The sequence below is a fragment of the Oncorhynchus mykiss genome, chromosome 12, assembly GCF_057628025.1.
Source record: "Oncorhynchus mykiss isolate SJ-2025 chromosome 12, ASM5762802v1, whole genome shotgun sequence".
Taxonomy (NCBI): Eukaryota; Metazoa; Chordata; class Actinopteri; order Salmoniformes; family Salmonidae; genus Oncorhynchus; species Oncorhynchus mykiss.
The window spans coordinates 57841221-57913309 of NC_143033.1; the positions used below are offsets into that span (position 1 = coordinate 57841221).

The 72089-nt window shown below is 42.6% G+C and overlaps 1 protein-coding gene across 4 annotated transcripts; it reads right to left on the reverse strand.

Annotated features, from left to right (window-relative positions):
* Positions 1–784: 784 nt before the first annotated feature.
* LOC110537827 (P2X purinoceptor 1) lies at positions 785–56255 on the reverse strand. Of its 4 annotated transcripts, XM_021624244.3 has the most exons (14): positions 55626–56190; positions 33769–33913; positions 27454–27525; positions 27031–27103; positions 21513–21603; positions 21188–21268; positions 14962–15103; positions 14466–14605; positions 13890–13980; positions 13704–13769; positions 11550–11645; positions 9703–9801; positions 7626–7667; positions 785–1490 (listed from the first exon to the last, which is right to left on the reverse strand). In XM_021624244.3, the coding sequence occupies exons 1-13, from the start codon at positions 55811–55813 to the stop codon at positions 7635–7637; spliced, it is 1317 nt and encodes a 438-aa protein (XP_021479919.2). In that variant the 5' UTR covers positions 55814–56190; the 3' UTR covers positions 785–1490; positions 7626–7634. The 4 variants fall into 4 exon arrangements, 3 of the variants coding, with proteins under 3 accessions (XP_021479919.2, XP_021479920.2, XP_021479921.2); XR_002475681.3 differs by lacking the exon at positions 9703–9801 and having other exon boundaries at positions 7626–7737; XM_021624245.3 differs by lacking the exon at positions 9703–9801 and having other exon boundaries at positions 55626–56255.
* Between the last annotated feature and the right edge of the window lie 15834 nt (positions 56256–72089).

Genomic DNA, 72089 nt, shown 5'->3' on the forward strand with positions numbered 1-72089 from the left:
GTAATGTATGTGTTTATATGTACAGGTATGTGTGTGTGTCAGAAGTGCAATGTTGTTGTCATTAGATTACTTCAGTGTTGTGTTCTGATTCTAAATGCACTCAGGTGCTCTTTCTGTCTATTAGTCCAGGTACATTACATTGTCTTGGGAGTTGAGCTGGATGATATTGACACTTTTATAATTCCTTCAACCAGGGGTAAAGAGGGAATCGTCTTCAACAGATGAAACAGGCCTGTGAGAGTGTACATAATGTTAAGATTAGGACAGTGTCATGGTTTTAGCATCGCTGCTATGTATCATATGGGATTGTCCAGTCTCTGTGTTAAAGGTCTTGTTTCCTGTGTTGATAGATGTCTGCACTGTTTCGCCTTTCTCTGAAGCCCTGTTTATACCTGGTGTTAATCTGCGTCGTGTCCTGATCTCTTCCACATTATTATTGTGTCCACATTTTTAGTCAAGTGTAGGCATTTTAAAGATGTATTGTGAAATGATTTTCATCAGAATTTATAACGGACAAGATCAGGATGAAGGATGCATGTTAGAAGCAGGTATGAATGGGGCTTGAATGTCAAGGTTCGTAAAGTCCCACAAACAAAAAAGCATGGCCCACCTGTACTGAATGCAGCTGTTACAATGTAAATATGTACCAAATATATACAGAAGCTATTTTTGCATGCTTTTTGTACACCTAGGCACACAATAAAAGAAAACAATTATTATAATAATTTTTGAATAATTTTGTATTTTGTAAGTAACCTGTAAAAGGACATACAAGAGTAAAACCTAAACTCAAATCATGGTTTATTGAATTCACATGGCAATCGCAAACTGTAAATACATAATTATTTGTCTTTCAAAGTGGAGTACCCCACCAGTAGTCCTTCTAGTGTTGTCTCTTGAAGACAACATTGAGGGCTCTGTGCCGATGGAAGAGGTTTGAAATGGGTGGTGCTACCATAAAGTATAAATAACCGTGTTATAAACATGTTATGGAACTGTGTTATAATGGTCATATCAAGTTGTAAATCGGTGGTTCTCCCATAAAGTAGAAGGGCTGCTAAAAATGTGTTATAAACCATGGAGCTTTGAGGTAATGAACCAACACTCAACTAATACTCAGTGCTAATTCTGCAATGTTGAGAGAACAGTGCTTTTAGGGTTAGGGTATTCTTATTCGTATTATGAGGTGAACAAAGGAGGGCGGCTGCTTCTGTCTCTGAAAGAATGATATGCTGTATTTATCTCGGTTTATCTCCTAAACAGAGCATCATTTGAGGTCTGTTGCCAAGATTTGAAGGTATAAATAATTAGCAGTTGAATAATTGAGCTGAAGAGAGAAGAATGTTGTTTGAGACTGTATTTTCCTGTCCAAGTGTCCTTTGCATGGCAGTACAGCCTGGAGTCTGTGTTCTGCAGAGTTGGAGCCGGATCCACCTGTTTCTGCTGTCTGGAGCCCAAGAGTCATGAATCTGCCCTTTTTAGGATCACTCCTGTAGGAGAGAAACAGAAAACATGGCCATGTTCAAATGGGACTTTAAAAACAGGTCATTTAGCCCACTGGGCAGTTCAATAGGCCTATGTCACAGGGGGCATAGATTAGAGTGTGCACATAAGGAAAGAATTGTGTCAGATGTTAAATGTTTTGAAGTCCTAAGAATTGACTCCCCACAAATACTTTAACATTCTCATGTGGTTAACTGATGTGTTTCTTCTGGTCCATGTTTGAATACTTTCCAAAATGCATCCCTCCGTCCTCCTTCCCTTCCTTGACGTAAGTATTGACGGTAAGTATGTAAGCAATGGTTCTAATGCATAGCGTCTACCTATCCAGTCATGTCAGATCAGGGATTACTGTAGTTAAGAAATAATATCTATATTTTTTTTAATTAGTCCACTCCCACTGGACACACCACGTACTTTCAAAGTCGAAGTAAAAAGGTCTATGTGTAGCTGGTGTAGGGAGTCAGGCGCAGGGCAGCAGATATGAGTAATCAACGTACTTTTACTCAATGTCCAATGTACAAAGTAACATCACGAGCACACCATAACAGACCGAAAATACAAATAAACAATCACTCACAAATACAACATGGGGAACAGGGTTAAATAATAAACAAGTAATTAGTTGAGTGAAGCCAGGTGTGAAAAGACAAATGGAAAATGAAAAGTGGATCGGCGATGGCTAGAAAGCAGGTGACGTCGACCGCCGAACGAACAAAGAGAGGCACCGACTTCGGCAGAAGTCGTGACAGTCATTGATTGGGTAATATTTGGTTGAGATGTTGATTAATTGCAGCCTATATTCACCCACTCAAAAAGACAGCCGAAAGTTAGTTGAATTTCCAACATGTTATCATTATGCTTTCAACCATCTAAAAGCACAACCAAATTCCAATGGAAAAACAATGTCTGATTTTTGGTTAAATTGTCAACCAAATGTCTATCACTGTGATTTCAACCATTTAAAACCAGAGAAAAGCTAAAATAGGAGTACAATGTCATATTTTTATTATTTTTACAACAGATTAATGTGTTATCACTGTGATTCATCTAATAGCAAAGCCAGACTACCTGTTTGCAGTTGAGATTACAGCAAGTGATCGATGTCGTTCAAAATTCTGTACAGATTATTACAGCAATTGTGAAGATCTCCACAGACCTATGACAACCTATGCATGCAATCTTGGAAATGCACACTTCATGTGATTACATAATAAGAAATGTATAGTTACAGTAACCTCAAAATGTGGACAGTAGTTAAGATGGCGCCGAAGAGGATGGCTGAGGTTATACATGCCCGTAACCAATTGTGCTATTTTGTTTGTTTTTTTGCGTTGTTTGTAACTTATTTTTGTACTTATTTTGTACATATGTCACGTTCTGACCTTTATTTCCTTTGTTTTGTATTTATTTAGTATGGTCAGGGTGTGAGTTGGGTGGGCAGTCTGTTTGTTTTTCTATGTTTTGGGGTATTTCTGTGTTTCGGCCTAGTATGGTTCTCAGAGGCAGGTGTCATTAGTTGTCTCTGATTGAGAATCATACTTAGGTAGCCTGGGTTTCACTGTGTGTTTGTGGGTGATTGTTCCTGTCTCTGTGTTTTGCACCAGACAGGGCTGTTTTTGGTTTTCCACGTTTGTTGTTTTGTAGTGTTCGTGTTTATCCTTTTTTCATTAAACATGAATCAATATAATCACGCTGCTTTTTGGTCCGCCTCTACTTCACCACAAGAAGACCGTTACAACATAATGTTGCTGCTACCATTAGTTATGACTGAAAATAACTTCTGGACATCAGAAGTGGGATTACTCACCACGAACTGGAAGAAGCTTTTTCCTTTAACGAGTCCGACGAGGAAGATATACTGCTCTCCTGGGAACAGGCCCAGATTCCTGTCATTTGCGTGAAGAAAAGACGGAGGAAAAGAGGATGCAGATCGGGCTGCCTTTCGAGAATCCGTAGGCGAGCGACTAAACTCCCAATGCCATCAATTCTACTTGCTAACATGCAATCGTTGGAAAATAAAATTGATGACCTACGATTAAGATTATCCTACCAACATGACATTAAGAACTGTAATATTTTATGTTTCACAGAGTTGTGGCTGAACGACAACACGGATAATATAGAGCTGGGGGGATTTTCAATGCACTGGCAGAACAGAGACGCTACATCTGGTAAGACAAGGGGTGGGGGTGTGTGTGTCTTTTTGTCATTAACAGCTGGTGCGCGATGTCTAATATTGAAGAATTCTCAAGGTATTTCTCCCCTGAAGTAGAGTACATTATGATAAGCTGTAGACCACACTATCTACCAACAGAGTTCTCATCTATATTATTCTTAGCCTTCTATTTACCACCACAGACCGACCGATGCAGGCACTAAGACCGCACTCAACCAATTCTATAAAGCCATTAGCAAACAAGAAAACGCTCACCCAGAAGTGGCGCTCCTCGTGGCCAGGGACTTTAATGCAGGTGTCATGACATTGCCCTCTTTGGGTACAGCGAGCACCATCCTCCGATCTCTGCTTCTACAACCAGACTGCTGTGGTTAGAGAGAGGTCCTAAATTCCTGAGGAGAAGACCCCGCCTCATGGCCACATAGTATAAGAGACAGAGTGAATTTTCATAGAGAACAAAGGAATTTCTTCCACATCACAGAACTTGAGGTTCGAACAAATTTCATGTTCCGGAGAAGGTAATAAAGATCGGTCCGTTTGTTACAACTTGGGGGAGCTCATGGGAGACGGTGTGGCCACATTACCATAACGCTGTTTATATAATAGCCTCAGATATGAGGTTTACATCTAATTGTTGTATAAGAAGAATGAGTGAGTATGATACTGTTTGTAAAATTTCAGAATAAGAACAAGTCTGATATTAATTACTAGTCTGCTGCTAGGAATTCGGTATGAGAGAGAGACAGACAGACAGACAGACAGACCAGTGACTTGCTCAATATGGATGTGGATGCTACGCTACAGGATTGTTTTTCTAGCACAGACTGGAATATGTTCCGGGATTCATCCAATGGCATTGAGGAGCATACACTTCAGTCATCGGCTTCGTCCCCACAGTGACCGTATGTACATATCCCAAACAGAGTTATGAATTACAGGCAAAATCCGCATCGAGCTAAAGGCTAGAGCTGCCTCTTTCAAGTAGCGGGACACTAATCCGGACACCTATAAGAAATCCCGCTATGCCCTCAGACGAACCATCAAACAGGCAAAGCGTCAATACAGGACTAAGATTGAATCCTACTTGAATCCTACTCTGATGCTCGTCGGATGTGGCAGGGCTTGAAAACTATTACGGACTACGAAGGGAAACCCAGACGCTAGTTGCCCAGTGACACGAGCCTACCAGATAAGCTAAATTCCTTCTATGCTATACCCCCTGTATATAGCAAATCAAATGTATTAGTCACATACACATGGTTAGCAGATGTTAATGTGAGTGTAGCGAAATGCTTGTGCTTCTAGTTCTGACAATGCAGTAATAACCAACAAGTAATCTAACAATTCCAAAACTACTACCATATACACACAAGTGTAAAGGGATAAAGAATATGTACATAAAGATATGAATGAGTGATGGTACAGAACGGCATAGGCAAGATGGAGTAGATGGTATAGAGTACAGTATATACATATGAGATGAGTAATGTAGGGTATGTAAACAAAGTGGCATAGTTTAAAGTGGCTAGTGATACATATATTACATAAAGATGCAGTAGATGATAGAGTACAGTATATACATATACATATGAGATGAGTAATGTAGGGTATGTAAACATTATATTAAGTAGCATTGTTTAAAGTGGCTAGTGATATATTTTTACATCAATTTCCATCAATTTTCATTATTAAAGTGGCTGGAGTTGAGTCTGTGTTTTGGCAGCAGCCACTCAATGTTAGTGGTGGCTGTTTAACAGTCTGATAGAAGCTGTTTTTCAGTCTCTCGGTCCCTGCTTTGATGCACCTGTACTGACCTCGCCTTCTGGATGATAGATCCTTGATGATCTTTATGGCCTTCCTGTGACATTGGGTGGTGTAGGTGTCCTGGAGGGCAGGTAGTTTGCCCCCGGTGATGCGTTGTGCAGATCTCACTACCCTCTGGAGAGCCTTACGGTTGTGGGCGGAGCAGTTGCCGTACCAGGCGGTGATACAGCCCGACAGGATGCTCTCGATTGTGCATCTGTAGAAGTTTGTGAGTGCTTTTGGTGACAAGCCGAATTTCTTCTGCCTCCTGCGCCTTCTTCACCACGCTGTATGTGTGGGTGGACCAATTCAGTTTGTCCGTGATGTGTACGCCGGGGAACTTAAAACTTACTACCCCTTACTAGCCTCGTTATTGTTATGTTATTGTGTTACTTTTTATTATTATTTTTATTATTGCTTTAGTTTATTTGGTAAATATTTTCTGAACTCTTCTTGAAGTGCACTGTTGGTTAAAAACTTCTTAGTGATCCCTTCCCGCTCAGATCCCGATAACGGGATTGATTTGACAACATCCAGTGAAATTGCAGTGCGCCAAATTCTAAAACAGAAATACTCATCATATAAATTCAGAAGACATACATGTATAATACATCCAAATAAAGCTTAACTTCTTATTAACCGTGCCTCAGTGTCGGATTTCAAAAAGGCTTTACGGCGAATGCAGACCATGTGATTATCTGAGGACAGCACCCCGCATACAAACACATGAAAGTCATATTTCAACCAGCCATGTGCGACACAAAACTCAGAAATAACGATATAATTCATGCCTTACCTTTGAAGATCTTCTTCTGTTGGCACTCCAAAATGTCCCAGAAACATCACAAATGGTCCTTTTGTTCGATAAATTCCTTCTTTATACCCCCAAAATGTCAATTTATTTGGTGCGTTTGATTCAGAAAATACACCGGTTCCAACTCGCCCAACATGACTACAAAGTATCTAATAAGTTACATGTAAACTTGGTCCAAACATTTCAAACAAAGTTCCTAATCCAAATTTAGGTATCGTAAAACGTAAATAAATTATCAAATTTAAGACGAGATAAACTGTGTTCAATACCGGACGAAAACAAAGTGAAGCGCGTTCCAGGTCGCACGCACCAAAAGACTAGAGTCCACCTGGAGTGACACATGGAAAGAACAGGGCTACTTCTTCATCAACCAATTTCTAAAGACTGTTGACATCTCATGGAAGCCATAGGAACTGCAACCAGATTCCTATTAAAATGGGCTTACCATAGAAAACTAATGGAAAACAGATTGACCTCAAAAAAGAATTCCCTGGATGGATTGTGCTCGGGGTTTCGCCTGCCAAATCAGTTATGTTATACTCACAGACATTATTCAAACAGTTTTAGAAAGTGTTCGATCCAAATTCACTAATAATATGCATATCCTAGCTTCTGGGCCTAAGACCCAAAGGGGTGTAGTAGATGGCCAATATACCACGGCTAAGGGCTGTTCTTAGGCACCACGCAACAATAGTTGATTACTTTTTTCCAATCCAATGTATTTTCCACGTACATTCCACGTCATAATACGTTGACAAATGATGTTTAAACAACATTGATTCAACCAGTTTGTGCCCAGTGAACTGTTAATACAGTCCCAAAATGTTTAGCATGTCAGTTTTCAAGATAAATTACTTTCAAAAAGCAAAGTATAGCACTACCACATGCGTAATGTATCATCATGATGATGTGGCAGTGCTACACGCATCTTAAAAGTGCTACAGCTTGAAAGCTTCACTGCTGACATGCAAACATTTTTGGGACGATTTCAACAGTGGACTAATGAGTGGATTATTCCTTTAAGGAAGGGAGGAAAGGAGAAGGGATTTGTTTGAAGTATTCCAACAGAAACCAGAGGACCCACACCAGTCAACACAAACCTCAGATTGATTGCAGTAAGTCAGTGATGCACTAGCACCTCATCTGAATGTTTCTGTGTGGCCAAGAAGACGTCAATTATATGCTACAGCACAATATATTTTGGTCTTTCACTCACTTTAACCAACTTTTACAGTTTAAGGTGATCAAAATGGTGCACACAAACACGCATGCATGTGCACGCGCGTACACACGCACACACACACACAAACACACACACAATGTGCTTACCTTGGATACTTATTTTTCTGACGAGAACTCGTCTAAAGGTTCCTGAAAGACAGACTCAGACTTAGAAGGATCCATTTGTATCTGACTAGTTCCTGTGTCCCTTGTTTTAAACCTAAAACTCTCAAGAGAAACCAAACAAAGCATGTAAGATGTACACTGCTCAAAAAAATAAACACACTAACACTAAAATAACACATCCTAGATCTGAATGAATGAAATATTCTTATTAAATACTTTTTTCTTTACATAGTTGAATTTGCTGACAACAAAATCACACAAAAATTATCAATGGAAATCAAATGTATCAACCCATGGGGTCTGGATTTGGAGTCACACTCAAAATTCAAGTGGAAAACCACACTACAGGCTGATCCAACTTTGATGTAATGTCCTTAAAACAAGTCACAATGAGGCTCAGTAGTGTGTGTGGCCTCCACGTGCCTGTATGACCTCCCTTTAACGCCTGGGCATGCTACTGATGAGGTGGTGGATGGTCTCCTGAGGGATCTCCTCCCAGACCTGGACTAAAGCATCCGCCAACTCCTGGACAGTCTGTGGTGCAATGTGGCGTTGGTGGATGGAGCGAGACATGATGTCCCAGATGTGCTCAATTGGATTCAGGTCTGGGGAACGGGCGGGCCAGTCAATGCCTTCCTCTTGCAGGAACTGCTGACACACTCCAGCCACATGAGGTCTAGCATTGTCTTGCATTAGGAGGAACCCAGGGCCAACCACACCAGCATATGGTCTCACAAGGGGTCTGAGGATCTCATCTCGGTACCTAATGGCAGTCGGGCTACCTCTGGCGAGCACATGGAGGGCTGTGCGGCCCCCCAAAGAAATGCCACCCCACACCATGACTGACCCACCGCCAAACCGGTCATGCTGGAGGATGTTGCAGGCAGCAGAACGTTCTCCACGGCGTCTCCAGACTCTGTCACGTGTGAACCTGCTTTCATCTGTGAAGAGCACAGGGCGCCAGTGGCGAATTTGCCAATCTTGGTGTTCTCTGGCAAATGCCAAACTGGGGGCTGTAAGCCAAACTGGGGGCTGTAAGCACAACCCCCACCTGTGGACGTCTGGCCCTCATACCACCCTCATGGAGTCTTTCTGACCGTTTGAGCAGACACATGCACATTTGTGGCCTGCTGGAGGTCATTTTCCAGGGCTCTGGCAGTGCTCCTCCTGCTCCTCATTGCACAAAGGCGGAAGTAGCGGTCCTGCTGCTGGGTTGTTGCCCTCCTACGGCCTCCTTCACGTCTCCTGATATACTGGCGTGTCTCCTGGTAGCGCCTCCATGCTCTGGACACTACGCTGACAGGCACAGCAAACCTTCTTGCCACAGCTCGCATTGATGTGCCATCCTGGATGAGCTGCACTACCTGAGCCACTTGTGTGGGTTGTAGACTCCGTCTCATGCTACCACTGGAGTGAAAGCACCGCCAGCATTCAAAAGTGACCAAAACATCAGCCAGGAAGCATAGGAACTGAGAAGTAGTCTGTGGTTATCACCTGCAGAACCACTCCTTTATTGGGGGTGTCTTGCTAATTGCCTATAACTTCCACCTGTTGTCTATTCCATTTGCACAACAGCATGTGACATTTATTGTCAATCAGTGTTGCTTCCTAAGTGATTTCACAGAAGTGTGATTGACTTGGAGTTACATTGTGTTGTTTAAGTGTTCCCTTTATTTTTTTGAGCAGTGTATTTAAAAAATATTTACTTCATGTGAGGGTTGAATATAAGTGAATTACATCCAGATTAAGGTAAATAATATTCCATTTTAAACAGGTTTTTTGTAAGCTTTTTTTAACCAGAGAAGTCACATTGAGATTTAAGTCTCTTTTTCAAGTAAACCCTGGCCAAGAAAGCAGCATACATATACAGTAGTTACAGATATATTAGGCAAAACACAACATAAAATATAACAATGAATGGAAATTAAAACAGTGAAAATATCATGAAATAACCTAAAATCCCACAAAAACCCTCAATTGATCAGGGTTAGAACACAGCATGCACCAGCAACCTTGCCCCAAGACAAAGCACACTTTACTTTTCACTACATGCACTCACTTTATGTTGTAGGATTATATTGGCTGAGACTTGTGGTCCTGCATAGACGTCGGGGATGTAATAGATGAACGTGTTTATACCCAGCCTCAGGTTGTCGCACTGCAAATAAAAAACCAACGGTCTTCCCGTCTCATTTAGCCTCTTTAAAGAGAATAGCTGAGTAGGAGTAGTAGCAAGAGAGGAGGACAGCAGGTTAAGATCTGCCCTCCGTTTTCTCTACTTCTGTCAGAACAGAACATCATCTGTCTGTGTTGCCTGGTAACCATCTGAAGGGATATCTATCTAGGGACAGCTTTTTTAGACTTTAACTACAGAATGACAGTAGGACTTTGAATCTGTCCACGCATGCTGTTACTTAAAACTGGGATGGAAATAAACACGTTGTTTGAATAGTCCCCAATAGATGCTTTATAGATGTTCACTTGTCAACAAACTATTCAAGTAACTATCCACTCATCCTAACTCCAACCTTAGATTAATTTCCATATCCCAACTCAACCCTAACCCTGAACGCCAATGCTCCGTAGGCTCCGTACGAAGGGTGTGACGCAATTACAGGGCCTCTGGAGGCTTGTGGAGGCCAAATCGAGCTCCGCAAGGTATCGCTGTATCGATCGATGTAGCTCAGTATTGACATGAATGGTTGACGGTAGATGGGGCGAGAGGTCCTGTATGAACACAAACTCATTTCGTTGACAACCTTCTTCACAACAGCTCTACTCTTCTCCGCAAAGCACAATAAGTATGAATGCCCTGACTTCTGCAGACACTGTATCACCGTAACTGCTGTACAACCAAACCGAATTGGGATTGGTCATACAGCGCCTTTAACCCCATGTCCACATCCAAGCTGTGGCATATTAAACAGTGTTGCAGTTGACAGGGAGATTCTCAAATGCTCCTCTTCTACCACGGAATAGTTTTGAAATCCGCCGCACCCACTTTGAATCAGCAGTTTTTTTCTCAGGGGGAAAAAGGATGCCCACATTTAAAAACGATACGCTACTTATCGTTTATCTATAGAATGTCTAGCACAACTCATTACATACACATTGGTCGTTCTCGAATTGCGGTGGCATTTTGGCATGGGAAAAATTAACTTAATTTTTTTGTTTTGTATTTATTTAAATCTTCCCATTCTAAATCAACTAATATGGCAACTAAATTACTTTAAATATGCTTTACCATTATGATACAATTGTGCCACCAGTAGTAAAAGTAACACCAATGCATAGCCGCGGAAGTAGGGGTGCCGAGGGTGCTGCAGCACACCCTGATAAATCTGAATTGTTTTGTTTTTGTTTTCACAAAATTAGTGCACAAGGCCTTTATTACTCCTGTATGAGCAGAAAAAAATAGTTGTCAGCAGCGCGGGAAGCCATGCATCTTCCGACATCTTCCCACCACAATTCAAGAATGATTTCTTCTCTTTAATTGTTATTTGCCTGATGACACGCTAGTGGAGAAGGAGAGCCTAATTTTATACACGTGCATTTGTTTCCATGTTTTCTCTCCAATGAGGAAAGGATGCAGGTAATCGAGCCAATCCAATTGAGATTCTCCCATAGTTTGCTGATAGTTTGAGCATGCAGAGATCATCTCTTAGGGACAATGCAAATAAAGTGGGACCTAGTAGCCTTCCCCAAAGAAGGAGACAATTACACCATGTATTTCTTAGAGAAAACACATGAACTGCTGGGTAAATTACTATGTGTATTGTTGAGGGTCTGTCTGCCTAGTTTTCTGTACAACTTAGCATTTATAGAATGCCTCTATGCTCCCATTTTTTTGTTTAAACTGAATGACTGAGGATCAACGCTACAAAAAAGTTAGAAACTCAAACTCACCTGCTCTACTGTTTCTGTGACCTTGAATTTCATGTTGTTGTAGAACTCCCTCTTTGGTAGTAGATACAGAAGGATCAGATCGCATACTACAGTCGCCTTCGGAAACACAACACGATTATTAGCATCATAAACATAAAGAAATAATATACACTGACCAGGTGAATCCAGGTGAAAGCTACAGTGCCTTGCGAAAGTATTCGGCCCCCTTGAACTTTGCGACCTTTTGCCACATTTCAGGCTTCAAACATAAAGATATAAAACTGTATTTTTTTGTGAGGAATCAACAACAAGTGGGACACAATCATGAAGTGGAACGACATTTATTGGATATTTCAAACTTTTTTAACAAATCAAAAACTGAAAAATTGGAAGTGCAAAATTATTCAGCCCCCTTTACTTTCAGTGCAGCAAACTCTCTCCAGAAGTTCAGTGAGGATCTCTGAATGATCCAATGTTGACCTAAATGACTAATGATGATAAATACAATCCACCTGTGTGTAATCAAGTCTCCGTATAAATGCACCTGCACTGTGATAGTCTCAGAGGTCCGTTAAAAGCGCAGAGAGCATCATGAAGAACAAGGAACACACCAGGCAGGTCCGAGATACTGTTATGAAGAAGTTTAAAGCCGGATTTGGATACAAAAAGATTTCCCAAGCTTTAAACATCCCAAGGAGCACTGTGCAAGCGATAATATTGAAATGGAAGGAGTATCAGACCACTGCAAATCTACCAAGACCTGGCCGTCCCTCTAAACTTTCAGCTCATACAAGGAGAAGACTGATCAGAGATGCAGCCAAGAGGCCCATGATCACTCTGGATGAACTGCAGAGATCTACAGCTGAGGTGGGAGACTCTGTCCATAGGACAACAATCAGTCGTATAGAAGAAGAAAAGCCATTTCTTAAAGATATCCATAAAAAGTGTCATTTAAAGTTTGCCACAAGCCACCTGGGAGACACACCAAACATGTGGAAGAAGGTGCTCTGGTCAGATGAAACCAAAATTGAACTTTTTGGCAACAATGCAAAACGTTATGTTTGGCGTAAAAGCAACACAGCTGAACACACCATCCCCACTGTCAAACATGGCAGCATCATGGTTTGGGCCTGCTTTTCTTCAGCAGGGACAGGGAAGATGGTTAAAATTGATGGGAAGATGGATGGAGCCAAATACAGGACCATTCTGTAAGAAAACCTGATGGAGTCTGCAAAAGACCTGAGACTGGGACGGAGATTTGTCTTCCAACAAGACAATGATCCAAAACATAAAGCAAAATCTACAATGGAATGGTTCAAAATAAACATATCCAGGTGTTAGAATGGCCAAGTCAAAGTCCAGACCTGAATCCAATCGAGAATCTGTGGAAAGAACTGAAATCTGCTGTTCACAAATGCTCTCCATCCAACCTCACTGAGCTCGAGCTGTTTTGCAAGGAGGAATGGGAAAAAAATTCAGTCTCTTGATGTGCAAAACTGATAGAGACACACCCCAAGCGACTTACAGCTGTAATCGCAGCAAAAGGTGGCGCTACAAAGTATTAACTTAAGGGGGCTGAATAATTTTGCACGCCCAATTTTTCAGTTTTTGATTTGTTAAAAAAGTTTGAAATATCCAATAAATGTTGTTCCACTTGATGATTGTGTCCCACTTGTTGGTGATTCTTCACAAAAAAATACAGTTTTATATCTTTATGTTTGAAGCCTGAAATGTGGCAAAAGGTCGCAAAGTTCAAGGGGGCCGAATACTTTCGCAAGGCACTGTATGATCCCTTATTGATGTCACCTGTTAAATCCACTTCAATCAGTGTAGATGAGGGGGAGGAGACAGGTTAAAGAATCCTTTTCAAGCCTTGAGACAATTGAGACATGGATTGTGTATGTGTGCCGTTCAGAGGGCGAATGGGCAAGACAAATTGAGGCTGTTCTGAGGGCAAAAGGGGATACAACTCAATAATAGGAAGGCGTTCCAAATCTTTTGTACACTCAGTGGACATTTAACTATGTGTTCATAACTACCGCTGTCACACGACTGAATAGTTAAAGCTGTTTGTTTAGTCTACACTATGCAAGCTGCTTAAGAGATACTGTAGCCTACTTGAGATGCTGTATGCTTTGAAATACCAGATAGGATGTGTAGTATTGCAAGACTCACCACTCCAAAGATTCCAACGCCAGACCCTATAGCTGTTAGTGTTGGGATGATATCAAATTTTCTGGCCTGGGAAATAACAATACGATTAACAATCTTCATCGTTTTCATCTACCGTTGCAAGGGAGGAATTCAGAAACACTGGCTGGACCTTTACAAGGATCGCAACCATGAACTTCATGAACTTACCACTGAACGAACAATGATGTCAAATCGAATCCCAAACACTTTCAGAAGTGTTCTTTTTTCCTGTTTGTCCTCCATATAATGCTTTGCATACCTAAAGCACAAAATGTAAACATTTGAGCAGCCTCTAGGCTAGTGCTTTAATCAGATCTGTATTTCTCGCTCTTCTGCCTTTTACATTACCTAAGCCATGCAACTAAGAGTACTCTGTATAATGAATACAGTCGTATACAGTCGTATAGAGCATACTCTTCTTAGTCACATGGCTAACAAGACCCCTTTCTAAGTGTTTTTCTTTCACTTATTCAAAATTCAGAACAGGCTTTTTGATTTACAATAAGAAAGGGGCCCTTAACAGAAAGGTCAATAAATACTTCACTGTTGTTGCAGATGGGTTTTTTTTTCTGATTTATTGAGCTAGGACTGTGAAGATGAGACAGGAAATGCAGGCAAGATTGCGAGTCAGAAAGGCAGTGAGTCAGATTCAAACCCACACCGAATATGGGATAAAGTTGTACCAGAGTCTGCAGCACTAACCGCAAGACCACACAGGACACACATGGCAGATGTTTTATTTACCGGAAGTTGTATCCAACAGACGCTCTAGCCATGTCTATCTCATTGGGATTTCCATAGAGACCGTGGAAGGTGTAGACCGGTTTACACTGGTCATAGTCCAGGTTACAGGTCCAGTCAATGACGATACCAATCGCCCCGCCCTGTCACATGACAATCAGTACAATACATCCAGTCAGTGAGGGTACAACTAACCCCAAACAACACAATACTATGCCATCAACATTGCCAATCAATGAAGGTACCAATAACACCTAAGTGAAAAAGTAGTCTCCAGACACTTAAATCAGAAGCAATTTCTGTTTTTTTTACTCATCTTTCCCTCGGTAATGACCTTCGTCAGAGCATACTCTCGTTACCAATAACACCACCATCGATCAATGACTCAACAATAAACACCAACACTATGATCACCAACACCGAACACACAGCCAACCCATGGATTGACAGGTGCTTGTAAACCTGCTTCACTCATAAATAGTATATTATTATTGCTCACCACTTTGGCTATGGTGGCGAAGTTGAAGCCAGACAGCTGTACCAAGTCACCCAGTCTGAAAATGGGACACAGTGGGGACGTTGTCGGGTCATACACACAACTCTTGATGTACTGATTGTCGATACCTTCTACAAGGTTACTCCTGGGAAGGGAATGGGAAGAGATCATTGTTAAAAAAGATGACAAGTTTATATCTTACTGTACTGGTTATTTAACTACATAGATATTTGAATCAATATCACATTTGGGATACTACTTGCCTAAACATGAATGGATCTGGTAATTATATCACTCCTACCACTACTTATGGATTAGCTGTCACATGCCATCGCAATCCTTATTTAATGCATTACATACACAATACAGTGAATTTGGAAAGTATTACGGCCCCTTGACTTTTTCCACATTTTGTTATGTTACAGCCTTATTCTAAAATTGATCAAATTTGATTAAAAGCATCTCTGCACAGCTATTTTCAGGTCTCTCCCAGAGATCATGTTCAAATCCGGGCTCTGGCTGGGCCACTCAAGGACATTCAGAGACTTGAACCGGAGCCATTCCTGCATTGTCTTGGCTGTGTGCTTAGGGTTGTTGTCTTGTTGGAAGGTGAACCTTTTCCCCAGTCTGAGGTTCTGAGGTTTTCATCAAGGATCTCTATGTACTTTGCTCCGTTCCTCTTTACCTTGATCTTGACTAGTCTCCCAGTCCCTTCCTCTGAAAAACATCCCCACAGCATGATGCTGCCGCCACCATGCTTCACTGTAGGGATGGTGCCATGTTTCCTCCAGAAGTGACGCTTGGCATTCAGGCCAAAAAGTTAAATCTTGGTTTCATCAGACCAGAGAATCTTGTTTCTTATGGTCTGAAAGTCGTTTATGTGCCTTTTGGCAAACTCCAAGCGGGCTGTCATGTACCTTTTACTGAGGAGTAGCTTTCGTCTGGCCACTCTACCATAAAGGCCTGATTGGTGGAGTGCTGCATAGATGATTGTCCTTCTGGAAGGTTCTCCCATCTCCACAGAGGATCTCTGGAGCTCTGGCAGAGTGACCATCGCGTTCTTGGTCACCTCCCTGACCAAGGCTCTTCTCCTCCGATTGCTCAGTTTAGTTGGGTGGCCAGCTTTAGGAAGAGTCTTGGTGGTTCTTCCATTTAAGAATCGTGGAGGCCACTGTGTTCTTGGGGACCTTCAATGCTGCAGAAATGTTTTGGTGCACTTCCCCAGATCTGTGCCCGACACAATCCTGTCTCGGAGCTCTACGGACAATTCCTTCGACCTCATGGCTTGGTTTTTGCTCTGACGTGCACTATCAACTGTTGGACCTTATATAGACAGGTGTGTGCCTTTCCACATGTCCAATCAATTTAATTTACCACAGGTGGTAAATTTACCATCAAGTTCTAGAAACATCTGGATGATCAATGGAAACAGGATGCAGCTGAGCTCAATTTCGAGTCTCATAGGAAAGAGTCTGAATACTTATGTCAGGTGTTTTTATTTTTTTATTTTTAGTAAATGTGCAAACGTTTCTTAAAAACCTGTTTTCTCTTTGTCATTATGGGGTATTGTGTGTAGATTGCTGGGGGAGAAAATCATTAATTTTAGAATAAGGCTGTAACGTAACAAAATGTGGAAAAAGTGAAGGGGTCTGAATACTTTCCGAAGGCACTGTATATGTGTGATGTAATACATTTATACAATGGGTGGCTCTAATCCTTGACACTGATTTGTTAAAACGCATTCCAGGCAGTGTCTATTCCACAAGTTACCACTGGCTAAAGCTATGACTTTGAAATGCCTGTTCCGTTTCACTGTGAAATCCACTGTCTCATCAGCCCAGTCAGACAATTTATAAAGTTGATATCCACTGTTAGAAGCATCTAGACATTATCCATCTAGACATTCCATTTCTTTTAGACTAACAATTGGTTTTCAATAGCAGAGATTTGTATAAACCTTACTGTCTGTCTCTCTGACATTTGCAACATTGTTTCAGTATTGAAATTCGATCTCCAGCTTTCCCATAGTAATGGGAAAATGTAAGGGTGGGAGTTGGGATGAGACAGACAGACAGGCAACTTTTCTCAGCCTGTCGAAATTATAAACTAGCATAATTTTTATGGATATATACAAAGAAATGTCAATAGAAAACAGGTAAAACAAAACAAAGTGCAGCTAGTTTGCAGTCTTTCCAGCTTCCGTTTTAAGTGATTCTGCTAGCTGTGTTGTTGGCTAGCTCCTCCGAACAAGTGTCCTGACAAGAGAACACATTTTCTATGCCAGGTGAAATCGCGTATCATTAGCTCATTGTTATGGATGTATCAAAATGCTGTAAATTGTCACTAGAAAACAGCTTAAACAAATGCAAATGCAGCTATTTTGTTGTTATTCTGACTGCACTGTTAGACGTGACCGTAAGTTAGCCGTACTTGGATAACTAGCACGCAAGGGATAACAACATTGCCAGTATGGTAATAGAACGACTGGGTCGAGTCCATAGATGCAGAACAAAGACTTAACGACTGGGTCATGACTCTGGCAACCGAACCGATAGAACGAACAACAAGCCGGCTTGGGTAGCAAACCTAGATTTGTGTCGGGACTATCAAATAGTATGAATAAATTCATCAAAATAACATTTTTAAGGCAGCGCACAATTGGCCCAGCGTTTGGCCGGCCTGGATTTCCTTGTCCCATCGCGCTCTAGCGACTCCTTGTGGTGGGTCACCTCTCCCGCCTGCAAGCTGACTTCGGTTGCCAGCTGGATGGTGTTTCCTCCGACACATTGGTTCGGCTGGCTTAAGCGAGCTGTGTATCATCAGTTCGGCTTGGCAGGGTCATGTTTCGAGGACCCATAGCTCTCAACCTTCACCTCTCCCGATTCCATAGGTGAGTTGCAGCAATGGGACAAGACTGTAACTACCAATTGGATATCACAAAAAAGGGGTAAAAAATTATGTATATGTAAATCATTATATGAATAATGTACTTTTTTATTGTACTTTTACCCACTCGTTGTATAAATGTATTACATCACACATATACAGCCTTCGGAAAGTATTCAGACCCCTTGACTTTTTCCACATTTTATTATGTTGTTGCCTTATTCTAAAAGGATTAAATATACATTTTTTTTCTCAGCAATCTACACACAATAGTCCATTATAACAAAGCGAAACGTTTTTTGAAAATGTTTGCACATTTATTAAAAATAAAAAACATAAATACCTCATGTGCAAGTGTTCAGACCCTTTGCTATGAGACTAGAAATTGAGATCAGTTGCATCCTGTTTCCATAACTTCATGGGAGTACAATATACTGTACTCTATTGTACTTTATTGTACTATTCTCTACTGTGCCAACTCACTGTATTGTACTATTCAAACTTGTGAAATATACATCTATGATAGGTTCAGACTTAGTCCAGTCCGGTTCATCTGTGGACATTAACATCAAGGCCAGGGTGGACTGACCAAATTTCAACTACTTTTCAATGTCCGTGGACGTCTGGTGTCGTTTGGTGCTCAGTGGTTGAGGATGTTGTATATAGTAACTGGAAAGAGGGGGGGGTTCATGGGTAGGTGTCAGTAAGAGCTGGGAGAGGTGACATTAACTTGAAAGTGAGTGAGAAAGACAGAAAGGGAGAGGTTGTCCAGAATCAGACGGTTTTAAAAGTTAATTTGTGGAATTTATTTTTTCCTTAATGCGTTTGAGCCAATCAGTTGTGTTGTGACAAGGTAGGGGTGGTATACAGAAGATAGCCCTATTTGACCAAGTCCATATTATGTCAAGAACAGCTCAAATAAGCAAAGAGAAATGACAGTCCATCATTATTTAAGACATGAAGGTCAGTCAATGCAGAACATTTCAAGAACTTTGAAAGTTTCTTAAAGTGCAGTCGCAAAAACCATCAATCGCTATGATGAAACTGGCTCTCATGAGGACCGCCACAGGAAAGGAAGACCCAGAGTTACCTCTGCTGCAGAGGATAACATCATTAGAGTTACCAGCCTCAGATTGCAGACCAAATAAATGTTTCACAGAGTTCAAGTAACAGACAAAGCTCAACATGAACTGTTCAGAGGAGACTCTGTGGTCGAATTGCTGCAAAGAAAACACTACTAGAGGACACCAATAATAAAAAGAGACGTGTTTGGGCCAAGAAACACGAGCAATGGACATTAGACCAGTGGAAATCTGTCCTTTGGTCTCACACGTCCTTTGGCCAAATTTGAGATTTTTGGTTCTAACCGTCGTCTTTGTGAGAGTAGGTGAGCGGATGATCTTTGCATGTGTAGATCCCAACATGAAGCATGGAGGAGGAGGTGTGATGGTGTGGGGGTGCTTTGTTGGTGATACTGTCTGTGATTTATTTAGAATTCAAGGCACACTAACCAGCATGGCTACCACAGCATACTACAGAGATATGCCATCCCATCTGGTTTGCACTTAGGGGGACTATCATTTGTTTTTCAACAGGGCAATGACCCAAAATATACCTCCAGGCTGTGTAAGGGCTATTTGACCAATAAGGGGAGTGACGGAGTGCTGCATCAGATGACCTGACCTCCACAATCACCCGACCTCAACCCAATTGAGATAGTTTGGGATGAGTTGGACCGCACAGTGAAGGAACAGCAGCCAACAAGTGCTAGGCATAGGTGGAAACTGCTTCAAGACTGTTGGAAAAGCATTCCTCATGAAGCTCGTTGATAGAGTGTGCAAAGCTGTCATCAATTCATAAGGTAGCTATTTTGAAGATTCCATATGTATTATTTCATGGTTTTGATGTCTTCACTATTATTCTACAATGTAGAAAATGGAAAAATAAAGAAAACCCCTTGAATGAGTCGGTGTGTCCAAACGTTTGACTGGTACTGTATGTAGTACGCTAGAATTTTTTTTTTTGACACAGCCATTATCATCCGTGGCGGAGGAGAGAAAGTGTCGAGTGACACACACAGCGTTTGATTTGATTTTAGCTGCAGGTGATGTGCAGGACTCGCAGGTGCTATGCTTGTAAATACATTTGATCGTGGCTATTGAATAAATACATCTAAAACGTTTTGTTGTTAATCTGTAATACTAGCCACCTAGCTATTTATGTAATTTATGTATCACTAGCCACTTTAACACTCTTGCTTTGACCATCAGACAACAGAAAGAGAAAGAAAACAGTTTTGAGCTGAAAAGTATGCCAGTGGAAGAGAGGACAGTAGCAGGTGACCCCACTGTGGTTTGTGACTATTATGATTTCGGTAACGGAATTACAAGGCAAAAGGTAATATTTCTTAAACTTAGAGAAGGCAATCAATGTCTCCAAAACTAAATGTTTTTATTAGTTGGCTGGTGTAACGTTTGTCATCGGAAGGAGACCAAGGTGCAGCGTGGTAAGTGTTCATGATTCTTTAATTACTCAGAACACCAAACAAAAACAACAGAAGAATAACGAACGTCACGTTCTGCAGGCTTCACAGAGCTAACAAAAAACAAGATCCCACAAACACCAAAAGGAGAATGACAACTTATATGTGATCCCCAATCAGAGACAATGATAAACAGCTGCCTCTGATTGGGAACCACACTCGGCAAAAAACAAAGAAATATAAAACACAGAAATAAAGAAAGTAGAATGCTCACCCTAGTCACACCCTAGCCTAACCAAAATAGCGAATAAAAGCCTCTCTATGGCCAGGGCATGACAGCTGGAATCTTTACATCAACATTGTGTTTCAATGTATTTCTAAGACCCCTTAACCATCTGTTTATCCAGAAATGTTTAAGATGGAAAATGGTTGAAAAATGTATATATGCCTTTGTAACGATGTGCGCTGAGAGTTAGGAAGCAAGTTCAGGGAGTGAGTGTTTTAATAAATAAACAACATAATACAAAATAAGAAGCACGACCAACTAACAGAACTGACACAGAAACATAAACAATAACGCCTGGGGAAGGAACCAAAGGGAGTGACATACAGTGGGGCAAAAAAGTATTTAGTCAGCCACCAATTGTGCAAGTTCTCCCCCTTAAAGATGAGAGAGGCCTGTAATTTTCATCATAGGTACACTTCAACTATGACAGAAATCCAGAAAATCACATTGTAGGATTTTTAATGAATTTATTTGCAAATTATGGTGGAAAATAAGTATTTGGTCACCTACAAACAAGCAAGATTTATTAAAAAGGGGTCACTCAAAAAGGGGTGTATCAAAAAGGGGTCACTCACCTCTTAACACCATATGCTGGAAAGGTGACAGAGTTTTTGATGAACAGTGTGTAGTTCTCTGCCGACATCAAAAGTGCGGGACTGCACGGAAAACAGTAGAACATAGAAAACGAAGACAAACAAAGCATTAACACATCAAACATACATAGACATACAGAGAGTTCATCTTAAAAAAATGGAGGGAGACCATTTTCCTTTCATAAAATAGCTTACAAATCACTTGGTTCAGTTCAAAGTAACATTCAGTACATATAACAAGTAATGCATTATTATAGCTACAGGCTTTATGTAAAGTGTTAACAGAATTTTCAGTGATCCTACATACTCTGGGATTGCGTGGTCATCTTCCACAGGGCACCAGGCTACAACCTCACACGTCTTGGTTGTGTTCCCCACACACTTCCCCGTCATATGTCCTTGGGGTGGGCGGTGGAGGGGGGCAGCGAGACATAGACATGGAGAAAAGACACATGAGGGATATAGCTTTTCAACATGAAGTATGTCCACTTTTTCTTTCTCCTCGCTACTTAAAATCTTATCTAAAATGTATCTCATTACAGAACACCAAAGGAAACTGTTAAGTGAGCAAAAAGAGTGCGGAGATATCTCTTTTATCTCTCTGATCTGAAGAGTTTAATTTCCTTCTGCATGAAAAACATTGAAGCTGATGTGATTCTGAGAGGTTGAAAGGGCTTAGATATAACCCATGGGCATATTGGGACAGTTACAAAATACATAGCCAACCCTTTCAACTTCCTACGTTATATCGGTTCATAATTCTACTGTATAGGCTTATTAGATTGGCTCCTACTACTCCCTATGTGTCTGCCAATCTGTCTGCCTATGTCTCTGACTGTGCTTATGACTTGTGTCGATTGCATTTGTCTGCGAGTTAATGGTTCAAATCAAATGTTATTAGTCACATGTGCCCGAATACAACAGGTTAAATGCTTACTTACAAGCCCCTAACCAACAATGCAGTTTAAAAAAGAATAATAAGAATAAATAAAAGGAACAAGTAATTAAAGAGCAGCAGTAAAATAACAATAGCGAGACTATGTGTAGGGGGTACCTGTACAGAGTCAATGTGCGGGGGGCACCGGTTAATCGAGGTAATTGAGGGAATATGTACAGTTGTAGTCAGAAGTTTACATACACTTAGGTTGGAGTCATTAAAACTCATTTCTCAACCCTTCCACAAATTTCTTGTTAACAAACTGTAGTTTTGGCAAGTCGGTTAGGACATCTACTTTGTGCATGACACAAGTAATTTTTCCAACAGTTGTTTACAGACAGATTATTTCACTTATAATTCACTGTATCACAATTCCAATGGGTCAGAAGTTTACATACACTAAGTTGACTGTGCTTTTAAACAGCTCGGAAAATTCCAGAAAATGATATCATGGCTTTAGAAGCTTCTGACAGGCTAATTGATATAATTTGAGTCAATTGGAGGTGTACCTGTGGATGTATTTCAAGGCCTACCTTCAAATTCAGTGCCTCTTTGCTTGACATCACGGGAAAATCAAAATAAATCAGCCAATACCTCAGAAATAAATTGTAGACCTCCACAAGTATGGTTCATCCTTGGGAGCAATTTCAAAACAACTGAAGACCAAGCAGCTGTCATACCGCTCAGGAAGTTGACGTGTTCTGTCTCCTAGAGATGAACGTACTTTGGTGCGAAAAGTGCAAATCAATCCCAGAACAACTGCAAAGGACCTTGTGAAGATGCTGGAGGAAACAGGAACAAAAGTATCTATATCCACAGTAAAACGAGTCCGATATCGAGATAACCTGAAAGATCACTCAGCAAGGAAGAAGCCACTGCTCCAAAACCACCATAGAAAAGCCAGACTACGGTTTGCAGCTGCACATGGGGACAAAGATCGTACTCTTTGGAGAAATGTCCTCTGGTCTGATGAAACAAAAATAGAACTGTTTGGCCATAATGACCATCGTTATGTTTGGAGGAAAAAGGGGGAGGCTTGCAAGCCGAAGAACACCAATCCCAACCGTGAAGCACAGGGGTGGCAACATCATGTTGTGGGGGTGCTTTGCGGCAGGAGGGACTGGTGCACTTCACAAAATAGATGACATCATGAGATAGGGAAATGTTGTAGGATATATTGAAGCAACATCTCAAGACATCAGTCAGGAAGTAAAAGCTTGGTCACAAATGGGTCTTCCAAATGGACAATGACCCCAAGCATACTTCCAAAGTTGTGGCAAAATTGCTTAAGGACAACAAGGTCAAGGTATTGGAGTGGCCATCACAAAGCTCTGACCTCAATCATATAGAACATTTGTGGGCAGAACTGAAAAAGCGTGTGCGAGCAAGGAGGCCTACAAACCAGACTTAGTTACACCAGCTCTGTCAGGAGGGGTGGGCCAAAATTCACCCAACTTATTGTGGGAAGCTTGTGGAAGGCTACCCGAAACATTTGACCCAAGTTAAACAATTTAAAGGCAATGCTACCAAATAAAGTGGTGAACCTAACTAACCTAAGACACGGAATTGTTACTAGGATTAAATGTCAGAAATTGTGAAAAACTGAGTTTAAATGTATTGGGCTAAGGTGTATGTAAACTTCGGACTTCAACTGTACATGTAGGTAGAGTTATTAGAGTGACTGTGAATAGATAATAACAGAGAGTAGCAGCAGCGTAAAAGAGGGGGTGGCCAATGCAAATAGTCCGGGTAGCCATTTGATTAGATGTTCAGAAGTCTTATGGCTTGGGGGTAGAAGCTATTTAGAATCCTCTTAGACCTAGACTTGGCACTCCGGTACCGCTTGCCATGCAGTAGCAGAGAGAACAGTCTATGACTAGGGTGGCTGGATTCTTTGACCATTTTTAAGGCCTTCCTCTGACACCGCCTGGTATAGAGGTCCTGGATGGCAGGCAGCTTGGCCCCAATGATGTACTGGGCCGTACACTCTACCCTCTGTAGTGCCTTGCAGTTGGAGTTGGCCATACCAGGAGGTGATGCAACCCATCAGGATGCTCTTGATGGTGCAGTTGTAGAACCTTTTGAGGATCTGAGAACCCATGCCAAATCTTTTCAGTCTCGTGAGGGGGAATAGGTCTCTTCACGACTGTATTTGTGTGCTTGGACCATGTTAGTTTGTTGGTGATATGGACACCAAGGAACTTGAAGCTCTCAACCTGCTGCACTACAGCCCCATCGATGAGAATGGGGGTGTGCTCAGACCTCTTTTTCCTGTAGTCCACAATCATCTCCTTTGTCTTGATCACATTGAGGGAGAGGTCGATTTCCTGGCACCACACGGCCAGGTCTTTGACGTCCTCCTTAAAGGCTGTCTCGTCATTGTCGGTTAACAGGCCTACCACTGTTGTGTCATCGGCAAACTTAATGATGGTGTTGGAGTCGTGCCTGGCTGTGCAGTCATGAGTGAACAGGGATTACAGGAGTGGACTGAGCACTCACCCCTGAGGGGCCCCTGTGTTGAGGATCAGCGTGGTGGATGTGTTGTTACCTACCCTTACCACCTGGGGGGTGGCCCGTCAGGAAGTCCAGGATCCAGTTCCAGAGGGAGGTGTTTAGTCCCAGGGTCCTTAGCTTATTGATGAGCTTTGAGGGCACTATGGTTTTGAACGCTGAGCTGTAGTCAATGAATAGCACTGACTCAGTATTAGGTGTTCCCTTTGCCCAGGTGGGAAAGGGCAGTGTGGAGTGCAATAGAGATTGCATCATCTGTGGATCTGTTAGGGCGGTATGCAAATTGGAGTGGGTCTAGGGATAATGGTGTCGATCTGAGCCATTACCAGCCTTTCAAAGCACTTCATGGCTAGAGATGTGAGTGCTACGGGTCAGCAGTCATTTAGGTAGGTTACCTTAGTGTTCTTGGGCACAGGGACTATGGTGGTCTGCTTAAAATATTTTGGTATTACAGACTTGGACAGGGAGAGGATGAAAATGTCAGTGAAGACACTTTGCCAGTTGGTCAGCGCATGCACGTTTTAGTGTTATTTGCCTCGAAGCGAGCATAGAAGTAGTTTAGCTCATCTGATAGGCTTGTGTCACTGGGCAGTTCTCGGTTGTGCTTCCCTTTGTAGTCTGTAATGGTTTGCAAAGCCTGCCACATCCGACGAGCGTCGGAGCCAGGGTAGTACGATTCGATCTTAGTCCTGTATTGATGCTTTGCCTGTTTGATGGTTCATTGGAGGGCATAGCGCGATTTCTTATAAGCTTCCGGGTTAGTGTCCCGCTCCTTGAAAGCAGCAGTTCTAGCCTTTAACTCAGTGCGGATTTTGCCTGTAATCCATGGCTTCTGGTTGGGGTATGTACGTACAGTCACTGTGGGGATGACTTTGTCGATGCACTTATTGATGAAGCTAATGACTGATATATTGTACTCCTCAATGCCATCGGAAGAATCCCGGAACATGTTCCAGTCTGTGCTAGCAAAACAGTCCTGTAAGCTTAGCATCTGCTTCGTCTCATCACTTTTTTATTTACAGAGTCACTGTTTTCATTTTTGTTTGTAATCAGGAATCAGGAGGATAGAATTATGGTCAGATTCGCCAAATGGAGGGCGAGGGAGAGCTTTGTACGAATCTCTGTGTTTTTTTTCCCTCTAGTTGCACATTTAACATGCTGATAGAAATTTGGTAAAACGGATTTAAGTTTGCCTGCATTAAAGTCCCCGGCGTTGCCTCTGAATGAGGGTTTTCCTGTTTGCTTATGGCGGAATACAGCTCATTGAGTGCGGTCTTAGTGCCAGCATTGTTCTGTGGTGGTATGTAGACAGCTATGAAAAATACAGGTGAAAACTCTCTAGGTAGGCGAACAATACCTCGAGACTTCCTTAGATATCGTGCACCGGCTGTTATTTCCAAATATACATAGTCCACCACCCCTTGTTGAACCAGATGCCTCTGTTCTATCCTGCCGATAGAGCGTATAACCAGCCAGCTGTATGTTGATAATGTCTTCGTTCAGCCATGACTCCATGAAGCGTAAGATATTACAGTTTTTAATGTCCCGTTGGTAGTTTAATCTTCCTCGTAGGTCGTCGATTTTACTTAGCTTGTAGAACGGAAGGCAGTGGTTGTGTGCATGTATGCATAATATGTGTGTGTGGGACTCTGTTTGCATGCTTTAATATAATGGTGAGCCAAGGCGCTCAACCACCCTGCGTCATGTTGCTAAGAACATGGAAAGTTGTTGATCTGAAATCAAGCCTACTTTTTCTTCTTGCATGCATGACTTTGGGCAGGGAAACAATGATGATACAACCTGAACACTTATCTCCCTGACAAGGTTTTTAGCTCTCTGACAAGTGAAATCGTGTGCCATGTTAAACAACACCTGATTCTGATTACAAGTAATTAGAATCCAATACATACAGTAGTAATAATTGAACAAGGTAAAGGATAGACTACGAAGGACTGAATTATTTGCACTGAACTCACATCCCTTTGTTGTTTATCCCTTATTGTAGTTATAGATGGCCAGTGTGAGTAGTCAGGTGGGGAGGGTTGTGGTAGTGGCAGTGAAGAATGGTTAGTTTGGCTAGGTAGGTAGTGAAGAGGGTTAGTTAGTGCAGTGTTTCTCAACCTTTTTATACCAGGGACCGACAAGCTATGGCCGTCTTGTGTCAGGGACCGGCAAACTATACCTCTTCCTCATTTGGAGGACAACCTGCTAGCACTGTAGAACTGACTATATGTTCAGTTCAGTTAACCATCTCAGGAACTGGCCAGGACCGGCCAGCAATGTGCCATGAACCAACGCTGGTCCACCGACCAGAAGTTGACAAACACTAAGTAAGTGAGTGGGACTGTGTCACACTGCCATGCCGTCAGGACTTTACCATGTCCCGTACGTTCTATTATCCCTCTTTCACAGTCTGAGTCGGAGTTGCAGAGATACCTGGGTTCTGTGAGCTGAAACACAGGAAGGAGTTAGAGTCAATGTTTTTTTTTTTTGTGTGTGTGTGTGTGTGTGTGTGTGTGTGTGTGTGTGTGTGTGTGTGTGTGTGTGTACGAAACATGATACAATAGGTCAATAAAAGACTGTTTAGACCACATTTTCCTGATTGATGATCTCTGTGCAAATGAATTATAATTTTTCTTCTCTACATGTGTCATTGACAGCATCTCACAATGAAAGCAGATGAGCTGATATGATGTACTTTCCATTTAGCTTTAGTATTTATGAAAATACATTCATGTCAGAAAGATATACAAAGAGATACAGAAAATCCAATAAACACTTTTGAGATGAGTTGACATACCTCAGGACATTTTCCCATCTTCTGACCTTTGGTTATAATGTAGTTGGTCATCACCACAAAAGATGAGTCTCCCTGAGGTACGAGAGAGAAAAGCCCCATTTACACCTGGTTCTAACTTGCGTCTTTTGTTCTTATCTTGTCTACATTCTGATTGTGCCCACATTTTTAGACAGTTGTAGACAATCAAAATACACATTGTGATCCGATTGTGATCAGATCATCCTGCCCACATCCAGAGGTAGTCAGATACGCATTGTGTCTGGATATCTTACAAGTGTAGACAGATCTGAACAGAAAAACTATTTAAATCTTCATTATTTAGCCCTCTAAAATCATTGACAGGTGGTAGCATTGACTGATTACATCAATATGTCTTACAATAAATAAATACATATTATTTTGAAGAAATACCTGTGAAATAATTTGCATAAAGGAAGTAATCAGGCAATGCAGACACAGTGCAGAGATAACAGAAACATTTCTGGAAATGTGGGCACAATCATGTAGACAAGATCAGGACAAAGGACCCATGTTAGCACCATGTAAAAACAGGGCTAGAGAGACAGAGACACGGAGAGATTATAATAGTATCTTTAAATGTGACAATCACACAGTTTGAAGCCATTTGTTTTTCTTTAGTATTATAGCCACTATTGTTATTGTTGTCACTGTTGTTTTCATAATTATTATTGTATCACTTCGCTTTGGCAACATTGACCTTGTTATGAAAGCATATCGAATGATTTGAATTTGACCTGCATATATAACGATCCTCCATCCATTCCCTATGGGAACAACAAGGTCTGCTACCGGATATATTTTTACCTGTAAATGTCATCACATCAGAAGGTCATGAGGTGAAATCAGTTGTCATTTAAAAAGTTATTACCTTTCACAGACCTGCAGGTCATCTCTCCATGTTATGTGACAAACCTTTTGTCGCTGTTGTTTTTGTAACAGATCAAAATCCCCCGCCATGCAACAGAAATACTGAATTACATGAAGGTGCAGTCGAATAGCGCTGGTCTGAGGGACTTTTTCTTGTACTAGTAATTGCATTTCTATGACCCTCGCTCTCCTGTTTCATTCTATTGGCCTTCTCTCGAGTGTCGACCAGGATGTCGTACATGTTAATGTAAACTAACTCATATGTAGAGGCCATATAAAGCACAGGACATGTGGCCCTGAATTAATAAGGACTGGTACTGGAGTCTTCCTGCCTGGGTAACAGCATTAGATGGCATCTGACCTAGGTTCAAATACTATTTGACGCCATTTAGCTCTGCTTGATTTACACTTTATCTGTGCTTGATTGAGCTTCCCTGTTGTAATGGAATCAACAGCAAAGTCTAACATCTCCAAAGTACAAACCCCAGCCACCTGACACTCCAGGCAGGCTAAAGTAAACACTCAAAGTATTTGAAAGATCTTAAATAGTATTTCAACACAGGTCTGGATGGCATGCTTGTGTAATTCGGTCACATGATGCCAAGTCACCGACTTATGACCACTTCGGGAAGTGGTTATTATCATGCAAAGACAGATGTTATTACATCGATTCCTGTCAATTACATTGATTCCTGTTAAGGCAGTACCACAATGGCATCTACAGTGGGGCAAAAAGTATTTAGTCAGCCACCAATTGTGCAAGTTCTCCCACTTAAAAAGATGAGAGGTCTGTAATTTTCATCATAGGTACACTTCAACTATGACAGACAAAATGAGAAAAAAATCCAGAAAATCACATTGTAGGATTTTTTATTAATTTATTTGCAAATTATGGTGGAAAATAAGTATTTGGTCACCTACAAACAAGGAAGAAGTTACCTGTATTAATGGCACCTGTTTGAACTTGTTATTGGTATAAAAGACACCTGTCCACAACCTCAAACAGTCACACTCCAATCTCCACTATGGCCAAGACCAAAGAGCTGTCAAAGGACACCAGAATCAAAATTGTAGACCTGCACCAGGCTGGGAAGACTGAATCTGCAATAGGTAAGCAGCTTGGTTTGAAGAAATCAACTGTGGGAGCAATTATTAGGAAATGGAAGACATACAAGACCACAGATAATCTCCCTCGATCTGGGGCTCCACGCAAGATCTCACAACGTGGGGTCAAAATGATCACAAGAACGGTGAGCAAAAATCCCAGAACCACACGGGGGGACCTAGTGAATGACCTGCAGAGAGCTGGGACCAAAGTAACAAAGCCTACCATCAGCAACGGCATTGAAGATGAAACATGGCTGGGTCATTCAGCATGACAATGATCCCAAACACACCGCCCGGGCAACGAAGGAGTGGCTTCGTAAGAAGCATTTCAAGGTCCTGGAGTGGCCTAGCCAGTCTCCAGATCTCAACCTCATAGACAATCTTTGGAGGTAGTTGAAAGTCCGTGTTGCCCAGCAACAGCCGCAAAACATCACCGCTCTAGAGGAGATCTGCATGGAGGAATGGGCCAAAATACCAGCAAAAGTGTGTGAAAACCTTGTGAAGACATACAGAAAACGTTTGACCTCTGGCATTGCCAACAAAGGGTATATAACAAAATATTGAGATAAACTTTTGTTATTGACCAAATACTTATTTTCCACCATAATTTGCAAATAAATTCATACAAAATCCTACAATGTGATTTTCTGGATTTTTTTCTCATTTTGTCTGTCATAGTTGAAGTGTACCTATGATGAAAATTACAGGCCTCATCTTTTTAAGTGGGAGAACTTGCACAATTGGTGGCTGACTAAATACTTTTTTGCCCCACTGTAATTGATAGTGCAGTTAGAGTCAATATAATTTCTTTGTAGATGAATGTTATATTAAGACATGTCTGTGTAGTTACAGTAGTACAAGACAGCTTTTACTACTACTATTAATACTACTACTACTATAAAACTGCTCAATATACTGCCTATTTCAATATCTAGAAAATAAATACCTTTGGGTGTAATACAATGTTGAATCACTCAATCAGTACTGTATAACCAGTGTCAATTACATTGTTTTGGAAATGACCATGAGACTCATGTAAATACCTTGAATAAGTGAACATATACCATATATTATGATAACAGACAAGGTAATCTTCAGGTAAACACCTTGAATAAGTTAACAGATACCATATACCACTACTTGCCTAGAGAGTTTTCAGATATACTTTCGTGGCTGTTAATTTACCACCATGCTGGCACTAAGACCGCACTCAGTCAGCTGTATAAGGAAATAAGCAAACAGGAAACCACTCACCCAGAGGTGGCGCTCCTAGTGGCCGGAACCTTTAATACAGGGAAACAAATCAGTTCTACCAAATTTCTATCAACATGTTAAATGTGCAAAATAATTCTAGATCACCTGTACTCCACACACAGAGACGCGTACAAAGCTCTCCCTCGCCCTCCATTTGGTAAATCCGACCACAACTCTATCCTCCTGATTCCTGCTTACAAGCAAAAATTAAAGCAGGAATCACCAGTGACTCGGACTATAAAAAAGTGGTCAGATGAAGCAGATGCTGAACTACAGGGCTGTTTTGCTATCACAGACTGGAACATGTTCCGGGATTCTTCCGATGGCATTAAGAAGTCACCACATCAGTCACTGGTTTTATCAATAAGTGCATCGAGGACGTCGTCCCCACAGTGACTGTACGTACATACCCCAACCAGAAGCCATGGATTACAGGCAACAATCGCACTGAGCTAAAAGGTAGAGCTGCCGCTTTCAAGGTGCGGGTCTCTAACCCGGAAGCTTACAAGAAATCCTGCTATGCCCTGCGACGAACCATCAAACAGGCAAAGCGTCAATACAGGGCTAAGATTGAATCATACTACACCGGCTCCGACGCTCGTCTTATGTGGCAGGGCTTGCAAACTATTACAGACTACAAAGGGAAGCACAGCCGCGGGCTGCCCAGTGACACAAGCCTACCAGACGAGTTAAATCCCTTCTATGCTCGCTTCGAGGCAAGCAACACTGATGCATGCATTAGAGCATCAGCTGTTCCGGACGACTGTGTGATCATGCTCTCCGTAGCCGACTTGAGTAAGACCTTTAAACAGGTCAATATACACAAGGCTGCGGGGCCAGACGGATTACCAGGATGTGTGCTCCGGGCATGTGCTGACCAACTGGCAGGTGTCTTCACTGACATTTTCAACATGTCCCTGATTGAGTCTAATACCAACATATTTCAAGCAGACCGCCATAGTGCCTGTGCCCAAGAACACAAAGGCAACCTGCCTAAATGACTACAGATCCGTAGCACTCGCGTCCGAAGCCATGAAGTGCTTTGAAAGGTTGGTAATGGCTCACATCAATACCATTATCCCAGAAACCCTAGACCCACTCCAATTTGCATACCGCCCAAACAGATTCACAGATGATGCAATCTCTCTTTCACTCCACACTGCCTGCCATTTCCCACCAGGACAAAAGGAACACTTATGTGAGAATGCTGTTCCTTGGTGTCCACATCAACAAACTAGAATGGTCCAAACTAGAATGGTCCAAACACACAGACAGTCGTGAAGAGGGCACGACAAAGCCTATTCCCACTTAAGAAACTAAAAAGATTTGGCATGGGTCCTGAGATCCTCAAAGGGTTCTACAGCTGCAATATCGAGAGCACCATGACTGGTTGCATCACTGCCTGGTATGGCAATTGCTCGGCCTCTGACCGCAAGGCACTACAGTGGGTACTGCGTACAGCCCAGTACTGCACTGGGGCTAAGCTGCCTGCCATCCAGGACCTCTACACCAGGTGCTGTCAGAGGAAGGCCCTAAAAATTGTCAAAGACCCCAGCCACCCCAGTCATAGACTGTTCTCTCTACTACCGCATGGCAAGCGGTACCGGAGTGCCAAGTCAAGGACAAAAAGGCTTCTTAACAGTTTTTACCCCCAAGCCATAAGACTCCTGAACAGGTAATCAAATGGCTTCCCGGACTATTTGCATTGTGTGCCCCCCCAACACCTATTTTACGCTGCTGCTACTCTCCGTTTATCATATATGTATAGTCACTTTAACTACACATGTACAGTACATACTACCTCAATTGGGCCGACCAACCAGTGCTCCCGCACATTAGCTAACCGGTCTATCTGCATTGTGTCCTGCCACCCACCACCCGCCAACCCCTCTTTTACGCTACTTCTACTCTCTGTTCATCATATATGCATTGTCACCTTAACCATATCTGCATGTACATACTACCTCAAATCAGCCTGACTAACCGGTGTCTGTATGTAGCCTCGCTACTCTTATAGCCTCTCTACTGTATGTAGCCTGTCTTTTTACTGTTGTTTTATGTCTTTACTTACCTATTGTTCACCTAATACATTTTTTTCACTATTGGTTAGAGCCTGTAAGTAAGCATTTCACTGTAATTCGGCGCTGTTGTATTCGGCGCACATGACAAATCAACTTTGATTTGATATATTTTGATAACAGACAAGGTCATCTCAGGTAGATACCTTGAATAAGTTAACAGATACCATATATTATGACAATTTGTTCTTAACTGACTTAGTTAAATAAAGGTTACATAAATAAATAACAGACAAGGTAATCTTCAGGTAAAGACCTTGAATAAGTTAACATATACCATATATTATGAAAGCAGACAATGTCATCTTCCGGTAAATACCTTGCAAATAGATACTCATATAAGATCACAGGCTGTATAATCTTGTGTGTTTGACCTTCTTGCTGTTTTTGGTCATTGATCTCCTTACTCCTAACCATCAGTCGAACTGGTTGGTTCTGAATTAAATAGACCCATGATGGCCACACCCCTCAGAGTAAACAGTAGTGTCTTCTTTGTATCTCTTTATTGCTTAGTCACGGTCAACATGAGCTGACTACACTTAGGCAAACAATGTCACTGTGTTTACAGAGACTCTTCTGCTTGTCTCTGTATTTGCCTAATGTGTGTGCAGGATCAGGATGCGTGCAAAGGAACCACTGATGAAAGTTAGGTACAGTTTCACTCTCACACCTGTGTGTTGACAATGATATCACACGATACCACAGTTCATGTTCTTCACCTTCTTCATTTCCTCCTTCTTCTTCAATCTGTCAGACACCATCTGTCTGACTTCCCTGCATGAACCTCGCTGTAGTACTTCATTACGCATTGCTATTGCACTAGTATTACAGCACACTGGTAGATGTACTGTGAGGCTCAGTTCCTAGAGGGTGTAATGATATGTGACCTTTCAGGTCATTCATTCAGTTTCTCATTCATTACAGTACTAGTGTTGTTCGTCAACACACACAGCCACCTGTTCAAGGAAGATATTAGCCAATGACCCACCTGTTCAGGGAAGACGTAGTCGACCATGTCCCAGACCCTCTCCTCTCCATCCACGTTGGTGTAGCCCACCCCTTTCATCTTCGTAAAGACAGAACTCACGGCCGTGTCTGTCGACTGGTAGCCTTTCTCATAGATAAACACCCAACTGGATGGAGCAGAGGACACAGAGGATACCATAAATCAGTCAATAGATCAATCAAATGTATTTATAACGCCCAAACAGTTGTCTCAAAGTGCTTTACAGTAACCCGGCCTAGACCCTAAAAAAGCAAGCAGAAGCACATTGGTGAGGGAAAAGTCTCTAGCAGTCAGAAACCTTGAGAGGAACCAGGCTCATACAGTACTAGTGATTTCAGCATCTGAGATATGAAACCACAGGCAAGGGCAAAGATCCATGAGTATTGTCAGCATTTCTAGACAACCATTTTCAAATGATGCCAACAGCTACAGTATAGGTCAAGGTTACAGTACAGTACTGTATGTGTCATACATGTATGATGTGTTGTATGACTAATCTAGTTAATGTAAGTTCAATCAGTAAGGCTGGTCTTAATGCATCTTCTCACGTTAAACTTGGTTTGAGTAGTATAACGTATTCACATTGAAGCTTTCATCATGGGAACTTTATATTTGTCATTATTAATAATGGTCTCATCATCATCAGATTGAGCAGATGTGACGTGGTAGGTGGCAGTGACGTGCTGAGCTTCAAACCTGTGTCCTTATTGATTGTTTGAAATTGTAATTTAGCCATCAATTAAAAGAAGGAAGCAAACTTAAAGAGATACCAGACTTAGCATATCATAAGATTTAGCAATGCAATTCTCTAAGTCAACAGACAAAGCAGGAAAGAGCAGTACTGAGGAGGAGAGGAGTTGTGGCCGACCAAACGTTCTATCACAATGGACGGTTAGACTGAAGAAGGTTACCCAACAACATTCGCCAAAGACGACAGCTGCTTTGAAAAACATGAACGAGCAATTGAAAAAGCTGGATTTGATCCCTGGAGCAATAGCAGAAAAAGTATCGGTGGAGTCTAATAACAGCTTAATACAGTAAATAATGGCAGAAAATGAACCACTCCATGCCACAAAACTACAGGATGATAACAAATAAATGAGGGCTGCAATTCTAGATATAAAATGCAGATGCATGAGGCACAATATTGTTATGATAGGGGTGGAGGAAGAGCAAAACAAAGACTACTTGAAAGAACAACTCAGGATGACGGAGGAACACGGTAAAATGTGGATTACCAAAGGGCCCACCGTTTTGGCAGGGAACAGACCCGACAGACCTGTTGTTGCAAGGTTAACCCGGTTAACCCGTTACAAAATTAAGTGACAGTGCTGGGAAGAGGAAGGGACCTGAAGGATATAGCAGCGGGAAGTAGTTTGGGGGTGGGAGTGCTGCGCTCGTTTGGGGGTAGGGGTGCAGGACAAAAAAAAACATTTTGCCCATGCTGTAGACGGCTGTATCGGTCCGCTAATACAGGACTATTAAAAGGTCCAGTGCACTACTTTTGTGAGAAAACAACATTTTTTTCTCCAAAAAATATTTTTTATAAAAATAAATAAACATTCTGATTTTTCAGGGGGTGCTGCAGCAGGCTCAGCACCTCGACTTCCCGCGGCTATGCGGAAACAATTTATCTATCAATTAACAATATTCTTCAGAGATCGTGGACAGTAGACGGGTTCTTTACACTATTCTTAAACACCACAGGGCCAGAAAGTGCACCTGGCGTTGGACAAGCTCTACATTAACAACCATCTCTTCAGGGCCTCCAAGATAACAACCTGGTTGTGAGTAAACCCTGCAATGCTGAGCCAGTCATTCCAAATTAGGCCTACAACACAACATCCCTATTTTGTTTATCTCTCTCCCTCATGACGAGCAACCCCATGATGGTAACAGGGACAATTTGAGTATCATGCAGTAGCCTAAACCTATCGATGTTACATTGAGCCGAGTGAATGGAATATGAATGCCAGTCATCCAATATGCTGTAATAGAAATAAGGCCATGCTCAGAAGGAAAAAAAAGTGTCCTCCCTCATAACCGCCACTGACATTTATAGATTAAGTTATGTGGAAAAAGGCACTTCTGTCATGGGCAAAGAAATTCAAAAGGGGTGATGATATTAATTAATAATAATTTTAAGCCAAATGTGCAAACTGTCCAAACAGATTCGCAAGGAAGGTGGATCCTTTTGAATATGCTATTGAACGATAAACATATTTGGATAATTAATCAATGTGCTCCAAATAATGTTGATCCACACTTTAAAAAAAGATTTATAACAATCTATTGAGCTCACAAGCAACAAACGATCCTATTATTATGGTGGGAGATTACAACACGGTTTTAAGTACTTCAATGGACCATAAAGGAAATCACACTACAAACTATCACCCTTATGGACTTAAGGAGATAACAAATATTATGGGCACATTAGACCTGGTGGATACATGGAGGCTAACAAACCCGGACCTAGTGAGATATGGAGGAGGCTTAATCAATATTATTATATTATATTATTATTATTATTATTAATCAAGCTAGTTTCATTCTCACTGGCACCAAAAGTTTTTTCAAAAGTGTTGATAGGAGACAGAATGCGATCGAACCATCATCTAATTGGCCTCCACATAACTCTTACAGAATTTCCACTTGGTAGGGATATTGGAAATGAAATCAAAGCCTACTGGAGGACAATTGGCTCTTAACTAATACAAAATATTTTAGAACTGACATTTTCCTGCATGACATAGGCACATCCGATCCCCTTATTGTATGGGACACTTTGAAATGTACCTTTAGAGCTCAATTAATTCAATATTCATCTTTAAAACAAAAGCAGCTTCGGTTAAAAGAGATCAGACTAACAAAGGAAATAGAGGAACTAACAGGACAGGTAGATAGCAATAAAAAAAAACTGTACTATACAGGCACAGAATAAGTTGATGGACACCAGCTTGTGAGCAAGAGAATTAACAGGTAAGTAGATGATGTCATAGGGCTATACGTACGTACGCTGGTATAATATAAAAGGACATATAAAACAAGTACAGATGTTATATAAATGACATATAAAGTAATAACCCCCTGGCATCAAGCCCCAGAGACAGGATGTTACACACATCTACAACTCCCTGCCACTGCCTTACAGCTAAAGTCACAAGTGTCACACACACACACACACACACACATGTGCACACACACAGCGTTGTTTGGCTGTAATTAAACTTTAAAGAATTAAAGAACCTGGTACGTTTCAACTGGATGTTTCCGTCAAGCTAAGACTACAAATCCTATCGCTGTTGTTGTTTCTGAATGATAATTAAAGTCCACATAGAGAGAAACGTAAAAACAGCCACATTAGAAGAAACCAAAGCGTGAAATGAGGGAAAGCATTTTCCACTAGAACAATCTAAGAAAGATCTGTATCTGTTCTGTGTCCCAAGGCCTGGCAGAGAGAGAGAGACCGACAAAGTCAGACAGACCATGCGACAGATCTTTTTGATGTGTGATTGGCTTTGTGGCTCTTGCTGAGCACACTGTTTTTCAGACAGATTTATTTTGAGTCGCCCTACTTCTATTAAGGCCCATAGCCGTCTGATCCTGTGTGGTTCAGTTCGTAGAGCATCGCACTTGCAACGCCAGGGTTGCGGGTTTGATTCCCACCTGAGACCAGTACGAAAATGTATGCATTCACTACTGTAAGTCGCTCTGGATAGAAGCCAATTTATGCTTGATCCGAAAATATTGCCGGGGGCACCGTATGGATGGTGCGACACAATTGCAGAGTCTCCAGAGGCATGCAGAGGTCAAATTGAGCTCCATGCCGTGCAACACCCAAATCTTGTAACATTGCTGAGAGCTCCGTATAGCTCCGCATTGACATGATTGGTTGACGGTCGGTGGGGGTGGGAGGTCCTATATAAACACAAATCCACTTTCTTGACAACTTCCTTCACAACAGCTCAAATCCAGTAGGGCTCTGATTAAGAGAGTCCTGGACATGTTCCTAATCACCCCCCAACCCCAGACAGCACACATAACACATACAGTTTGGAGAAGCACAGGGTCAAGGTTGCAGTGCAGCGTCCCTGGATGGAGAGCATGTTCTGGGGTTAAGGGCCTTGCTCAAGGGCCCAACGGTAGGGGAATGTCTTTAGGATGTAAAGAAAGAACAAATTTATGAGGTGTGATAATTCTGGTATGACTGAATCTGCCAAGCTGAGCGCATTTAAGTTTCTCTAATGTGTTTTCAACAGAGAATGAACTTTTGAAATGTCACATGCCTTTCTGGCATTATCTCAAGGAGGAATATCTCTGAGAAATAGCAGTGTAGCTGTGAGTTTACCCATGTTTGATTGTTATCTGTGTGAGCACATGCCTCAGCCTGTTCATGTCCTGTAGCTCCTAAAGTCCAGATGCCTGAAGATGTATACAGACACACAAAACACACACACACACGCAGGCACGCACACACACACGTATATACACACACACATACACACACAAAGTGTAAACAAATCATTTGTTTTGTTGAGACATAACACAGTCTGTCTTCTGGTGCATCTCCAGTAAGAAAGTACAAAGTACAACATGAAAGTCCAAAGAATTCATCCTCCTTCCACAACACTGACTCATCCCACTATTTGCAAACCTACATGTGGTAGCAAGTCTGCAAGCTAAGGAGAGGATTGGTCCAATGTGAGTATCTATGTGAACAAGTTTCCCAATATGTAGTAATGTTGCATTACCCAAGACTGGTGATAAGAGGGATGTCTTCAGCTACAGCTAATTCTAGCTCCTTGTTCCTTATATGCTCACATTATACAATATAACATGACAGCTGCTGTTCCATCATTCTTCACTATTCCTCCAGATAATTAATTCAGCTGCCACAACAGCCAGTCACAAGAAAGTTCCTCTTTACATCTATTCATCCTGTATGCAAAAAGTGAATAGTATGTATAAGCTGGAAGTAGAAACCTGTAGTTGAGGTCAGAAGTTTACATACACTTAGGTTGGAGTCATTAAAACTATTTTTTCAACCACTCCACAAATTTCTTGATAACAAACTATAGTTTTGGCAAGTCGGTTAGGACATCTACTTTGTGCATGACACAAGTCATTTTTCCAACAATTGTTTACAGACAGATCATTTCACTTATAATTCACTGTATCACAATTCCTGTGGGTCAGAGGTTTACATACACTAAGTTGACTGTGCCTTTGAACAGCTTGGAAAATTCCAGAAAATGATGTCATGGCTTTAGAAGCTTCTGACAGGCTAATTTACATCATTCAAGTAAATTGGAGGTGTACCTGTGGATGTATTTCAAGGCCTACCTTCACACTCAGTGCCTCTTTGCTTGACATCATGGGAAAATCAAAAGAAATCAGCTAAGAGCTCAGAAAAAACATTGTAGATCTCCACAAGTCTGGTTTAGCCTTGGGAGCAATTTCCAAACGCCTAGAGGCACCATGTTCATTTGTACAAACAATAGTACACAAGTATAAACACCATTTGACCACACAGCCATCATACCGCTCAGGAAGGAGACATGTTCGGTCTCCTAGAGATGAACGTCCTTTGGTGTGAAAAGTGCAAATCAATCCCAGAACAACAGCAAAGGACCTTGTGAAGATGCTGGAGGAAACGGGTACAAAAGTATCTATATCCACATTAAAACGAGACCTATATCGACATAACGTGAAAGGCCGCTCAGCAAGGAAGATGCCACTGCTCCAAAACCGCCATACAAAAGCCAGACTACGGTCTACAACTTTACATGGGGACAAAGATCGTACTTTTTGGAGAAATGTCCTTCTTGTCTGATGAAACAAAAATAGAACTATTTGGCCATAATGAACATCGTTATGTTTGGAGGAAAAGGGGGGATGCTTGCAAGCTGAAGAACACCATCCCAACCGTGAAGCACGGGGGTGGCAGCATCATGTTGTGGGGGTGCTTTGCTGCAGGAGGGAATGGTGCACTTCACAAAATAGATGGCATCATGAGGTAAGAAAATTATGTGGATATATTGAAGCAACATCTCAAGACATCAGTCAGGAAGTTAAAGCTTGGTCGCAAATGGGTCTTCCAAATGGACAATGACCCCAAACATGCTTCCAAAGTTGTGGCAAAATGGCTTAAGGACAACAAAGTCAAGGTATTGGAATGGCCATCACAAAGCCCTGACCTCAATCCCATAGAAAATTTGTGGGCAGAACTGAAAAAGCGTGTGAAAGCAAGGAGGCCTACAAACCTGACTCAGTTACACCAGCTCTGTCAGGAGTAGTGGGCCAGAATTCACCCAACTTATTGTGGGAAGCTTGTGGAAGGCTACCCGAAATGTTCGACCCAAGTTAAACTACTTAAAGGCAACGCTACCTAATACTAATTGAGTGTATGTAAACTTCTGACCCACTGAGAATATGATGAAAGAAAGAAAAGCTGAATAATTAATTCTCTCTACTTATATTCTGACATTTCACATTCTTAAAATCAAGTGGTGATCCTAACTGACCTAAAACAGGGAATCTTTTACTTGAATTAAACGCCAGGAATTGTGAAAAACTGAGTTTAAATGTATTAGGCTAAGGTGTATGTAAACTTCTGACTTCAATTGTTAGTGTTATTGTTTATTAGTTTACTCCAATTAGGAGAAGGATGGTAGGGTTTGCGGGGAATAATAAAGGAAGGTATATTCAAATAGAAGTGTATGTGCATATATGTATGTGTGTATATATATGTGTATATGTATGAATGTTTATATGTGTACAGAGTGGGCTCCAAAATTACTGGCACTTCTGACTGGCAATGCACGAACATTACTTAAAAAAATATAAACAATATAATTATAGACGGAAACTCAATATACCAACATGTGAGAAATACTGTTATTTATTAATGTTTCAATGGAACCCACCAAAATAATTTATTGATTTAATAAAAAATGAACGTCCTCCAAATCAAGGTTTCACAATTAATGGCACCCTTAAATATTATTGTAAATAATATCTACCAAGATTAAACCAGGAATTAAATTCAATTTATTTAAGTTGATCTAAGTATTAAGGAACTATATTGAGCCATTACATCACTTCCTGTTTCACTAGGGTATAAAAATGAGGTAACACGCATGCAATATCCCTTTGTCATCCAACATCATGAAGAAAACAAAAGAACTGGCAGTTCAAAAGGACAGATGGTCATAGACCTTTATACATCTGGTAATGGCTACAAGAAGATCCACAAACGATTGAATATACCATTGAACACTGTCAGAGTAATTATAAAAAAAGTCAAAAGATATGGAACAGTTGAAAACCCCAGGATAGGGAGGAGGATGGTGAGAGAAGAAACAAAATCCCCAATAAACACTGTGAAAGAATTGCAGTCCTTGGTGGGTCAGTGATGTTTTGGGGCTGTTTTAATTCCAGAGGTCCAGGGGCACTGGTTAAGATTGATGACATAATGAATTCCACCAAGTATCAGGCAATTTTGGCTGACAATCTGGTTCACTCTGCCAGAAGGCTGGGACTTGGCCGTAGGTGGACTTTCCAACATGACAATGACCCAAAACATACCTCAAGATCCACACAGAAATGGTTCTGTGACAACAAAATCAATGTTCTGTCATGGCTATCTCTGTCGCCGGACATCAATCCAATCGAAAACTTGTGAGCAGTTGATAAGCGCAAACCTAAGAATGTGAAGGATCTTGAAAGGATCTGCTTAGAGGAATGGTCCAAAATCCCTCCAAATGTGTTCCTTGTCAAACATTACAGGAAAGGACTCCAGAGGTGGTTTCACTATGAGTGCCAATAATTATGAAACCTTGATTTTGGTCAAATGTATTTTGCATTAAATAATTGTACGATTTTGGTGGCTTCCATTGAAGCATTAATAAAGTACAGTAATTTCTCACGTGTTGGTATTTTGAGTTTCTCTGTAATTATATTGTTTATATTTTTTTTATGTATTATTTGTGCATTGCCAGTCAGGGGTGCCAGTAATTTTGGAGCCCACTGTAGATATGTGGATGTATGTATATATATAGATATATTTACCCCAAAAATAAATAAATGGTTTGTAAATGATGCAGACAATTACATTGATGGAAGCAACAATCTATCCTCAATATTAAAGCTGATCCACCTCCTAAAAAAAAAGCAAGTCATTAGGTTGGGTACACTAGATTACTTTCTAAATGTAATCCATTACAGTTACTAGTTACCTGTCCAAAATGTTAATCAGTAACGTAACTTTTGGATTATTACCCAAACTCAGTAACGCAATCTGATTACTTGATTACTTTCAGTTACTTTTAGAATACTTTTCCCTTAAGAGGCGCAGGTTAGTAGTTGGAACAGCCACAAAGTCATAAAATCTGATTTTAAACCTAACCTTAACCCTAACCGTACCACATAGCTAGCCCTTATGCCTAATCCTAACCTTAAATAGCCCTAACCTTAACCACACTGCTAACCCTAATGCCTAACCCTAACCTTAAATTAAGACCAAAAAGCAACCCAATAAATAGTTTTTTACAATTCAGCAAATTTGGGATTTGCAGCTGAAAATCACTCAGTTCTGCCTAAAGAACAAGACTCGTCCCAATAAACGTCAACCTAGTTAAGAGGCATTAGCAGAAGACAAACATTTGTATTACCATTTGAACATCTATTGCAGGATAAATTAATGTTAGAGTTTACATAGCTGGCTATAAATGGATGTTGCATTTTACTTTATGGGTTGGTTAAGTAGACTATTTCTAACCTATTGCATTCTACTGCAGATTCTAATATGATTAGGCTAAAAACTCTACCAGATTTTAAGTCATTCCAATTTAATACCCTTAATCTTCAAAAACAGGACTTTGAAATTTGGAAAAACAGATTAGCCAAATGGCTATACCTAAGCATAACCCCAAAACTAAGGACTAATTAGCCTACTCTATTGTTTATGATTTTGCTGTCATAGAGGACTGATTGGTCTCATTGCTTTGAGTTAAAAAATAAATAGGCTTTTATGCTTGATCCGAAAATATGGTTGGAGGCACCATATGGACGGTATGACGTAGTTGCAGAGCCTCCGAGGCATGCAGAGGCCAAATTGAGCTCCATACCACATTGCCGTGCTCCTCCAAAAAAAAATAACAATGTGGAGAGTTCTGTATAGCTCCACACTGACATGATTGGTTGACGGTAGGTATTTGTAATTGTCTTTATTATGGATCCCCATTAGCTGCTTCCTGAGGTCCTGCAAAATTAAGGCAGTTACACAATTTTAAAAAATTACAATACATTCATATCTGATTTCACAACACACTAAGTGTGTGCCCTCAGGCCGTTACTCCATTACCACATATCTACAAAACAATAATCTTGGAATCTTGGAACTACCAATCCCGGATTCAGGAGAATTGTCATCAACTACACTAATTAGCATAGCGCAACGGTCAAAAAATATTACTAGAAAATATTCATATTCATGAAATCACAAGTGAAATATAGTGAAACACAGCTTAGCCTTTTGTTAACCACCCTGTCATCTCAGATTTTGAAATTATGCTTTACAGCCAAAGCAAGACAAGCGTTTGTATAAATTTATCGATAGCCTAGCATAGCATTATGTCCAGCTAGCAGCAGGAAGCTTGGTCATGAAAATCAGAAAAGCAATCAAATTAACTGTTTACCTTTGATGATCTTTGGATGTTTTCACTGACAAGACTCCCAGTTAGACAGCAAATGTTCCTTTTCTTCCATAAAGATGATTTTTATACCCAAAATTCCTCCGTTTGTTTGTCACGTTATGTTGAGAAATCCACCGGAAATAGCTGTCACGACAACGCCGAAAATAAAATCTACTTATATCCATAATATCGACAGAAACATGGCAAACATTTTTATAATCAATCCTCAAGGTGTTTTTCAAATATCTATTCGATAATATATCAACTGGGAGAATTGGCTTTTCAGTAGGAGCAAGAGGAAAAATGACTACCTCTGTCTTTTACGCAAGAATCACTCTGAGAGCCCTCAGCTGGCCACTTATGCAATGTAGTCGTTTACGCTCATTCTTCAACATAAAGGCGTGAAACTACGTCACAATGCTGTAGACACTTTAGGGAATATGTAGAAAAAGGAATCTGGTTGATATCCCTTTCAGTGGCCAATAGGGGTGCATAGGAACACAACGATTTCAAAACATGAGTCACTTCCTGATTGGATTTTTCTTAGGCTTTTGCCTGCAATATCAGTTCTGTTATACTCACAGACAATATTTTGACAATTTTGGAAACTTTAGAGTGTTTTCTATCCTAAGCTGTCAATTATATGCATATTCTAGCATCTGGTCCTGAGAAATAGGCGGTTTACTTTGGGAACGTTATTTTTCCAAAAATAAAAATAGTGCCCCCTAGTTTCAAGAGGATATAAATAAAGGTGAAATAAAAAAATGTAAATTAAAAATAGTGCGTATGTTATGATGTGTGTATATGCATGTGTCTGTGCCTATGTTTGTGTTGCTTCACAGTCCCCTCTGTTCAATAAGGTGTATTTTTATCAGTTTTTTAAATCTGATTCTACTGCTTGCATCAGTTACCTGATGTGGAATAGAGTTCCATGAAGTCATGGCTCTATGTAGTACTGTGCGCCTCCCATAGTCTGTTCTGGACTTGGGAACTGTGAAGATACCTCTGGTGGCATGTATTGTGGGGTATACATGGGTGTCTGAGCTGTGTGCTAGTTGTTTAAACAGACAGCTCGGTGCTTTCAACATGTCAATATCTCTTACAAGTAGTGATGAAGTCAATCTCTCCTCCACTTTGAGCCAGGAGAGTTTGACATGCATATTATTCATGTTTGCTCTCTGTGTACATCCAAGGGCCAGCCGTGCTGCCCTGTTCTGAGCCAATTTTCCTAAGTCCCTCTTCGTGCCACCTGACCACACGACTGAAAAGTAGTCCAGGTGCGACAAAACTGGAGCCTGTAGGACCTGCCTTGTTGATAGTGTTGTTAAGAAGATGGAGCAGCACTTTATTATGGACAGACTTCTCCCCATCTTATCTACTGTAGCAATATGTTTAGACCACAACAGTTTACAATCCAGGGTGACTCCAAGCAGTTTAGTCACCTCAAATTGCTCAGTCTCCACATCATTTTTTAGAAGATTTAGTTCAGGTTTAGGGTTTATTGAATGATTTGTCCCAAATACAATGATTTTAGTTTTTTTAAATATTTAGGAATAACTTATTCCTTGCCACCCGTTCTGAAACTAACTGCAGCTCTTTGTTAAGTGTTGCAGTCAATACAGTCGCTGTAGTAGCTGACTTGTATAGTGTTAAGTCATTTGCATAAATAGACACAATGGCTTTACTCAAAGCGTGGCATGTCATTAGTAAAGATTTTAAAAAGTAAGAGGCCTAGACAGCTGCCATGGGGAATTCCTGATTCTACCTGGATTTGTTATGCACGTGAGTGAGGACCCAAAAGCGGTTTAACAAAAACAGAGTCCTTTAATGTCAAAACACAGGTAAGACATAGATCCTCTTCAAATGTATATGATGGCAAAATAAACAACCCGCAGAGAGGGCGACAAATGAAACATAAAGTCCTTCTGAATATCACAGAAGAGTTCCCCTTCTAGCAGCAGAGGAGAATAGCTGGGTTAGAGTCCCCTTCTAGCAGCAGAGGAGAATAGCTGGGTTGTAGAGGACAGAGGTACCTGATCACACGTAGCCTCAGATGAACAGGCAGATTCCGACAGGACAGGACAAGGTTGAAGCAAACGAGACGATAGTTTGGTTCTGGCATGAGAAACTCAAACAAGAATCTGACAAAGACAGAAGCAGGAACAGAGAGAGAAATAGAGACCTAATCAGAGGGAAAAAAGGGAACAGGTGGGAAAAGGGTGAACGAGGTAGTTAGAGAAGATGAGGAGCAGCTGGGGGAAGGAGAGGAAGAGGTAACCTAATACGACCAGCAGAGGGAGACGGAGTGAAGAGAAAGAACAGGAACAAGACATAATATGACAATACATGACAGTACCCCCCCACTCACCGAGCGCCTCCTGGCGCACTCGAGGAGGAAACCTGGTGGCAACGGAGGAAATCATCGATCAGCGAACGGTCCAGCACGTCCCGAGAGGGAACCCAACTCCTTTCCTCAGGACCGTACCCCTCCCAATCCACTAGGTACTGATAACCACGGCCCCGAGGACGCATGTCCAAAATCTTACGGACCCTGTAGATAGGTGCGCCCTCGACAAGGATGGGGGGGGGGGGGAGACGAGCGGGGGCGCGAAGAACGGGCTTAACACAGGAGACATGGAAGACCGGGTGGACGCGACGAAGATATCGCGGAAGAAGAAGTCGCACTGCGACAGGATTAATGATCTGAGAAATACGGAACGGACCAATGAACCGCGGGGTCAACTTGCGAGAAGCTATCTTAAGGGGAAGGTTCTGAGTGGAGAGCCAAACTCTCTGACCGCGACAATATCTAGGACTTTTAGTTCTACGCTTATTAGCGGCTCTCACAGTCTGCGCCCTATAACGGCAAAGTGCAGACCTGACCCTCTTCCAGATGCGCTCGCAACGTTGGACAAAAGCCTGAGCGGAGGGGACGCTGGACTCGGCGAACTGAGACGAGAACAGCGGAGGCTGGTACCCGAGGCTACTCTGAAAAGGAGATAGCCCGGTCGCAGACGAAGGAAGCGAGTTGTGGGCGTATTCTGCCCAGGGGAGCTGTTCTGACCAAGACGCAGGGTTCCGAAAAGACTGTGTAAGATGCGACCAATAGCCTGATTGGCCCGTTCTGCTTGACAGTTAGACTGAGGGTGAAAGCCGGAAGAGAGACTGACGGAAGCCCCAATCAAACGGCAAAACTCCCTCCAAAATTGAGACGTGAATTGCGGACCCCTGTCCGAAACGACGTCTGACGGAAGGCCTTGAATTCTGAAAACATTCTCGATGATGATTTGTGCCGTTTCTTTAGCAGAAGGGAGCTTAGCGAGGGGAATAAAATGAGCCACCTTAGAGAACCTATCGACAACCGTAAGAATAACAGTCTTCCCCGCTGACGAAGGCAGTCCGGTGATAAAATCTAAGGCGATGTGAGACCACGGTCGAGAGGGAATGGGAAGCGGTCTGAGACGGCCGGCAGGAGGGGAGTTACCGGACTTAGTCTGCGCGCAGACCGAACAAGCAGCCACGAAACGACGCGTGTCATGCTCCCGGGTGGGCCACCAAAAACGCTGCCGAATGGAAGCAAGCGTACCCCGAACGCCGGGGTGGCCGGCTAACTTGGCAGAGTGAGCCCACTGAAGAACGGCCAGACGAGTAGGAACGGGAACGAAAAGAAGGTTCCTAGGACAAGCGCGCGGCGACGGAGTGTGAGTGAGTGCTTGCTTTACCTGCCTCTCAATTCCCCAGACAGTCAACCCGACAACACGCCCCTCAGGGAGAATCCCCTCGGGGTCAGTGGAGGCTACTGAAGAGACGAGATAAAGCATCAGGCTTGGTGTTCTTAGAGCCCGGACGATAAGAAATCACGAACTCGAAACGAGCGAAAAACAGCGCCCAACGAGCCTGACGCGCATTAAGTCGTTTGGCAGAACGGATGTACTCAAGGTTCCTATGGTCAGTCCAAATGACAAAAGGAACGGTCGCCCCCTCCAACCACTGTCGCCATTCGCCTAGGGCTAAGCGGATGGCGAGCAGTTCGCGGTTTCCCACATCATAGTTACGTTCCGACGGCGACAGGCGATGAGAAAAATACGCGCAAGGGTGGACCTTGTCGTCAGAGAGGGAGCGCTGAGAAAGAATGGCTCCCACGCCCACCTCTGACGCGTCAACCTCGACAACGAACTGTCTAGAGACGTCAGGTGTAACAAGGATAGGTGCGGATGTAAAACGATTCTTGAGGAGATCAAAAGCTCCCTGGGCGGAAACGGACCACTTAAAGCCCGTCTTGACAGAAGTAAGGGCTGTGAGAGGAGCTGCCACCTGACCGAAATTACGGATGAAACGACGATAGAAATTCGCGAAGCCGAGAAAGCGCTGCAGCTCGACGCGTGACTTAGGGACGGGCCAATCAATGACAGCTTGGACCTTAGCGGGATCCATCTTAATGCCTTCAGCGGAAATAACAGAACCGAGAAATGTGACGGAGGAGGCATGAAAAGTGCACTTCTCAGCCTTCACAAAAAGAAAATTCTCTAAAAGGCGCTGGAGGACACGTCGAACGTGCTGAACATGAATCTGGAGTGACGGTGAAAAAAATCAGGATATCGTCAAGGTAAACGAAAACAAAGATGTTCAGTATGTCTCTCAGGACGTCATTGACTAATGCCTGAAAGACAGCTGGAGCGTTAGCGAGGCCGAAAGGAAGAACCCGGTATTCAAAGTGCCCTAACGGAGTGTTAAACGCTGTCTTCCACTCGTCCCCCTCCCTGATGCGCACGAGATGGTAAGCGTTACGAAGATCCAACTTAGTGAAAAACCTGGCTCCCTGCAGGATCTCGAAGGCTGAAGACATAAGAGGAAGCGGATAACGATTCTTCACTGTTATGTCATTCAGCCCTCGATAATCTATGCAGGGGCGCAGGGACCCGTCCTTCTTCTTAACAAAAAAAACCCCCGCTCCGGCGGGAGAGGAGGAGGGGACTATGGTACCGGCGTCAAGAGCTACAGACAAATAATCTTCGAGAGCCTTACGTTCGGGAGCCGACAGAGAGTATAGTCTACCCCGGGGGGGAGTGGTTCCCGGAAGGAGATCAATACTACAATCATACGACCGGTGTGGAGGAAGAGAGGTGGCCCTGGACCGACTGAACACCGTGCGCAGATCGTGATATTCCTCCGGCACCCCTGTCAAATCACCAGGCTCCTCCTGTGAAGAAGAGACAGAGGAAACAGGAGGGATAGCAGACATTAAACATTTCACATGACAAGAGACGTTCCAAGAGAGGATAGAATTACTAGACCAATTAATAGAAGGATTATGACAAACTAGCCAGGGATGGCCCAAAACAACAGGTGTAAAAGGTGAACGAAAAATTAAAAAAGAAAGGGTTTCGCTATGATTACCAGAGACAGTGAGGGTTAAAGGTAGCGTCTCACGCTGAATCCTGGGAGAGGACTACCATCCAAAGCGAACAAGGCCGTGGGCTCCCTTAACTGTCTGAGAGGAATGTCATAAAACAGTCATGCCATAAAACAGCCCTCCGCCCCAGAGTCTATCAAGGCACTGCAGGAAGCTGACGAACCGGTCCAGCGTAGATGGACCGACAAGGTAGTGCAGGATCTTGAAGGAGAGACAGGAGTAGTAGCGCTCACCAGTAGCCCTCCGCTTACTGATGAGCTCTGGCTTTTACTGGACATGAAGTGACAAAATGACCAGCGGAACCGCAATAGAGACAGAGGCGGTTGGTGATTCTCCGTTCCCTCTCCTTAGTCGAGATGTGGATACCCCCCAGCTGCATAGGCTCAGCACCCGAGCCAGCGGAGGAAGATGGTAGTGATGCGGAGAGGGGGGCAACGGAGAACGCGAGCTCCTTTCCACGAGCTCGGTGACGAAGATCAACCCGTCGCTCTATGCGAATAGCGAGTTCAATCAAGGAATCCACGCTGGAAGGAACCTCCCGGGAGAGAATCTCATCCTTTACCTCCGCGCAGAGACCCTCCAGAAAGCGAGCGAGCAAAGCCGGCTCGTTCCAGTCACTGGAGGCAGCAAGAGTGCGAAACTCAATAGAGTAATCTGTTATGGATCGATTACCTTGACATAGGGAAGACAGGACCCTGGAAGCTTCCTCCCCAAAAACAGAACGATCAAAAACCCGTATCATCTCCTCCCCTTAAATTCCTGATACTGGTTAGTACACTCAGCCCTCGCCTCCCAGATTGCCGTGCCCCACTCACGAGCCCGTCCAGTAAGGAGAGATATGACGTAGGCGATACGAGCTGTGCTCCTGGAGTAAGTGTTGGGCTGGAGAGAAAACACAATATCACACTGGGTGAGGAACGAGCGGCATTCAGTGGGCTCCCCAGAGTAACACGGCGGGTTATTGATTCTGGGCTCCGGAGATTCGAAAGCCCTGGAAGTGGCCGGTGGATCGAGGCGGAGATGGTGAATCTGTTCTGTGAGGTTGGAGACTTGGGCGGCCAGGGTCTCAACGGCATGTCGAGCAGCAGACAATTCCTGCTCGTGTCTGCCTAGCATCGCTCCCTGGATCTCGACGGCTGAGTGGAGAGGATCCGAAGTCGCTGGGTCCATTCTTGGTCAGATTCTTCTGTTATGCACGTGAGTGAGGACCCAAAAGCGGTTTAACAAAAACAGAGTCCTTTAATGTCAAAACACAGGTAAGACATAGATCCTCTTCAAATGTATATGATGGCAAAATAAACAACCCGCAGAGAGGGCGACAAATGAAACATAAAGTCCTTCTGAATATCACAGAAGAGTTCCCCTTCTAGCAGCAGAGGAGAATAGCTGGGTTAGAGTCCCCTTCTAGCAGCAGAGGAGAATAGCTGGGTTGTAGAGGACAGAGGTACCTGATCACACGTAGCCTCAGATGAACAGGCAGATTCCGACAGGACAGGACAAGGTTGAAGCAAACGAGACGATAGTTTGGTTCTGGCATGAGAAACTCAAACAAGAATCTGACAAAGACAGAAGCAGGAACAGAGAGAGAAATAGAGACCTAATCAGAGGGAAAAAAGGGAACAGGTGGGAAAGGGTGAACGAGGTAGTTAGAGAAGATGAGGAGCAGCTGGGGGAAGGAGAGGAAGAGGTAACCTAATACGACCAGCAGAGGGAGACGGAGTGAAGAGAAAGAACAGGAACAAGACATAATATGACAATACATGACAGGATTATGTTGGAGAGGCTTCCATTAAAGAACACCCTCTGTTCTGTTAGTCAGGTAACTCTTTATCCACAATCATAGATAGCGCCGGAGGAGATGGCCTCTGTTTTACAGTCTCCTAACCAATTGTGCTATTATGTGTTTTTTTTAACAATATTTGTAAATTATTTTGTACATAATGTTTCTGCAACCGTATCTTACGGCAGAAAAGAGCTTCTGGATATCAGGACAGCGATCACTCACCTTGGATTAGACAAAGATTTCTTCAACAACAACAACAGCAGCAAGCAGGACTCACACGATATTCTCCAAACAACCCACAGGGCAGACATCCCAATTATTCGCAAAAGGAAGCGACGCAGAGGACGAAGAGCAGGATGCCTCGTCCGGACCCGCAGAAGACAACTAGGAAAGCTGCCATTACCATCAATATTACTCGCCAACGTGCAATCATTGGACAATAAACTAGACGAGGTAAGATCACGAATATCCTACCAACGGGACATAAAAAAACTGTAATATCCTATGCTTCATGGAATCGTGGCTGAATGACGACATGGTTATTCAGCTAGCGGGATACACGCTGCACTGGCAGGATAGAACAGCACACAGACGAGGGAGGGGCGGTCTGTGCATATTTGTAAACAGCTGGTGCACGAAATCTAAGGAAGTCTCTAGATTTTGCTCGCCTGAAGTTGAGTATATTGTGACAAACTGCAGGCCACACTACTTGCCTAGAGAGTTCTCAGCTATACTTTTCGTGGCTGTTTATTTACCACCACAGACAGATGCTGGCACTAAGACCGCACTCAGTCAGCTGTATAAGGAAATAAGCAAACAGGAAACCACTCACCCAGAGGCGGCGCTCCTAGTGGCCGGTGACTTTAATGCAGGGAAACTTAAATCAGTTCTACCAAATCTCTATCAACATTTAGTGCAACCAGAGGGAGAAAAAATTATAGATCACCTGTACTCCACACACAGAGACATGTACAAAGCTCTCCTTCGCCCTCCGGGATTCTTCCGATGACATTGAGGAATACACCACATCAGTCACTGGCTTTATCAATAAGTGCATTGAGGACATCGTCCCCAAAGTGACTGTACGTACATACCCCAACCAGAAGCCATGGATTACAGGCAACATTTGCACTGAGCTAAAGGGTAGAGCTGCCACTTTCAAGGTGCTTACAAGAAATCCCGCTATGCCCTGCGACGAACCATCAAACAGGCAATGCGTGAATACAGGGCTAAGATTGAATCATACTACACCGGCTCAGACGCTTGTCGGATGTGGCAGGGCTTGCAAACTATTACAGACTACAAAGAGAAGCACAGCTGCCCAGTGACACGAGCCTACCAGACGAGCTAAATCACTTCTATGCTCGCTTCGAGGCAAGCAACACTGAGGCATGCATGAGAGCATCAGCTGTTCCGGACGACTGTGTGATCATGCTCTCCGTAGCCGACGTGAGTAAGACCTTTAAACAGGTCAACATACACAAGGCTGTGGGGCCAGGCAGATTACCAGGACGTGTGCTCCGGGCATGTGCTGACCAACTGGCAGGAGTCTTCACTGACATTTTCAACATGTCCCTGATTGAGTATGTAATACCAACAAACTTCAAGCAGACCCCCATAGTCCCTGTGCCCAAGAACACAAAGGCAACCTGCCTAAATGACTAAAGACCCGTAGCACTCACGTCCGTAGCAATGAAGTGCTTAGAAAGGCTGGTAATGGCTCACATCAACACCATTATCCCAGAAACCCTAGACCCACTCCAATTTGCATACCACCCAAACAGATCCACAGATGATGCAATCTCTATTGCACTCCACACTGCCCTTTCCCACCTGGACAAAGGGGACACCTGTGTGAGAATGCTGTTCATTGACTACAGCTCAGCGTTCAACACCATAATACCCTCAAAGCTCATCACCAAGCTAAGGATCCTGGGACTAAGCACCTCCCTCTGCAACTGGATCCTGGACTTCCTGACAGGCCGCCCCCAGTTGGTGAGGGTAGGTAGCAACACATCTGCCACGCTGATCCTCAACACTGGAGCTCCCCAGGGGTGCGTGCTCAGTCCCCTCCTGTACTCCCTGTTCACTCACGACTGCATGGCCAGGCACGACTCCAAAACCATCATTAACGAAGAGACAACCTATAGGGAGGAGGCCAGGTGGTGCCAGAATAACAACCTATCCCTCAATGTAACCAAGACTAAGGAGATGATTGTGGACTACAGGAAAAGGAGCACCGAGCACGTCCCCATTCTCGCCGACGGGGCTGTAGTGGAGCAGGTTGAGAGCTTCAAATTCCTTGGTATCCACATCAACAACAAACTAGATTGGTCCAAACACACCAAGACAGTCGTGAAGAGGGCACGACAAAGCCTATTCCCCCTCAATAAACTAAAAAGATTTGGCATGGGTCCTGAGATCCTCAAAAGGTTCTACAGCTGCAACATCGAGAGCATCCTGACCGGTTGCATCAGTGCCTGGTAAGGCAATTGCTTGGCCTCCGACCGCAAAGCACTTCAGAGGGTAGTGCGTACGGCCAAGTATATCACTGTGGCAAAGCTGCCTGCCATCCAGGACCTCTACACAGAGGCCTGCCATCCAGGACCTCTACTGTGTTAACAACCCTCCAGGCAAGCTTCAATGCCATACAACTCTCCTTCCGTGGCCTCCAATTGCTCTTAAATACAAGTAAAACTAAATGCATGCTCTTCAACCGATTGCTGCCTGCACCTGCCCGCCTGTCCAACATCACTACTCTGGACGGCTCTGACTTAGAATACGTGGACAACTACAAATACCTAGTAAACTCTCCTTCCAGACCCACATCAAACATCTCCAATCCAAAGTTAAATCTAGAATTGGCTTCCTATTTCACAACAAAGCTCACAAAGCCTATTTCACAACATTCACTCATGCTGCCAAACATACCCTTGTAAAACTGACCATCCTACCAATCCTCGACTTCGGCGATGTAATTTACAAATTAGCCTCCAATACCCTACTCAACAAATTGGATGCAGTCTATCACAGTGCAATCCGTTTTGTCACCAAAGCCCCATATACTACCCACCATTGCGACCTGTACGCTCTCGTTGGCTGGCCCTCGCTTCATACACGTCGCCAAACCCACTGGCTCCATGTCATCTACCATGACCCTGCTAGGTAAAGTCCCCCCTTATCTCAGCTCGCTGGTCACCATAGCATCACCCACCTGTAGCACGCGCTCCAGCAGGTATATCTCTCTGGTCACCCCCAAAACCAATTATTTCTTTGGCCGCCTCTCCTTCCAGTTCTCTGCTGCCAATGACTGGACCGAACTACAAAAATCTCTGAAACTGGAAACACTTATCTCCCTCACTAGCTTTAAACCTGTTAAGGATATGGCAGACATACGCCCCCTTTGGAGAGATTGGGTACCCCTAGTAAACTGGAAAAAAAATCTGTCAAAAATTGCTAATATATGCAAATAGAATAGAAAACACTCTAAAGATTCTAAAACCGTTGGAATTATGTCTGTAAGTATAGCAGAACTCACAGGGCAGGCATTCTTCCAAACTAGTTTTTGTGGCCATGAAAGTTGGAGCAACTTTGACGTCATGGCCCCCACCCTTCCCAACCAGTTATGATTCTGGGGACACTTTCTATCTCTTCCGCTAGATGTCCTCTTTCAGTAGAGCTTTGAATCGTTCAAATCCGACACACCCCTGAACCTATAGTGCCACCGCCAGAGCTTATATTTACGATTGTGTTAGGTTTGTTAATCGATTACAAATTACATGACCTTCCCTGGACTAAATCAAAAAATACTAAACCCTCCCCCAGACTGAAATTGAAAAAAACATGACCCTTCCCCATTTTCCTCCGGGTAACAATTGTGTCAATTTCGGCCACTCCCTTACCTCCAAACGTTTATCCAAGTTGGATCATCTTTGGAGGCTGATAGCAGTCGCAACATTGGAAGACATAGCTTGGATTGTAGCCTACAAAAACCTATTCCTGCTCTTTTTCTGTAATCCATCAAACTCATTTGGTGTGTCATCGTAGAGGTCTCTGACTTGTGGTCAGACTTGCTCAGGTGGAACAAACTTAAACGTGCCTTTTTTCAATGCTGATTTGAATGAGAAAACAGAAAGGTGTCAATAAAAAAAATTCGCAAACATGGTTTCTGAAATTTAAAGTAATGCTAGAAGTAATCTGATGAAATTTTTTTTGCTAGTAATGTAACAGATTAGATTTTTTTTGTTTTTGTAATGGACATGTAATGGACATGTATTCCGTTACTCCACCAACCCTGGTCATTAAACTCATTAGACTCCTCACCCTAAATATCAAACCTGAATTAGCCCAGATGTCACTAGATCCATCCACAAGAAGGTTCCATACATACATCCCTCCTGTATGCCAAAAAATAGTTATATTTGCATTATGAAGTCATCACCCTTAAATATAGTGGTGCTCTAAAGGTTTTGTATAATTTCAGACAGTAGTTTTCAAAGTAGCGCTCACAAGCAAAAACTGTCCCCGAAAATTGTGCAGAATTGTGTGCTAAATCATCCATTTTGTATATGTTATGTATACATTTTTGCTTTGCGATTTGTACTATATGTTACGAATTTGTCAGTGCTCAAGATTCCAGACAGCATCTTTAAATATCACTTTCTAATTTGGTCAGATATCTCGTGATATCTGTAGAATTTTACTTTGTAGTGTTTTACATTGTAAAGATCTCCACTACACACATTTTGACATTTCAACAAACAAGCAATTGAATGTAAATAATGAAAGCTGGGTCATGCATTTTGCAGTGGAGAAATGACTCAGTCTTGCTGAAACTTGCAACAGACAAGCTCACACACTAACTCACATGCTCACCACGCTCCACTCTAAGTTTGCATGCCTGTAGAGTCCCGGTAAATAACAGAATCCTTTAAAAGAGTCTTACCCGATGATGTAAGCCAGGACCCCCAGCTGAATCAATCGGCACACGACCCCCACTCTCCTGTTCCGCACCAGCACTTGGCGGGGGGTCTCATACTTGAAGAAGAAGTCAGAGAGGGCGTTGGTGATGTAGCTGTTCATCTTGCTGCTCCGTGAGAGACAGGAGGGTCTCTCCATCCCGCTGGCATGCATACACCCTGACCCTGCCTCTCTCTCTCTCTCTCTGTCTCTCACACCTTTTCTCTATTACCTATTTTTCTTCTTCAGTCTCACTTACCCAACAGCTGACATGTTTCAGTTTCACTTAGACTTCCTCCTCTCTCTCTCACTCACTCTTTCTTTCTCCCTCTCTGACTCTCCTCACAGTCAAGTTTCTTTCTGTCACCCTTACCTCTCAAACACGCCCTCTCATTCCCTCTCTTTCGCTCTCTACTCTACTCCCTCTTTCTCTCTCCTTCCCACTCTCCAAAACAAACAAATACTATATCATCTTCCTGTAAACCAAGGTGTTAGTTACTGTTCTACAGTCAAAAAACGACTTCTTCACTTAGCTACTTATCAGATCATTCAACATCTGTCACAGACATAATAAACATTACATCCTTCTCACACCATGCAATCATTTCCCCCTGACACTGTCTTCCTGTGTGGTGCACAGAGATAGCACGGACATATGCTTGACCTAAACTTAGGCTACAAAAACAGTATAATGCATGTGAGTGTTTTGTTTAAAATATTTTGTTTTATTCACGCAATTCAGAGTTCTATTGTATTCTGCCATGTGAATGAAGTAGATGAACTTGGACTTCATGTTGCCTGCTTCTTTCGCTTTCCAATACAGATGTTTCATATAGTATTGTGTTGATTTTTGGTAGGGGTAGCCTACACAAGGTATGAGGAAGAGACAAAAATTACTTAATAAATAACAGATTGAATAAAATGCAATTAGGTTGTATTAATAAATACTACATTCTGTTAATCTGTTTGATTAACACATAACCATTAAAGTAATATAATTCAGTTACTTGTATGTCGCTTAGGGATGAGTTCAACACAACAACGCACCACAAGGGTGTTACTAATTTGAATTTTAAAAAGGGGGCCTCCCGGGTGCCGCAGTGGTCTAGGGCACTATCGCAGCGCTAGCTGTGCCACCAGAGACTCTGGGTTCGCGCCCAGGCTCTGTCGCAGCCGGCCGCGACCAGGAGGTCCGTGGGGCGACGCACAATTGGCCTAGCGTCTTCAAGGTTAGGGAGGGTTTGGCCGGTAGGGATATCCTTGTCTCATCGCGCACTAGCGACTCCTGTGGCAGGCCGGGCACAGTGCACGCCAACCAAGGTCGCCAGGCGCACGGTGTTTCCTCCGACACGTTGGTGCGGCTGGCTTCCGGGTTGGATGGCGCTGTGTTAAGAAGCAGTGCGGCTTGGTTTATTTGTGTTTCGGAGGACGCATTGCTTTTGACCTTCGTCTCTCCAGAGCCCGTACGGGAGTTGTAGCGATGAGACAAGATAGTAATTACTAACAACTGGATACCACGAAATGGAAAACATCTCTGCACACTCCCAGTCAAAATTGCAGTTTGTATTTTTGCATTTTGCCTCCAGCACCTTCACAAATCGGTTTTGCGTGTGCGGTAGATTCTGCCTATTATCATGCTATTTTGAATTAAACTAGAATTTCAGAACTCATATCTCTGTCCAGCAATGGAAAGTATATTTTACAGTACATTAGTTATCTATCCCAAATGTTTGAATAGCAAATAAGCGGGCATTTAAAACTTCAAAACCACACATTTGCATAGTCACTTTAATAACTCTACCTACATGTACATAATTACCTCGACACCGGTGCCCCCCGTGCATTGACACCTTGTCTCTGTACCGGTACCCCCTGTACATAGCTCCGCTATTGTTGTTTACTACTGCTCTTTCATTATTTGTTATTCTTATCTCTTACTTTTTGGGGGATTTTCTTAAAACTGCATTGTTGATTAAGGGCTTGTAAGTAAACATTTCACTGTAAAGTCTACACCTGTTGTATTCGACACGTGACAAATACAATTTGCTTTGATTTGACATTTAGCCCTATTTTTCTGTGGTTGGTTTAGGTACCACATTTAGCTCATATTGAGCTAGTGCTCTGATCTCCCTATTGTCTTCCATCAGATCGTGTCACTCCTACGCGACACTCGTCGTGCTATCTGACGTGAGACAATGCTAATCTCCCATGATTTTCAAATGTGGAAGGTTATTTCCAGTCTAGGGCTGGGTCAAATACATATTAGACGCTTTCAAATACTTCAGGTGTATTGATTTAGTTTGCAAAACAATGGAACCAATAGTGCCGATAATGCAATCTCAAATACCTGCCCCTAGGCCTATATCAAGCAGGTCTACTCACTTCCAGATAATTTATTAAACCCCAGTGTTTGCATGACATACTGTACATTGATTTGTGTAGTTCCTATAAAGATACTGATGTTATGAGTCATATCCTGGACTACAGTGTCTGTGTACTGACTACTGAGCTGTAAGCTACTGGGGAAAATAGTTCAATATATCAATGTGTTAGTTTATGACTGTGAGAGACTAGAAGTAGGCTAGGCTGGAATCATTCACATAACATTTTCAAACCATGTACAGTGTCTGCCTTTAATCTGGAAAAACATGGCTTGTAATTGGGTGAACGCTGCCTGATCCTGCTTCCACTGAATATTTAGAAAATACTGGAGAAATACTGGAGCGGGTATTCTAATACCGTGTAACAGTTTCTTTAATGTTTGTTAATAAATGTCTATTTCTATTTTTCAAATAAATGCCTGCAATCAATATGTCCACTGGTTGAAGGATACATTTAATCATTCTTCTTTAGTTTTCTGTTACACAACTTTTTATGCTGATTAAGCATCCCCTAACACAGCTAGTGAGTGAGTGACATCTCATGTCACTATTTACAAACCTTGGTATTGATATAGATATTTCCAACTACCCATTGTAATGGCACTACTCTAAAATGACATGACGATCAATGGGTTGTCTATGTCTAGGCCAGTGCTAGTGGAGATAGTCCTCAGTGTCTGGTCCTTCCATGTTTATCTTAATGTGGGCATGGCTCTACTGGACTTTAAGGTCTGGACTAAGGAAGGAGAGGTTAGATATAAGTGGACTGAATTTAATTCATTTCACGTCAATCAGTCTGACAAACATGCTCACACTCTGAACTGAAACTCTGGCTTATCTCTAGCTGGTAAAGCTACAAGAGTATGGGCCACCACTTAGAGCCGGGTTCCCCTCTAGGTTTCTCCCTTCTAGAAACTTTTTCCTGACCACTCTGCTCTTGCTTGCTTTTCTGGATCTAAGCCAGGCTACTGTAAAAAGACTATAAAAAAGGGCTTTGCAAATAAAAAAAATATTGATGAACAATGCACAGTTTGATTCATTTATAAAACTATGACAAAAAAAACTGGTGCTACCAATCTTGTTCAGAGATTATTCTTTTTTTATTACTGGCAGGATGGACCCCCTCTCGGGCCGGATTCAGCACCAGTCCTTGTGTTTGACGCTCCTGCTCTAGACATACCGGTTGCCTAGCAATGTAGCAATGTTCCTAGTGCTGTTGCCCTAGCTCTGGGAATTCTGAGACCATTATGTGACTGTCAGGGCTATACGGGATTCTTGGGACGTCCCTACTCTAAACCCTAACCCCTACCCTTACTCTAACCTTAACTATTACCTAACCCTTACATTAACCATTTTGATTTTGAATTTCAACTTCAATGGGGTAGGGATGTCCCAAGGATCCCTGATCGCACAGACCTTCCACTAACTGTTTGTGATATTTATCTCAGCAGCTTGCTCCTACATGATATTTCTTTGTGTTAACTTTTTTTGTATGTTAGGCTTTGCCTAAAATCAGCCTTTAAAGTCCATTGCGCGCAGGATGGCTCTGTCGAGCAAGAATAAACATCACTGAGCAAGCAAACACTGAATAGAGAGTGCAGAGGATATGTCCCATGAGCAAAGGATAAGTGAAACAAGCGCACAGACCAGTGGAGAGCACAATGTGTTCACGCGGGCTGAGGATGGGTCCTGCGAGCACACAGGCATCGGGGGCACGCAAATTAAACTTCAATTGCAAGTGTGAGTTTGAGCGAACAGAACATCATTGCTGCAGCAAAATATTAATTTGAGACAGAGATACTTATTTTTGCAGAGATACTTATTACATGTCAAGACTCAGAAATACACCTCTCACAACAACAAATGTTGCTCTCACAACTGCAATCTTATACTATAATTTTATTACAGGTAAAAATTTGAGCCAATGAACATGGTCGTCACTAGTTAACACAGCCACAAAGTCATAATTATTATGGGGCCCTAAACCTTGCCTATTGATCAAATGACTTGTGACTCCTGCATGAGTATGACCAACATACGGGAGAGAGACTGACATCTTTGCATGAGACCAATCATTGAGTACGGCCATTTGTAACCCCACCCACCAGCCTACTGCACCGGATAAGGCCATGGGCAAGTGGAAATGAAATAGGAACTATGATATTCACTGCACGGAACAGCCTGTAGTGGAAAATCGCCATTGTCACCACCAGCCTTCTAGTTAGCTACCGTTTGTCTGGTTAAGAAACACAAGCTGCTGCTTTACACAATTAAAAACAACGGTAGCATTGAGTTTAATAGTAAACCAACAGTCTAGCTATGTTTTTCTCTCCCCTGAGTAGGCTATAGAAAAATAGGCTGTCTTTGAATTTGTCTCACTCAACCCTCCCACTTTTCCCACTGCATTTCATATACAGGTTCTGTATCCAGCATAGCCAAGTCTCCTTCTTTACCTTAGAGAAAACATATTGATTCTAGTTTAAAAGACATTAACCTATTGTGCAATGGCGGGCTGCATTTTACATTCATAAGGCATACCGCGGGGCGTTCTAAAACTAGGCTACTTGCAGACCAGACCGTTGACCATTTGTTTAGCTACACCTTGTTCAGTCATGTTACTTCAGTAGCTACACTATATATACAAAGGCATGTGTACACCCCTTCAAATTACTGGATTCGGCTATTTCAGCCACACCCGTTTTTGACAGGTGTATAAAATGGAGCACACAGCCATGCAATCTCCATAGATTAGCAGTAGAGTGGCCTTACTGAAGAGCTCAGTGACTTTCAAAGTGGCGCTGTCATAGGATTCTGCACTGCTAGAGCTGCCCCGGTCAAATGTAAGTGCTGTTATTGTGAAGTAGAACATCTAGGAGCAACAACGGCTCAGATGCTAAGTGGTAGGCCACACAGGCTCACAGAACGGGACAGCCGAGTGCTGAAGCGCTGTTGGTTGGTCGTTTGCATGGGGTGATGTAAGTTTCCTTTAACAATCAGTCTTTCAGATAGATGACACAGACACAGGAACCTTGGTATACAACTCTTTCATAATAAAATGCAATTGCAGACAGAGATTCACATACAGAATACCTCAGTAGTTTATAGTAAAGATCTGTGAGGCGAGACAGGAGACAAAGCTCCATATACTAGTGGGCGTTGTCAACCTACCGTCAATCATACCTTAACGTTGTTGCATTGGATTAGATACAAAGTAACTAAGATGAGAAAAACATGTCTAGACTGTGGTTTCTCACTCTGCTATCTCGGCCTTTAGCCTGTGTGACTATCAGCAGGTGAAGACAATTCTCAGCCTGAAAACTAAAGCAGTATATCTCCATTTACCCAGTACTTTTCCATCATTGCGCATTGCAAGCATACAAAGGTTATCACATATATATACAGTAATCATGGCATTGGTGTAGCCCCTCACCCAACCCACAGGGTAAACCCCAACATTCCCCCCTTTGAGACTACCTAGTCTCATATAACCATGTACAGAAATCGACGTTAGACATCTGGAACTTTTAACCATTGACATATAGGTAGTATAGTAATCATCCTCTGGGTCAGTTGGGCAAGCAAGAGGGTCATAGTTGGGGTCAACACCAATGGCATCATATTAATCACTCATTTAACCAAACAACTCTCTCATGGATTTGGGTTTAGACAAAATTAACACCGCAGTCCCGTTTGGGGACACATTTCTACCTAAGTCTCAAACAAACTTTACCCACGTGTTGACAGGGCCGGCTTCACCCCCACAAACAAGTAGTGTGGATAGAGCCAAAACAGTCAACTACCAATGACCACATGCGGTCATCTTCCCTCTCTTATTCCCCCTAAGGGTTTGGTTATTTACAACATTTAAAACAGTTGGTTCTTCAGGGCTTTGGTCTTGCCCTTCATCTTTTTCCAGTATTTGGTCTCGACTCACATTTGCTTCTGCCTCTTGTTTCAGGCTGTGTCTGGCTCCATCATCATCATGTGGGCTGAACACCTTCTGGCAGTGGGACAGGTGGTGCCAGCCGGACCTTTCCTGAACTCTGACCGCCGTTTGTGTTGCCATGGTTACCTTGAATGGCCCCATTCATCTTGGCTGGTTATATTTTCTCTTGTGGACCCGGATTTTTACAGTCTCCAACCTCCACAGGCAGGTAGTTGGGGTCCTCACCTGGTACCTCCTCCTGAGCTTTCCTAGTGTGAGAGTGGAGAGATTTAACAATAGTGATTAGCTCTTTCATGGACTCCAAGTGTTCTACTTCAGCTAGAGTCAGGTCTATTTGTCTGTCAGTCATGGGTCTGTGTGCGGGAACATTCATGGGTCTTCCTGTCAACATTTCATGTGGTGTACACCACAGGCCTTTATTAACACTACTGCGCATTTTCATTAACACCAGTGGTAAACAATCCACCCAATATTTCTTGGTGGAGTGGCATGCCTTAGCTAACCCTTGTTTAATGGATTGGTTAGCTCTCTCGGTAACCCCATTACTCGGAGGGTGGTAGATGGACACAAAATTCTGGTCCACTCCCATCATTATGGCTACCTGCTTCACTACATCACCAGTGAAGTGAGTACCATTGTCTGCAGATAAAACCTCAGGAACACCAAATCTAGGTATCTCCCTCACTAGTAGCTTTGCTACTGTCTTAGCATCACAGTGTGTGGTGGGAAATGCCTCCACCCAACTGGTGAACCTGTCAATAAGAACTAAACAGTACCTTTTCCTTTCTTTTCTTTCTGCAAGATCTATAAAATCCATGGCAAGATGGACAAATGGTCCTCTTGGCGTAGGGAAATGACCTGGTTTCACAGGTGTTCCTTTGGCAATGTTAAATTGCATGCACTTTGCACATCGAAACAGAAACTGTTTCACATGCTGGGTCAAATTTGGACAAAACCAATCCAAAGAAATTGCCTCTATCATATACCCCCTTGACAAATGGGCCATACCATGGGCCACTTGGCAAACAGAGGTGATAAGACAAGAGTCTGTCTCCAAGTTTACAACCCTGCTGTTGCCATACCAAATGAGAACCAACATCCAAAACCTGTTTAGATGCCAAATAATCTGTGTCTTTCCCAACAGCAGCAGAGAAGAACATGGAGTGGCTATGACACTTTGAGGCAGCCAATTCAGCAGCCTCATCTGCCATGGCGTTACCCATACTCACAAAATCCAAAGCAGAGGGCAGCATCATAGCCTCCAAGAGATCTAAAACCATAGTTCTATTATGAATAAGACTTCCACAAGCATTGTGAAAACCCCTTCTCCTCCAGACACCACACCAGGAGAGAAAACCCCTTATTGCATTAGCAGAATCAGAGAAAATTGTAACCCTTTTCCCTTCTCCCATTTTACAGGCAGTGGTTAGTGCCAAAAGCTCAGCCTGTTGAGCTGAGAAAGTATCTGGTAATGGTTGTTGTGTGTGAGTGGTTCTATCAATTGTCACAATACCAAACCCTGCATGTTTCTTCCCTGTAGTTTGATCTATACATGCAGAACCGCCAAGTCAGCATCAGTCAGGGCAGTGTCAGAGAGGTCAGGCCCAGCCGTCATTGGTGTGGGACCAACTGTCTCTGCACTGCCTTTGTTTGAATCTGGCATGGTGCCCCATGATTTTGTTTTAATCAGGTTCTATGTCATGTGGACTGAGTGACTTATCTGTATGGAACTGTAGAAAAACCCAGTTCAGTCTCCGTGTACGGGTAGTAGGACCTAACATAGAATGATATACCCAATGCAGTTCTATTTTCTCTAGAGATAATTATTTATTCAGCTTTTATTTCTTTCATCACATTCCCAGTGGGTCAGAAGTTTACATACACTCAATTAGTATTTGGTAGCATTGCCTTTAAATTGCTTAACTTTGGTCAAACTTCCCACAATAAGTTGGGTGAATTTTGGCCCACTCCTCCTGACAGAGCTGGTGTAAATGAGTCAGGTTTGTAGGCCTCCTTGCTCGCACAAGCTTTTTCAGTTCTGCCCACATCCTTTCTCTAGGATTGACGTCAGGGCTTTATGATGGCCACTCCAATACCTTGACTTTGTTGTCCTTAAGCCATTTTGCCACAACTTTGGAAGTAAGCTTGGGGTCTTTGTCCATTTGGAAGACCCATTTGCAACCAAGCTTTAACTTCCTGACTGATGTCTTGATGTTGCTACAATATATTCACGTAATTTTCCAACCTCATGATGCCATTTATTTTGTGAAGTGCACCAGTCCCTCCTGCAGCAAAGCACCCCCACAACATGATGCTGCCACCCCCGTGCTTCACGGTTGGGATGGTTTTCTTCGGTTTGCAAGCCGCCCCCTTTTTCCTCCAAACATAACGATGGTCATAATGGCCAAACAGTTCTATTTTTGTTTCATCAGACAAGAGGACATTTCTCCAAAAGTACGATCTTTGTCCCCATGTGCAGTTGCAAACCGTAGTCTGCCTTTTTTTATGGCGGTTTTGGAGCAGTGGCTTCTTCCTTGCTGAACGGCCTTTCAGGTTATGTCGATATAGGACTCGTTTTACTGTGGATATAGATACTTTTGTACCTGTTTCCTCCAGCATCTTCATAAGGTCCTTTGCTGTTGCTCTGGGATTGATTTGCACTTTTCACACCAAAATTTGTTCAGCTCTAGGAGACAGAATGCGTCTCCTTCCTGAGCGGTATGACGGCTGCATGGTCCCATAGTGTTTATACTTGCGTACTATTGTTTGTGCAGATGAACGTGGTACCTTCAGGCATTTGGAAATTGCTCCCAAGGATGAACCAGACTTGTGGGGGTCTACAATTTTTTTCTTCTGAGGTCTTGGCTGATTTCTTTTGATTTTCCCATGATGTCAAGCAAAGAGGCACTGAGTTTGAAGATGGGCCTTGAAATAAATCCACAGGTACACCTCCAATTGAATCAAATCAGAAGCTTCTAAAGCCATGGCATAATTTTCTTGAATTTTCCAAGCTGTTTAAAGGCACAGTCAACTTAGTGTATGTAAACTTCTAACCCACTGGAATTGTGATACAATTATAAGTGAAATAATCTGTCTGTAAACAATTGTTGGAAAAATTACTTGTGTCATGCACAAAGTAGATGTCCTCACCGACTTGCCAAAACTATAGTTTGTTATCAACTTTGTGGCAACAGTTTGGGGAAGGTCAGGGCTCTATGGTTCATTATGGCAATGCCCTGTGCACAAAGCGAGGTCCATACAGAAATGGTTTGTCGAGATCAGTGTGGAAGAACATGACTGGCCTGCCAAGAGCCCTGACCTCAACCCCAACAAACACCTTTGGTATGAATTGGTCAATGAGAGAGTTGAGTTGAATTTGCTACATAAGGTTTATTTGATCAAATAGAAGTTTCGTAATGCTTAAGTTGTTACGTGACATCCCAGCAACTTTGAGAAAAACACTTTATATCGGAGTTGTCTCGAGATGGCTATGCATATTCATGTCATGTGGCTAGTAGCATAGCATCTCTGTCCATTGAATAGTGGTCGTTGACATCAACAACCCTCATCAAATATTGAAAAAAGACAGCCCGTTTGTGGACAATGACTTTCATTGTTAGGGCGGAGAGACGTGTATCTTGTCAGTATATCCATAATCTTTTCTATAGCTAACAACCTGGGGGCGCGTTCAGCAGTACGCAATGTTTTGGAACGTTCAGATATAAATATGCTATGTAGAACAAATATGCCTCTCTGACATGTTGAATAAGGGATAACGTTGGCTCTATTCATGGAATTTCCATCTGCAACGTTTTAGAAAAATGTTCAACTGAACGTGGTCCTGGTAACATTACCAGTAGCCTATATGAAAACATTTGGTGACACAGAAAGAAAGGAAAAGGGATAGCAAACTATTTATTGACTACATTCCTCTTGCCACTAGGCTATATCTGACTGGGTAAATAACTTTATTTTCAGTTCATGTGGACCCAGTGACTCAGACTTAAGCAATTGGACCAGGACTCGAGCGCTGGGACTCAGACTTCAGCCATAGAGATGTGTAACTCAACCATTGGTGAATCGGACTTGGACTCGAGGTTTAGTGACTCAACTACATCACTGGGCGAACAGTCAATAGGTCCCATTCAAAGTTATTAGCTCCGTTCTACTTTTGGACATTAATAGGTGCATTCAAGCTGCACCTTAGCCCAAGGCTTGGAGCCTCCTTAGCCCTGTGCTAAGAGAGATTTTAGTGCCAAAATAGGTAGTGTGAAACAGGGTCAAGAACAACTCCTATAATGCTCATTGTCCAATCACAAAAGCTGCACTGACACTTAATTTACAGTGCACTTAAATCGTTTTCACTTTGTCATTATGGAGTATTGTGTATAGATTGCTAAGGATTATTATACTTTTTTAAATCAATTTTAGAATAAGGCTGTAAAGTAACAAAATGTGGAAAAAGTCAAAGGGTCTGAATACTTTCTGAATGCACTGTATGCTTGTGATGCCTGCAATGCGTTCTGCATATCATTTTGATAAGTACAAAAAACAAAATCCTTTAAATCTGCGCAAAAATATTGGCTGCTATGCCTAACAATTATTTTGCTATGCAGGCTGGCTAGCGTCTTCTCAATTAGCCAAGTAATGCTACAAACTCTATAGCTGGAAGGGCAGCAAACTCAAAATGTTGACATAGCTTTTCTATTGACATTTAATTGTACATATCCATGATAATAATATTGTTGCATGATTTTGCCTGGATCAGAAAAGTTGATGTCTCGTGCACAGCATTCTCTGTTCAGGGACGAAATTGTTTCTGAGGTCAGACAGGCAGACGGAAAGGTTTATACAAACGATCACTGTTGAGATTCCCAAAGATTGGAAATCTGCCGCGATCATCCCCCTCTTCAAAGGGGGAGACACTCCCGACCCAAACTGCTACAGACCTATATCTATCCTACCCTGCCTTTCTAAGGTCTTTGAAAGCCAAATTAACAAACAGATTATCCCACCATACCTTCCCCGCTATGCAATCTGGTTTCTGGTTCACCAACTACTTCTCTGATAGAGTTCAGTGTGTCAAATCGGAGGGTCTGTTGTCCAGACCGTTGGCAGTCTCTATGGGGGTGCCACAGGGTTCAATTCTCAGGCCGACTCTCTTCTCTGTATACATCAATGATGTTGCTCTTGCTGCTGGTGATTCTCTGATCCACCTCTACGCAGACGACACCATTCTGTATACTTCTGGCCCTTTTTTGGACACTGTGTTAACTAACATCCAGACGAGCTTCAATGCCATACAACTCTCCTTCCGTGGCCTCCAACTGCTCTTAAATGCAAGTAAAACTAAATGCATGCATGTCAACCGATCAATGCCCGCACCTGCCCGCCCGTCCAGCATCACTACTCTGGACAGTTCTGACTTAGAATATGTGGACAACTACAAATGCCTAGGTGTCTGGCTAGACTGTAAACTCTCCTTCCAGACTCACATTAAGCATCTCAAATTCAAAATTAAATCTAGAATCAGCTTCCTATTTCGTAACAAAGCATCCTTCACTCATGCTGCCAAACATACCCTTGTAAAACTGACCATCCTACTGATCCTCGACTTCGGCGAGCCTCCCAACATGCTACTCAACAAATTGGATGCAATCTATCACAGTGCCATCCGTTTTGTCACCAAAGCCCCATATACTACTCACCACTGCGACCTGTGTGCTCTCGTCGCCAAACCAACTGACTCCAGGTCATATACAAGTCTTTGCTAGGTAAAGCCCCGCCTTATCTCAGCTCACTGTTCACCATAGCAGCACCCACCCGTAGCACACGCTCCAGCAGGTATATCTCACTGGTCACCCCTAAAGCCAATTCCCCCTTTGGCCGCCTTTCCTTCCAGTTCTCTGCTGCCAAAGACTGGAACGAACTGCAAAAATCACTGAAGCTGGAGACTCATATCTCCCTCACTAGCTTGAAACACCAGCTGTCAGAGCAGCTCACAGATCACTGCACCTATACATAGCCCATCTGTAAATAGCCCATCCAACTACCTCATCCCAATACTGTATTTATTTTATCTTGCTCCTTTGCACCCCAGTACCTCTACTTGCACATTCATCTTTTATCACTCCAGTGTTTAATTGGTATATTGTAATTACTTCGGCACCATGGCCTATTTATTGCCTTACCTCCCTTATCTTACCTCATTTGCACACACTGTATATATATATTTTCTTATACTGTATGTTTGTTTATTCCATGTGTAACTGTGTTGTATGTGTCTTGCATTGCTTTCTTGGCCAGGTCACAGTTGTAAATTAGAACTTGTTCTCAACTAGACTACCTGGTTAAATAAAGGTGAAATAAAACAAAAATAACATTGGTCGCGTCTCTGTGTTTGTTTGTTAGCCCAGGGCTTTGGAATGCAAGTGTGAATCCTTAGACCAAGGCTCAAGTTTAGCCCTGGGTTAAATGTGTGTAAACACAGACTAAGCTATCCCAGGGCTAGTCTAGCATGGGGCTAAGATAACCTGGGGCTAAGAACAATAGTGTGAAAAGGCCTAATGTGGTTGTGGAACGTTGATAACAATGGTAATGATGCAACTGAGTGATGGAGGTTCAACCCAAACTACTTTGCCAATTCTTTCTGAAACCATCTGGTGATTGTGCCTCTCTTTCTCTCTCCTATGTAATATGCCATATCTATGTAGGTTGAATTAGGAATTTACATGGCAGATAATTTTTATATAATGTTATTTTTATATACAGTGGGGAGAACAAGGACTTGATAACCTGCAAAATCGTCAGTGTTTCCCACTTACAAAGCATGTAGAGGTCTGTAATTTTTATCATAGGTACACTTCAACTGTGAGAGACAAAAATCCAGAAAATCACATTGTATGACTTAAGTAATTAATTTACATTTTATTGCATGACATAAGTATTTGATACATCAGAAAACCAGAACTTAATATTTGGTATAGAAACCTTTGTTTGCAATTACAGAGATCATAAGTTTCCTGTAGTTCTTGACCAGGTTTACACACACTGCAGCAGGGATTTTGGCCCACTCCTTCATACAGACCTTCTCCAGATCCTTCAGGTTTCGGGGCTGTCGCTGGGCAGTACGGACTTTCAGCTCCCTCCAAAGATGTTCTATTGGGTTCAGGTCTGGAGACTGGCTAGGCCACTCCAGGACCTTGAGATGCTTCTTACGGAGCCACTCCTTAGTTGCCCTGGCTGTGTGTTTCGGGTCATTGTTATGCTGGAAGACCCAGCCACGACCCATCTTCAATGCTCTTACTGAGGGAAGGAGGTTGTTGGCCAAGATATCGCGATACATGGCCCCATCGATCCTACCCTCAATACGGTGCAGTCGTCCTGTCCCCTTTGTAGAAAAGCATCCCCAAAGAATGATGTTTCCACCTCCATGCTTCACGGTTGGGATGGTGTTCTCATCCTTCTTCTTCCTCCATACACAGCGAGTGGAGTTTAGACCAAAAAGCTCTATTTTTGTCTCATCAGACCACATGACCTTCTACCATTCCTCCTCTGGATCATCCAGATTGTCATTGGCAAACTTCAGCGGGCCTGGATAGACGCTGGCTTGAGCAGGGGGACCTTGCGTGCGCTGCAGGATTTTAATCCATGACGGCGTAGTGTGTTACTAATGGTTTTCTTTGAGACTGTGGTCCCAGCTCTCTTCAGGTCATTGACCAGGTCCTGCCATGTAGTTATGGGCTGATCCCCCACCTTCCTCATGATCATTGATGCCCCACGAGGTGAGATCTTGCATGGAGCCCCAGACCGAGGGTGATTGACCGTCATCTTGAACTTCTTCCATTTTCTAATAATTGCACCAACAGTTGTTGCCTTCTCACCAAGCTGCTTGCCTATTGTCCTGTAGCCCATCCCAGCCTTGTGCAGGTCTCCAATTTATCCCTGATGTCCTTACACAGCTCTCTGGTCTTGGCCATTGTGGAGAGGTTGGAGTCTGTTTGAGTGTGTGGACAGGTGTCTTTTATACAGGTAACGAGTTCAAACAGGTGCAGTTAATACAGGTAATGAGTGGAGAACAGGAGGGCTTCTTAAAGAAAAACTAACAGGTCTGTGAGAGATGGAATTCTTACTGGTTGGTAGGTGATCAAATACTTATGTCATGCAATAAAATGCTAATTAATTACTTAAAAATCATACAATGTGATTTTCTGGATTTTTGTTTTAGATTCCGTATCTCACAGTTGAAGTGTACCTATGATAAAAAATGACATACCTCTACATGCTTTGTAAGTAGGAAACACTGCCGATTTTGCAGGTTATCTAATACTTGTTCTCCCCACTGTATGTTTGTCATATTGTTGCTGTTGGGAAGATAATAGGATGTTATGCAGAAAAATGTTGGTAGGACAAGTCTATGTATGTTTGTGCACCTGGAAGTCAGTGATTTATGTTTACTATATGTTAATGAGGCAATACAAATGTGATGTGACTAAAATGAAAGGGCATTTAGTTGACTAAAATGGCCCACTGTTTGTCATGACAATAACTAGACTAAATCATTATTCAAATGACAAAAACATTTATCATTTTATTTAGACAAAAATATAGTGCCAAAATAAACACTGCATTTAATCACATATAAAAGTTACCAGTATCTTTGGTTTAACCAAGAGCATTCCAACTGGGCACAGACGTCAATTCAACGTCTATTCCATGTTGGTTCAACGTAATTTCATTGAAATTAAGTGGCTACAACGTTGATTCAACCAGTGTTTGCCCAGTGGGTTAGCTAGCTAAGTTAACGAGGGATTAGTATGGAAGGAGGACTTGAAAGACCAGCATGACTGGGGGGTGAGTGGCGGAGGAGGGAGAGACTGGGTGAGAACAGACAGGAATGGCCCTCACTGGAGAAGAAACCCTTGATTGAGATGGGGTGAGGGGGAGCCAAGAGAGATAAAACTCCAAACTAAATAGCTAATATTGTATCCTTCTAACTGTTCACTTAACCTAGAAGCCAGCTGCACCAATGTGTCAGAGGAAACACCGTTCAGTTGATGACAGAAGTCAGCCTGCAGGCGCTCGGCCCACCACAAGGAGATGCTAGAGCGCGATGAGCCAAGTAAAGCTCCCCCGGCCAAACCCTCCCCTAACACGGACGACGCTCAGGCAATTGTGCGCCGCCCTATGGGTCTCCCGGTTACGGACGGTTATAATACAACCTGGGATCAAACCGCAGGCTATAGTGACGCCGAAACACTGTGATGCAGTGCCTTACACCGCTGCGCCACTCGGGATGCCAACATGTTATTGACTTTGACCAACTGTTGTCTATTTGGTTAGAAAGATAGTTCTATAAAGATGATTCTATACTGAATGTGTACAAGTTGGTTAGGTTAAGGGATGAAGTGAAAACCTATAGGAGGAAAGCTCTCCACGACGAGTGTTTGGCATGAATTGACAGCAGGCTGTTGAATACTGAGCCATACTGACTGACAAGTGGCGTAGATTGATTGGTACAGTTCGCCTAATAACTTATTTGGCTACATGGTTTTCCATAGTTGCCTCTTTTGATACAGCAGCAGTGTTTAAAGGGACTGTTACCTTGAATGAAACATTAACATGTTAAAACTTTTCAACTCCAGTTGAACTCTGTCTGACATTTCCTATTTTTACTTTATCTCTCACTGCAGTTGTTCTCAGGAGACGTGTCAGTATGTGTGCAAAGAACATATATGGGCCACTACATCTACGAGGCAGAGGACGCCAAGGTTGGACCTGTGAGTCACCTTTGACCTCAACGTAACTTTCTTTTGGGGTCATGGGTGTTCCCTAACTCATCTTGTGCCTTGCACAACTCAGCACCAGTCAAAAGTTTGGACACAGCTACTCATTCAAATGTTTTTCTTTATTCTTACTATTTTCTACATTGTAGAATAATAGTGAAGACATAAAAACTATGGAATAACACATGTAGTGACCAAAAAAGTGTTAAACAAATCAAAATATATTTTATATTTGAGATTCTTCAAAGTAGCCACCCTTTGCCTTGATGACAGCTTTGCACACTCTTGGCATTCTCTCAACAAGCTTTAAGAGGAATGCTATTCTAACAGTCTTGGAG

Bases quoted from the DNA above. Each gene is read 5' to 3' on its own strand.
- LOC110537827 (XM_021624244.3), bottom strand. From the start codon at position 55,813: ATGCATGCCAGCGGGATGGAGAGACCCTCCTGTCTCTCACGGAGCAGC. The intron at 21,269-21,512 runs GTATGTAGGATC...TTTTCCGTGCAG, and splicing joins GATGACCACGCAATCCCAGA to TCCCGCACTTTTGATGTCGG. The intron at 15,104-21,187 runs GTGAGTGACCCC...TTCCCTTCCCAG, and splicing joins CCAGCATATGGTGTTAAGAG to GAGTAACCTTGTAGAAGGTA.